This window comes from Lygodium microphyllum, chromosome 12, assembly GCF_053477565.2.
Source record: "Lygodium microphyllum isolate KBCC chromosome 12, Lygodium_microphyllum_v1.1.10, whole genome shotgun sequence".
Classification (NCBI taxonomy): Eukaryota; Viridiplantae; Streptophyta; class Polypodiopsida; order Schizaeales; family Lygodiaceae; genus Lygodium; species Lygodium microphyllum.
The window spans coordinates 33,667,607-33,739,695 of record NC_141146.1 but is presented as its reverse complement, the minus strand read 5'-3'; the positions used below and the strand labels follow the sequence as shown (position 1 = coordinate 33,739,695).

Sequence of the window (72,089 nt, the reverse complement as noted above, 5' to 3'; positions counted from 1 at the left end):
AACGTGCTAAGTGTAGATGTGGGGCTCATCTAGCCAGGTGGTCCATCATCAATGCCCGCACGTGTTGAGCTTGCCATCTCAACACCATCAAAGTGATCCTTATGGTTATGCAACTTATGAGGAAGGGTTTTTGAAGCTTTGGGGGCAGTGGTCAGACTCATTGAATCTTGGTGAGAGAGCTCCAAACTGCCTTCAAAAGGATCGATTTATTTCAAGTTTGTACCCCTTGCTCAGGGACAAGGTAAAGGTGAAATTTTCAAACATTTTTTAAGATGCTTTGAGAATCACTAGGAAAAAGAATCGAAAGATTCTCTACCAAGCCCAAGCTAGCCAAGCAGTTTTGGGAAACAATATCACAACTATGGAGGCTTCTCAAGTTCCCTCAAATGTATCTAATGCACGAAGCCTTGTTAGAGGTCAAGAAGACGTGATCCAATAAATAAACAATCTCACTAATCGATTAGAGGGTTTGAGAGTGAATCTTCTGCAAGGTGCAAGAAGACCTATTGAGGGGAATGGTGGGAATTGACCACAAATACGGTGACAAGCAAGGGAGATATTGTGTTACAACTGTGGAGAAAATGGGTATGGCATGTACAATTGTCCTCACCCTAGAAGATATGATCACCCTGCCAGAGATCCTTGACAACAAGTAAGCCCTCCTCGTGCTAGGACTCAAGAGCAAGAGTAGTCATGACCTGCAATTTTACAACCAACTTATGTTCAAGCTGAAACCCTTGTTGTTCAACCAAATGTTAATGTCATAAAAATAGAGGAGGTGGTCAGGGATAGAAGGCTCCAAGAAGAAATAGCGAGAGGTAAGATGAAGGTAGATGTAGTAGAGACCATGCCTATCAAGCGAGTACGTGTCCAAACTGAGGCAAGTGAGGAAGCAATCAATGAGGCAAGTACATCACGAGCACCTAGAGATGAAGAGAAGAAGAGAAATACTTGAACTAGGTCTAAAATTGATATCTTTGACTTCCCTTTGGGTTCTCAGACACAACCTTATGATCTGATAGCTGATGTGAGCTCTCAAGGGCTAAAAATTACTTGGCCACAACTACTTCATGCCTCTCCAAAGCTACGATGACAATGGTAAAAAATGGTAAGCACAAGGACAAGGCAAGGTAAAATGGTTAGTGTAATCAAGGCATATGGCCTCAAAGATATAGTGCCTTTAGTGGAGGCTCAAATCAAAGGTCAACGGATTCGAAAAACATACATCGATAGTGGAGCAGAGGTTTGTGTCATGACAGAAAAACTTATGCATCAATTAGGCTTAGAAGTAATGGAATCCTCAACCTTTAGGGCAAAGATGGCCAACAATGATGCGGTCACATGTGTGGGTGTAGTGATAGCTTTGAGAGTTTCTGTTTTTGGAATCACTGCAGCAATGGATGTTTATGTGATGCCAGTAAAGGGAGAAGGATATCCCCTCATCCTAGGGAGACCTTGGCTTATGGGCATTGGAGCTAGGCAAGATTGGGCAACAAGGGATCTGGAGTTGAGGCCACGTAAAGTGGGTGGCCACGATCAAAAGATAATTTACAACTTGAAGAGTGGTTGTCAAGAGAACCTTGAACTAGAAACGTCTGCCAAGTGGAGCTCAAGTGGATATTCCTCTCATCAGTAGAAGAGGAAGAGAGTTCAAGTGGAGAGAGTGATAGCACTCTCAAAGTTATGGGCGTCGCCTTTAAGGAACCTACCTCATCAGAAGACAACCCAAGAATCCAAGGAGAAGATGTGTGGGATGCTACCCTAGAGAAGATGATATCCAAGGATATAAAGGATGAAGAAAGGGAGGGTTATGTGAATGTTCTCAAGAAGCATGCATCATTGTTTATTTCTGATTATACTCACATTACATGTGTCATTGCAGTGAAGCATCACATCCAAATCAAAGAAGGAAGCAAACCTATAGTACAAAGATTGAGAAGACTAGGAGTTGTGCAACAGGATGCACTGTTGACGGAGGTGAAGAGACTCTTGAATGCAAGATTCATATACCTAGTGGAAGATTCAGAATGGGTCTCCCCAGTAGTAGTGAGGCCAAAGAAAAATGGTAAGTGGCGAGTATGCATAGATTACAAGCTACTAAATGCTGCAACAAAGAGAGACCACTTTCCTCTCCCATTTCAGGATGAAATCTTGAATGAAGTAGTGGGACATGAGCGGTATACAGTGTGTGATGGCTACTCTGGCTACTTCCAGATTTGCATTGCAGAGGGGGATCAAAAGAAGACCACTTTCATCACACCATGGGGTTGTTTTGCCTTTTGGGTCATGCCCTTTGGTCTCACAAATGCCCCAACAACCTTTCAACGATTCATGAATATGGTCTTCCAACCTTACTTTGGTAAGTCCATAAGGGTTTTCATAGATGACTTTTGTATTTACAGCTCAAGGAACATACATCTACGCAAGGTTGATGAAGGATTTACTTGCTTAGCTAGGTTGGGTGGACAACTAAATAATGATAAATGTCACAATGGGAAAAGCAAGGTTACATTACTAGGGCATATAGTGTCAATTGAAGGAATTAAGGTAGATCCAAAAAAGGTAGAAACATTGCTAGCTCTACCTTCCCCAACCTCCATCAAACAATTAGTCTCCTTCTTACAAAAGCTAAGATATTTGGGTAGATTTATACACTTACTCTCTTAGGCCATATATCCCTTGCAGCAATTGACACGCTAAGAAATACTTGTATGGAGTGAACAAAGTGAAAGACATTTTAAGAAGATAAAGAAAATGTTGGGGTCACTTTCTATAATCCTCCAGCCTTGTTGGGAAGAAACATTCTTTGTAAACCCTAGCGTGGGAGAAGAGGCCATTGGTGCTGCTCTCCTACAAAAAGATCCAAAAACATCCTTCATGAGACCTGTGTATTTTGCCAGCTGTCTCATGAAAGCCTCAGAGAAGGCTTACACCTCCATGGAACAACTAGTGTTGGCCCTCATGTTTGGAGTAACCAAATTTCGGCCATATTTTCTTCCAAAGAGGTTTGTGATCATCACTGTGGAGGATATGTTTCCCTACGCACTACAACATATGGAAATCTCTGACAAAATAGTTAAGTAGGTGGTTCGACTTCAAGAGTTTGATTATACAGTGCAAGTTGAAAAAAAAACTTGAGCATGCATGGCTGATATTTTGACAAATAGGTGCTATGAGAAAAATCTCAGGGTGAAAAGAAAGGACCCTCCACCACCCCCATCCATAAAGACTCTTGTAGATGCTTATAGCCTCTACTTTGATGGTGCATACAAGAGATCTAAGGATAAGGCACCCACAGGCATTGTTGTTTTCTCTCCTTTAGGAGAGAAAATCTATGGTGAAGGAATCATCTTGGAAGGTGTCCACTCTAACAATGAGGCAGAATATCAAGCTTTAATTCATGGTCTTTGTTGGTGTCTTAGTAATTCAATCAAGAGGTTGAATGCTTTTGGAGACTCCATGCTATTGGTAAGGTAGATGCAAGGTATATGGGCATGCAAAAATACAAACCTCTCTAGTAAAATGAGAGAGGCCAAATCTCTTATGAGAAGATTTAGGGAGGCACAAGTACATCATGTGCCAAGAGACCAGAACAAGGATGCCGACCATCTAGCATCATCAAGGCTGAATGAGTCAATGGTGGGAGCAGTGGCTATCAAACCCCCACTTCAGCAAGGCAAGGAAGACTTAGAAGATATTCTACACCTCTTAGAGCAAGGAGAAACTCCCAAATACCTGACTAAGGGAGAAAGACAGTGGCTAGCTCGGAAGGCTACAAGATATCACATGGTAAATGAAAGTTTGTATTGTCTCGGTCAAGATGGTGTGCTTAGGAAAGTGCCTTCAAAGTGAAAAATTGAAGAAATCTTAAAAGCTTGCCATGATGATGTGTGTGGAGGCCACTTTGCACATGACATCACAAGTAGAAAGGTTCTACAAGCCGGCTTTACTTGGCCCAGTCTACACCAAGATATCAAATGTTGGTGTCAAACATGTGAAGAATGTAAAAAATCAGGACCACGACGGCTCATAGCAGAACCCCAAGCCCCAATCAAGGTCTATGGACCCTTTGAGAAGTGGGGCATTGATGCCATAGGGCCTCTACCACGCACTCCATCATGAAAAGAGTATATTATCATGGGGGTAGATTACATGACTAGATGGGCCAAGGCTATGCCAACTAGAAGAATCACTGCTAAGGAAGTAAGTAAATTCATCTTTGACCACATTTGTTGTAGGTTTGGTATCCCTCTTGAAATACTATCAGATAGAGGACCAGGGTTTAGAGCTAATGTGGTGGGCGAACTCATACAAAAGCTAAATATTCGACGACGACACTCTGCCCCTTACTACCCTCAATGCAATGGATTAGTGGAGAAGGTAAATGGGATGATTTGTAAAATCATCAGCAAACAAGTACATTCAAGGCCCCGGGATTGGGACAACCACCTTAGTGGAGCTCTATGGGCTTACAGAACCTCCTTCAAAACCATGTTAGGGTTCACATCTTTTCATCTAGTTTATGGACAAGAGGCTCTTTTTCCTACTGAGGTGAAATTAGCTAGCCTTTGGGTATTAGGTGGCACAATAGGCTCTCAAAAGGAGAAGTTACATCAAAGATTACTGGACCTAGAGAGGCTACAATTGGATCGTGAAGAAGCCATAAACCACTACTCCTAGGATGCTGAGAAGTGTAGAGAAAAGTTCAACAAGAAGCTAACAGATAAAAACATCAAGGAGGGATCTTTAGTGCTTCGATATGACAATCGCTTTGATAAAAGAAAGGATGGCAAGTTTCTCTACCGGTGGGAGGGACTGTTTTGGGTCACAAAAAAATTCAACAATGGCTCGTACAAATTTCAAGATATTGAGGGAAAAGTGCACAAGACCAGGGTAAATGGATGGCACTTAAAACCCTATCACATTAGGGTGAGGTCAGCTCAAGATACCAAAGAGTGTCTAGAGACATAAATATCTCTAGCCAGGTTGGGAGGCTATATGATCCGAGAAAATCACAAAAAAATATTTGTCTAACACTTGGTTGATTTTTTGTACATTTGGAGGTTTGAAATAAAGAAGAGGGTGGGAACAACCTCTTGGGAAATCCAAGAAATCACTGGATGGAAATATTTCATGGACTGGTTTACCAAGGGGGGGTGAAGAGTAAAGATCAATGGAGGAAGGTGAAGGGAAAATGTGTAATGCGAAAAGAAAAGACATGAAATGGATTTGGAGCCATCCAAAGAGCATATGAGGCTCATAATGTCATGGCTTTGGAGCCCTATGATAATTCAAACAAATGGGACCCTTCTTGGAAGCATTAGTGGAAGAAAAATCAGGCACATGATTTTGTAAGATTTTTTAAAAATACTTCCACTCCGATCCAAAAAAACTTTTCAACATAAAAGCTATAGCGTGTGAGCTGAAGTTTTGGTAGGTATTTTTTTATAATTTTTTGGAGCTACGAGTCAAGAGATATGGCCAAAATGGTGGACGCTAACTTTTTCCAACAGTGGTGGATACCACCTCCCAATTTTATACACACCCACACTTTCTTCCCCACACTTAACACTTCCATAAAACATCATTCATTAGACTCCCAACCCTTTCCCCTCTCTTCTTCTCTCTCTCAAGCTAATAAACCATTAGAATTCCCCTCCTAAATCACCCTCAAATCATCCTTAATTGTAGTAGTAATGTATGAATTCTTACTACTCTCTCTCCATTATTGTTAGATATGATCTTATTTTATGAATAATCTCTATATTTTTTTATAGGAGAGCTCTTGAAATCAAGCTATGGGGGGGAGAATGGAGACAACTCACCTATGATGGAACTTGACTAAGTACAAAATTGGTCAACAAAACATCTAGATGGAGCTTCCACATTGGTGGAACTGACTTAATGCAGCTTTGGTGGTGTTAATTCCTATTCTATCTTAACCTCCTTCCTAAACACCATCAAGGCCTATATAAGGAGGCCTTCTCCTTTGTAATTTGCAAGAGAGAGAGCCAAGAGGGCTTCTTCAGCCCTATTGAGCCTTCCCCATTCTCTCTCATGAGCTTATGCAGTTCACTCCCTTACTATAGCTTATGCATGCTCTACAATGTAATAAGCCCATGCTATTGGTGTCCATATTGTGTATGTTGGTTATGTCTTGAGGGTTCTCCATCTCTTGTGCCCTCTTAAGTTTTATTGATTCATCTATTTTTGTAGTTCTCTCTCTTCCTCTCTTAGTTTTCCTCTCTTCTCCCTTAGAAGCTCCTCTCCCTCTTGCATAGCGTCCTAGTCCACTCTTCCATGACTAGGTGGTGCCCTTACCTCATTCACTTTGTGGCAGAAGGGAGTTTGGCATAGTATAGAGGCTGCCATACCAAATTTTTTGTCAACTATCTTTATGAGTCCAAGCTAATCTATCTTAGAACCTAATTCACTTGAGTTACAATCTCTTCTCTCTATCATGTATCGTGTGTTTGATTTGTGTCCACCATAGCTGACTAGCTCTAGATCCATGTTTCTCAACATGGTATCAGAGCTATGGTTGAGCTAGGTAGCTAGTAGGTGAAGTTTCTCTCCTTCTATGAAGTTTATGTTACAGACGATCCTCTACTGATCCATTGTCTTCAAGCAAAGAAGGCCTAGGCAACTGTCAACATCATTAGTGAACCAGAGATCGCCGTCTAGTGCTGGATCAAGAAGTTTGTTGTCAACATCATCGGTGAACCAGAGACCGTATTGGATCAAGAAGTTTGCTGTCAACATCATCGATGAACCAGAGACCGTGCTGGATCAAGAAGTCTACTTGCTATTAGTGACTTTTGATAGATCCAGACAAGCCAAGGTATTTCAATACTGCAATATCATAGTCATACAGGTATGGCACAATCTCAAGGTGCAGTTGCATCTCTTGTTGTAGATCTACCTGCTAAGGGAAATAACACATTGGTAATAGCAACATTGGGTCAAAATTCAGGGTCTCCTTAGGATGCCATGGCAGTAGTTGAACATGAAGTTGCGAGTCTAATGGAAGAAGATATGAGCACAACCATGTAATACCTTCAAAGCAAGGGCTTGTGTCTCATGCCCATATCATTGGCCACGATGATTTCAACCAATTCAAGCCAAACTTCAAATAGTTAGGTTGAGCAAGTACTTAGCAACAACAAACAGCTACAAATGGGAATGTTCTCATCATTCCTTGCACAAAGCAACAATATGGCTACAAGCTTGATGATGCCACCTGCTATAGGAGGATATGGAATTAATGCCACAAATGCAAACACTGATTGTGCAATGAACCAAAGGGCCAACATGTAGCCAGTTTGGCGCTGGAATAAGTAATGATTCTATATCATTACCTCAATCATCAGCTTATTCTGTTCAACCATCGAGCACTGCTAGATATGACTCGACTTTGCACTACACTAGTGGGCCATTTTTGTTTCTAAAGTGGAAGAGCAGCTCAGCTCACCCAGCTGTGAGTTACGATATTCACCATCTGCTGGTGGACTGATCCGCACGGAGGAAGGGGGCGTGATAGACCAAGTGTAGGGTGCCGCTGAGAAGACTGAGAAGGCTAGCGATGAAGCTAGCCAGTTTGCCCAGAACATGAAAGGGAAGGAACTAGAGTCTTATCATAATAAGATTCAGAGAAGAAAGAGGATAATGATGAAGGTGTTGGCCCCAACAACATTATCAATGGTAACAACAAGAAGGAAAGGAACAGGTGCAATCCGAGAGGTGGTCTCTGCAGCCATGAATGACCTAGAGGATGAGAAAGAAGTTGATGCAACAGATGAAGTCATGGCCCTTGCGCAGGAAGGTGAAGAGAAGACGAGGGACGGTGCTATAGTTGAGAAGGAGAAGACTAAGCTCGGCCCTAGGTTGTTCACTTCCTCGAAGGACATGTTTAATTATTTCTATGAGCTCCTTTGGGGCTGGCCTGTCAATTTCAATGAAAACAAGCATGAGCACATGATGCCGGAGGATCTGCTCAACTAGGGCTATCAAGAACTAGAGAAAAGAGTAGGTGCTAGAATTTCTGCATTTCACGTGCGGATAAATCCAAATTTTTTACAACCATTGTTTTTATGTTATTCGGAAACATGATTCTATGGATCACTTCAGTTACCGGAAGTGTGTGGACCATATATTGCCATTGCCGGAAAAATTGAGAACACCATCTAGTGATATCGACTTGCACCAAAAGGGTCAAGGTGGTAGGGGGAAAAAAAAAGAGGGATAAGGAGCACAACAAAATCCAAGGAGCAATAAATAAGTCCAAGAATACAAAGAAGATCAAAGGTTGCCAAAGGAGCAATAAAACAAAAAGGATGAAGAAAATATTTCCGCTGCTACGAATTAACAAAGTATTTTGCAAAAATTTCCCATAGAGGATCTCGAATTCCCTGAGTGGATCTGCTTCCCATAATGGATGTAAAAACCCTACCAAAGATGTAAAGTTTCAAGCCTTAACTTGACTGGGCTGCCAAAGAGCTAGTCTCTTGGTCCAGTTTGCATACAGGGGGAAAAAAAGCCAGCAAGGGTAGAGACTCATCATTTGAGGGGGGTGTTGAGAATAGCAAATGATGCTTGGCCATAGAGGCTAGATGTATGCCCATAGAGGCTGAATCTATGCCCATAAGAGGCTTTGTATGAGAGATAGACAAAGATTTATGCTTTAGAAAGAGAGGTCGTAAATCACATAAGCACAGAGAGGAACAGTAGTACTATTCAAAAGCTATATAAGCATGTACTTGACACTCATTTTAATATGCAATGAAACTATCAATTTGAGTTACTTAAGACTGTCTTTATGAGTCCAAGCTAATCTATCTTGGAACTATCAATTTGAGTTACTCAAGACTGTCTTTATGAGTCCAAGCTAATCTATCTTGGAACCTAATTCACTTGAGTTACAATCTCTTCTCTCTATCATGTATCGTGTGTTTGATTTGCATCCACCATAGCTGACTGGCTTTAGATCCGTGTTTCTCAACACTGAAGAGGGCTTCAAGTTCTTCATGCGAATCTTTTCATTTAGCAAATCCATAAACTTTGGCAAGTAAGCTTTAGGCACTGGAATAGGCCTCAAGTTCCATGGTACATGTGGCATAGTAAATATTACCATAGGAGAAACAACATTTGGATCCACACAACCTATTTCACTTGGCTGAAATGCAAATGCCTTTCCATGCCTAGCCAACATCTGCATAAAACAATCTCTTTCAGTAGGGAAACGAAACCTTCTATTCCAACTTTCAATTCCTGTAATGTTTCAGATGTAAACTGATGACCTATATCTTTAGGATCTCGCAAGCTTGGCTACCTTGACACTTTTTCATACAAACCCTCACTTTCTCGTGGAAGTGGCAAAGCAATTGGTTTCATCTTTTTGTCAACTGTCTTATGCTTTGTCTCCACAAGTACTTTAGCCCATTGTAATCCTTTTGTTGAGCAAACAATGCTATAACATCATACATGTCCAAAGAACATATTGACAACACTCTGTTTTTAGCCTCATTTTCTGCATGTATAGTTGCTGAAATTTCAGCCATAGTGTCATTAATATTTAGCCCATAAAAGATGCCTAAAATGCCTTCATTTTCAGCTAACAATCCCAATGCTCTCAATTCCTTAGTAGCCCATTTCATAGATATGCATTCATCCTTGTACAAAGTTTCCATAGGCTTAAACCAACATGAACTATTTGCTGTAAACTGAGAATAGCCAATAGTAAATACATATTTCATTCCATCAAGAGGTGAGTACATCCTCTGAATAGCACTACTGTAGCCTTGCATTACAACAATGCTTAATGAAAATCCAGGTCTTTGAATTCCCTTGCATTTGGAGCCAAAGGAGACTCTCGAAGCATATCATGATTTCTAGGATGATTAACACAAATAGTAAGAAATTGGAATGCTTTCCTCCCATCCTTGATTCTAACTCTTGCATAAGCAGAACCATCATCAAGCACCTTTGTTTCCATATGCACTCCTATAATATAGGGCTGTCCCAAAATCATTGCATATGAGGAATTATCTTCCACAAAGAAGTGTTGCTCTTCTTGTACATCACCAATTGTCACTTTCACATTAGGACATGCAGCATAAAGCTCTCCTGAAGAATTATTTGCAGCCCTCATACGCCAACCATGATCAGTATCTTCAAGCCATGCACCATTCTCATACAATCCACGCTCAATGATATTAATCTCAAACTCATGGTCAAGCAAAGCAACACAAGGAGTTTCATGTTCCCCTATTTTCACTACCATTTCAGTGGTAGCCCTAGCCCAATGATTCCTTGTGTAATGACTTCGAGTAATAAATCCTAGAGTCTCTTCCCCATATTGTTGCATATGCCTTACTCCACCATGCATAATGCTACAAGACAATGCATTTTCAGCAACTTTCTTCTCTTTTCCACATGTTGTCCACTGATTAGTAGCATCCTGCATAGATAAGCCAGTACTTACTTCATGCTCATATTCAGCTCGAATACCCAACAAACTAGTTTCCTCTTCAAATTGCAGCAATGCACTAGTGATATCACCAAGAAACTGACGCTTCCTCTTAATTATGTCAATGATCTCATCATGAAATTCTCGCTTGGCAATGCCAAGCACCTCTCCCAAGGTGAATTCCACTTGACTATTTAAGATCTGTTCTTCAAGTACCTTCTTAAGATCTGTGGTTGTCTCAATGTCAGATTGCAACTTATATCCTGGTTGCTTACCCTTCTTTTTGCCCTCTTGTTTGTTATCCTATTTTTGCTCTTGACTGATCTCTTCCATAACATGCTCCGGAGGTGACTGATTTGTAGCTTTAGGTTGATCCATACTTCTTCTTGTCACTCTTTTAGATATCTCTGCATTATCTTCATCTCTCTTTTATTTCTCTTCCACAAGTACATCCGTGTTTTGTACCTTTGCTAAATATATATACACTGAATATGCATCTACCGATGATTCCCATCTAGTTATGTCACGAATGTCTTGCCCTGCATGAGACATTTCACTATCAGTAACCTTTCTCTTTTCAGCTAGATGTAAAGTGCCTTTGCTAAATATACATACACTAAATATGCATCTATCGGTGATTCCCATCTAGTTATGTCACGAATGTCTTGCCCTGCATGAGACATTTCACTATCAGTAACCTTTCTCTTTTCAGCTAGATGTAAAGCATGTGTCCATATTTTAGCCTTTGGACCAACCATCACTTGGCCATGCATTCTATCCAACTGTAGACCAAAAGTAGAGGCATGTACTACCGCATAAGCATTTCGAACAGCCAAGTCTTCCAATAACTTCCGCATACCTCCTTTTCCAAAATTCAAAGCAAGAGGCAATCCCATTTCTTGTGCATGGATCTTGCTATCTTTCCAAAAGATGAGATGTCATGCCAAGGCCTCCTAATAGGCAGCACAATCCTTTCTCTCACGCTGCAAACTATCACACCACATACATCTTTTTCCTAGCTTAGGGGCTACTGCCTGTCCCCTTTCCTCTTGTCATTTTTCATCCAATTTTGCAACCTTCAATTGAATATCCTACATGCCTTTGACCAATTCATCTAACACATCTTCCCTAATAGTAGGAACAACAGGTACAACCATAGGTTTAGCCACAGAAGTGAATGGCTTACTAGATACATCAAACTTGCCCATAACAGTGGGCAAGCTAGAGACATGCAATCTTTCTCTTTTTCTATGCTTTTTCACAAGTGCAGTAATATCTTCCTTGACATGTTTCCACTTTGTTTTAAGACATGTCTATGTAATCTGATCCTATAGCAAATCATCAAGCTTCTCTTGAAGCTCAGGATCCACTGCTTGTAGAAACAATGTAATTTTCTGACTTGCAAGAGCTTGCTATTCTGCAAGATCCAACCGCTCAAATCGTCTTTCCAACTCTCTTAACAATTCTGTAGCCACAAGACCTTTATTGGGTTGTAAAACCCATTCTTGAAAAGTCTTGTGTGTAATCAAACTGGTGTCTTCAATGTAAAGTTCTTCCTTGAGTGTCTTCGTGAAAGCTACCCAGTGAGCATCCTGCATGTACAATTCAGTAATTCGCGCTTTCAATTCATGTACAATGATCCGAACAAAATACTGGCTCTATGTAAGTTGAGCCACTCCAAAGAATTCCATCTTTTGAGCATAGGTAATTACATATGCAGATACATTCCTGCCATTGAACAACTGCATCTCACACTCAACTGCTTGTTGGAGAGCATTCATCACAACAGTTTCTATTTGAGTAGAAGCCTGCATCACCTGTTGTTGTTGTTGTACCTGCATAAGCATATTCATATTCTACACCAATTGTTGCAAAACATCAGTAGAAATTGTGTTCGAAGGTTCTCCCATCTTGTCTTTCCTTCTTCTGACGACCTTTCACGTCGAGTTCACCAATGTCGGAGGGGTTTTTGTCGAAAGGTTGTATCCACCGGGGATCAGAGATAGAAGGAAGTAGAGATAGGAGATTGAAGAGAAGAACAAGAAGAATAGACAAGTCGTAAACATGATAAAGACAAAGCATAATGAATTGAATCAATATGTATTGACAAAACCTGAAATCCTTTGTCTGGCACTACTCAGAAGCAATCTTCACGCATTAGATCTCCTGGAGCTCCTTCGTAGACAAAAAACGTTCATAAAAACATAACAGCTCCCTCTCTATTGCTCGGAACCCAAATCTGATGGCTCCGTTGGCTCCGAAAGGGGGGTAAAACCCTTGGACATCCAAAACGCCTGGTCCAGGATCTCCCAATTCACTCCTTCTTCTTCTTCCACTTCAAAGTGCAGTTTTCAGCCTATCAACTACGATCGTGATGTGCGCGATTTTGCCCATCTGTCTTTTTTATGAAAAAATCCATAACTGGCTGAAAAAACAACTTGCTTTTTGCGTGCCATCCTAATCTAGAAGCTTTTCTAATGTTTTCGGGTTTTTACAATAAATCATATAAAAAATAGACTAAAATTGTTCAAAAATCTGGTATTTTTGGACCATTCATGCCATCATACTAGTACCAATGACTTAGATCACATTGACTCTCTTGATCAATAAGAAAGTCGGATGATGATGCACTCCAGAGTTTTTCACACAATGTCCGCATAGTGGCACGATACCACGCTGTCCTTGTTGCTAAAAGTTGTGATTATTCGTACGTTGCCAATGGCTAGATGAATGCGTTGTGACTAGTAGTTGACATTGCAAAGTGCCTGCTTCTTAAATATATGTCCTAATAGTGATTCTATACCCGTATCCTTCGTATTTGGCAACACATAAAAGATCATGGGCAGGCTTTCAGACTTGATAGAGATAGCAACCTTGCACTTTCCCAGAAGTGCATATGATCGGCCCCCATATGGGCTGAGTTTGGCATTAGTGGGTTGTAACTGTGGTTTGCCAATTTGAATCCAATGATCATGAGCCAAGTTATTAAAATCAGCACCCTCATCGATCAATGCATCGAATGTATGTGTTTGCTTGGCTGTGATAGTCACGCCCAAGTAGGCCGGAGCTATGGCTTCCTCATCTTCATCTAGTGTCCACTCGAACCTTGACAGGGGATTCTAGCAATGGAGGCTCAAGTAGTGGGTGTGTATGAGGGTAGTCCTTCTTTATGCGGTTGTCGCCATAAAAGTTCCTAGCCCTCTAAACTTCATCTTCTGTTTATGACCTTTGATTGAGTACAACAGTACTAAGTCTCCCTATTCGAAATCTCATTGCTTGACGTGCTTGTCAAACCAACTCTTGCATCGTCTCACATATCAGTGTATGGGTGGCTAGAAGTCGAGTCTCTAATAAATGTTCTAGCTTGATTAGGTGCTCCGTCCATGCCTCCCTTCCATCCCATCTCTCTTAAAGAGCTATTCTCAAACTCGGAATAAGGAACTCTACAGGCAGAATTGCTTTAGTTCTATAGGTCAACCTGAAGGGAGTCTATCCTATTGCCATTTTATAGGTTGTCCGATAGGCCCACAAGGCTACCATTAGTTTTTTATCCCAATCACCACGCGAAGCAGAGACTACTTTGGTTAGGACGTTTACTAAAATCTTGTTTGTGGGCTCAACTTGGCCATTCGCTTGAGGGTAGTACAGTCAGGATTTTCGATGGATGATCAAAAAGGTGGACAAGAGGTGAGCGATCACTTCATTGATGATGTGCATGCCTTGATCACTAACCAGTTCAATGGGGTAGCTGAATTGTGAGATGACTTGCTCCCATAGGAACTTAGCTATGATTCTAGCATCATCTTTCCTCGTGGCTCATGCTTCTGCCCATTTTGTGAGATAATCAGTGGCAACAATGATGTACTTGGCCTGCGAGTACTGTGTTGCAGGACTAATAGGCCCAATGAAGTCAATCCCCCACTTCTTGAATGGTTGTCTTGCAATAATTGGGCTTCACTCCATTTTGTCCTTACGAATAGGTACCTTGGTTCATTGACACTCATCGCAGTGCTTTAAAATCGTGCTGCATCTCGAAAAAGTGTAGGCCACCATAGTTGAGACTGTAGCACCTTGCGGGTTGTCGTATCTCCCCGCTGAAGTGTCCTCCTGCAATCCCCTTGTGTGCCTCTGCAAGTATGTCATGCATTTCATGCTCACACACGCATCTTCACAGCAACCCATCTTGCCCTAGTCTGTAGAGTTGGCCTGCTATCAACTGATAGGGTTGGACTTTAAGAACGAGTCACCTCAGTTAGGGTTTTTCAATGGGCCTTTCAGGCAATCTGTGTTCAAGCACTTGGACTATGTCATCTACCCAATATGGCGTCAAGCCAGCTCTAAATAAATCTCATTCGCTAGACAGGTTAAATGTATGTGCATTTGGAAATTTGTCCGTAATGCCTTGTCCAACGGCTTCTCTAGTGGGTATGCGAGACATACAGTCAGCCATGTAATGTTGCTTCCCCTTCCATACAACCACGGAGAAGTTGAATTCTAAGAGCAAAAGTAACCATTGAGCAATACGTCTTGTAGCACAAGGTTTGTTAATGAGATAAAGCAAGGCTTGATGGTCAACAAAGAAGGTAAAAGGCGTAGTCAAAAGATAATGCCGAAAATTTTTTACAGCAAACACCATCGCTAAACCCTCTCTCTCTCTATCATTGAGAAGTTCATTTCTGTATCCGTGAGTTCTCTGCTAGCAAAGCTCACTGGATAGTCTAGATTGTGTTCACCAATCTAGCACAACATAGCTCCCACAATAAAATTTAAAGCGTCAATGTGAACATGGAAGGTTATGGTCCAGTCAGGGGCTCATAGGATTGGTGTTGTGGTTAGAGCTTTCTTCAATTCCTCCTATGCACGTTGGCATTCCTCGGTCCATTTGAATATCATCAGCAACTTGTAAAGAGGTCTAGCAATCAATGCATAGTTTAGTACAAATCTCTGTTAATACCCTGTATGGACTAGGAAGCACTGAACTCCCTTGTAATAAGATGGTGGTGGACTTTTGAAAAGTCCGTGGCAATGCCATTCTTCAATACCATGTGCCCTAGGATGAATCCATATTTTACCCAGAACTATCACTTCAAGGGGTTCAATGCGAGATAATACAACTGACATCGCTCAAAGACCTTGTCTAAGTGTTCCTTCCAATTAGGGTGAACACGCAGATCATCAACAAATACTTCTAACTCTTTTTTAAGCATGTCTTTGAATATGGCATGCATGAGTCTTTGGAATGTGGCTGGTGTGTTTGTCAACCCAAAGGGCATGACTATGTAGGTGAAGACCCCCCTGAGAGTGGAGTTTTGAGCCCGGAATGTGCCTAAAATTTGCCAAAAAAACCAAAATTTAGGGAAAAAAACTTCGACATCGAAGGTAGCGGTTGCAACTAGGACAATTTTAAGCACCAAGTGAAAGACGACTTTCAAAAGGCGCCCAAGCGACACTTGTGGATTTTGATAATTTTTCCGACTGATGCCGGGAGCTGCCAGTCAGTGCAGGACCTCAAGACGAATGCGTAGAATTTTTCAGAGGTCAAATCAGAGTCCAGACGCGAAAGTTGCCAGAAATTGGCCAAATTTGAAAAGGTGGACATTGAGAGATCAAAGGGGGGTGCCCTTTGGGGCCTTAACCCCTCCATTTTTTCGTGGTAGGCGGCAGCATGTTCTCATCTTCAACGCATGATCATAGCAGGCAAATCAACAATTTTTCCTGATCCTATCACTGCCCTTCGCACGAGATATGGCTGACCGAATGGAGAGATCAGAATCTAGAATTTCTCTCTCCTCCCTCTCTCTCCTCTCTATGGGCTGTTCATGCGCACTATCTTGAAGGAGGAATCGGGAAGGAGATTGAAGAAAACAATGATGGAGATTGATGGAGATGCTGAAGATTGATGTGCAGCATTGGATTGAGAGCAATGGAGGCTCTGTCCGCTGGTCACGTAGTCATTTAATGTGCCTTGGGTTTCGTAAAAACACAGTATGACTAATTTTTAATGAAGAAAATGAATTTTTTGATATTTTATGATGGAAATGATGTTCTTATGTGTTGAAAATTTCTTTGAGTGCTGGTTGCATTATGTTTAATTGCTGTCTATGAAAAAATTTTGATTTCATAATAATTTACATGCGCTATTTAATTCCCGCAAAACTCGAAACACGGTTTTTAAGTGGTAAAATGATAGTTTTGTCGTTTCGGGTGGGTGAAATGTGTTCCTATAGGGGAAAAATGAAAAGTAAATTGAATGTTAGTACGTTAAAGTGATTGGAACAAGAAAAATAAAAAAATAGCATATTTTATTGACCAATAAATCAAGAAAATGAGAAAAATAAGGGGGAAAATAGAAATACGCCTCACAAAAATAAGGAAAAATATAATGAGTGTTTGTGGATGCAGGGTAGTGGCAAAGCATGAGGTTTAGCCCCAGTTTGCCCTATCTCTTTGTCAAAGTTTGTGATTTACCGCTTTTCATAAATCAAAACATGACAAAATGAACCTCTACACCTATGCAACGAAAGCAATACCTAAACGTAGGGGGTGGGATGTTTGAATGGTGCGATTTGCGTGCTGATTGTTGTTGATTTTCTTATGCATATCATGATATAGAGTTTGGTGTATTTTAGTTAAGAGGATAGTAGCACGAGTGTTGTCTCGGTGCTATCCTTACATTGCCACAACGAGTTAGTGAATGAGCATTGGAAAGCCTTGTTGTGCACAACACATTTCTGATTGAAAGTTATATTTGAGCACTTTAGGATCATCCACTTTTGCATGTACATATCAACCATGGTATCAGAATACAAAGGATTGGATGCATAGCACTTGTTTTCGATGACGATGACCCACGCTTGAGTGTGGAAAGGCAACCTAAGCCGTAGGATAGATGTTTGTTTCTTGGGGAATTATTTGGAAAGGACACATGGTATTTCCTTGAATACTTTCAAAATGAAAGAGTGGAGTTTGTTTGTTTGTTCCACATGTTGAGTAGCACATCAAGGGGCCAATCCCTGCGATGTAAAAGAGCTGCAGTGGGGCCGCGGTGTTTACACTGAGAGGTTGCCTCCCATGTATGTGATTATCGTGGCATTTATTGCCAATGTGTATGGGTTCTCCCCCAGTGGAGTTTATAGAAAGGGAAACGTTGGACTACAAAACTATAAACGCATAGACTAGGCTTTAGGATAGTTCGTCCTTTAGCAGCAAATAGACGCTCCTGGCCCGCGAGGCCGTGTTGGTGTGTTCGTCTGTTTATGAGCATGAGGTCTGGCTAGTGCTATAGCTAGTGCTAGCCCATTTGATGTCCCTTCATCCCCAGTCAGTGGCAAATGCAGTCTTGTGCCTATCGCTAGGATGCACTTACACCTGATTGTACCCTATGAAGCCGTCTAGAAAACTGTAGGCCTCTTTACCAGCTACTCGCTCGAGCATATGCTCACTATATGGCAATGGGTAATTGGCTCTCTTGGTAGCAGCGTTGACTTTCTTGTAGCCAACACACACTCTAATCTTTCCATTTTTCTTTAGTATGATCACTATGGGTGAGACCCAGTCCGTATGCTCCATCTTGTAAATGAATATTACTCTCAATAGTTTATCTATTTCTTCTTTGACCACATGAGCGTGCTTGGGATTCATTGGATACGGTTGTACGGCATTGCATCGATGGTCATAGGTATATTATGAGTCACTACACTCGAATCTACCCCTTTTAGCTCATCAAGGGACCAAGTAAAGACGCCTATATACTCCCATAAGAGAGCAATGAGACTACTTCCTCCTCCTCAGTCAAGTCATCGGCTATAAGATAAGTCGAGGTGTCTCCCCCTTCGGCCCTTCTATTGGTTCACTCACTTGCCCTTGTCGTTTGGCTCCTAGCAAGATCACTACCCTATCACCTTTCTTAAAATTTGTGAATCGTTTTGACAGGTCTTGTGGCTTTCCTTGCTTCTCAGCTTGCGGTTCCTTTGATTGTCCCCTTCATTCCTCCTTCAACCTTTGACGCCTTAGGTGGACTGGTAGGTCCCCCTTGGTACGTCTGGTCTTAGAGGCAGTTGAGGTATCTCAGGATCATTCTTTGAGCTTACTTCTAACTCGGAATCAAACTCTCTGTCTTTGCTAGAAGAGGGAGACTCCCCTGGTAGTCATAGCTCATATGGTGACTTTGTCCTATCGTGTCAATTTTTCCTTTTGCTTTTCTCGTCGCTGGTAGAATAGTAGTCTTTGTAATCATCATCTGAACTATTTTCCTCTGACTGCTCATCATCTTCTAGGTTCTCATCTCTAGCCTCACTCTATGCAAGTGCTCAAGCTTGAATCCGTTGGTCTCGAAAAAACGGAACCAAAATGTAGAGGGAGTTCATGCTCAACCACAAAGATCCACTAATTGCTTATTGCTTCAAGTGTTTCAAGTGAGCACAAATGGCTCTCTCTCACCTAGCCACCAACACACCTTCGAGCACAAATGGCTCTCTCTCACCTAGCCACCGACACACCTTTGATCCTACAGGGGTGTAGTGAGCTTACCTTGATGCCCAAATGAGTAGCCTCCTTCCTCAAGCAACCCGATAGCTCCACGATTCGAGATGCGAGCTCAAGCAATCTCAAGCCTCCACCTTCAAGCTCCATCCTCCATAGCTGCACGCGAGACAAGAGAAGAGAAGAGAAGAAGAGAGGAGATGATAGAGAGCTTCTTCTCCTTGATCCCTCACCCTCACACACTCACTCCCTTATACTCTCACACTCCCTCTCTCAAGCACACACAAGCAAGCAAGAAGGAGAGAAGGAGGGAAGAAGAAGAGTCCACTTTAGCCACATACCAAATAATGAGCTTCTCATTCACTTTTTGAGTTTATATACAAAACCCTAAATCCCTTTTGGGCAGTCATCCCCTTTTTGCATGGCTGGGTGTGGCCAATGCCCTCTTTTCCATTGTCCTCCTATCTTCCTAGCTTCTTTTCTACCACTCATCTACCCCTATAATTTGCACATGAGGGAGCCTAATCGGGCTCTTTTATAAGGATTTTAGCTGCGCATTTACATTCAAAGGTGTGCCTTCTCTTTTTTAGCACTTTTTGGGCTCTGGTGCGGTGGTTGTGCCTTGGACTTCTTGAGGCCATGCCTATGCTTTTGGGCACCTCCAAGTCTGATTTCCTTCTGGGCTACCTCTTTCAGTTCCGACTTGCACTTTTCCAAAATTTTCACTTTTTCTTGTGTTGAGGTTAACATTGGCTCTCTCTCTTCTCTCAATAGCTCTCTCTCTCAATCTCTTAGTGTCCAAATGAGCTCTCTCTTCCCCCTTTCTCACCTTTTGTTTCTCTCTTTTTCTTCTCTATCTCCCAGATATTCAAAATCTTTTGTTTTTTCTTTCTTTCTCTATTCCCCTATTTCTTGGTTTTTACAGGGACTTGTCTTTTCCTTCTTTTTTATTATTCCCTAGACCTTAATACATTCTACTAATAAAAAATAACATACCATTGAGCTAACTAATGCTCTTAAATCTTCCAACATCTAAATTATTAAGGAAAGGAGATCCAACACCCTCCAACTCTCTCGCTTCCTACCTAAACCAAGCACCGCTTTAGAGACGAACTCCTACTCCATTGCTCGATTTGAAGCGTGCAAGCACTCAATCTTGAATTCATTAGTCCTAGCAATGGAACCAAAATGTCGGTGCTTTCGTGAGCACACTGCTAAGACCCACTGACCACTTATTGCTTCAAGCATTTCAAGCCGAGAGCTATGCTACCTCTCACATAGCAGTGTGCACTCTCTCTCACACAAGTATAATGAGCTTACCTTTGAAACCGATCAAGTTGACTCCTCCCGTGAATTTACTAGTAGCTCCACAATCCAAGATGCACTTTCAAGCAAGCTCCATCTCCAAGCTTCATAGCTATGACAGGCTCTTGCATAAATGCATGCGACTCACCTCTGACGAGGAAGCCGACAAACTACGCTTAACTGTAACATTCAATGATGTGCTCTGCCAACCAAATCTCTTAGAGATAGAGCAACTAAAGCAACAATCAGAGGGTCGAAATCAATTTGAAAAACGTTGGTTTGAAAACTGCATTGCAATGGCCGAGCTAGGAGCCCAAATTATGACAGTCTAAGAGGAGCGATTGGCCAAATGGCAGTCTCAAAGAGACCCAACCTATGTGGCACCAACTTCCTTTCGAGTGCTGACTGCCATTCGGGGTATGGACTTAGCTAGAACTAGCCAAGAGAACTCTCTGGCTGATAAGGTTCTCACTGAGGAGGAGTCACATGTTGCCAGTAGACTCGGACAAGGTTTCATGCTACTTGATGTTACAAAATATCTATCGTTATATTGAGTAAGTTGCCATGAGTACTGGATGCGTGTGCCATACTCCATTACAATTCGGAGTTCTACAATTGGCTTTTATCCTCGTGAAGTGACATGGACTTGCAAATATGTATATAAATAAACAATGAATGTTGTGACCCTGTATAGACAATATCAACACACACAAGCAATGATAGTCAAGCGCAGGGATAAGAGTTGGGTTTGATAGGCTAAGTTCCTCTCAAGTCCTTCTCTCACCACACATTTAGAAGTTGTGTGACCATTCCCGCCTCTAGCAGGAGGGCATGCAACCCTCATTACCGCCATAGGAAGCCCTGACCAACATCTCTGATGGTGTAGACGGGGTACCGTCCCTTCATATACACCTTTTCCCCTTTCCGATCTATCCTTCCGAGGATGAGCCTTGCCCCACTCCATGACAACCACTCCATGCAACTTAGCATAAGACAAGATCTACTATGGCTGGAGGCAAAATGAACATCAATAGGGGGTTGTCCCTCTACAACAAACAATGCATGCTCACCTCACCCCTCCTCGTGATATGCGCTTGATAACCCACTGTATAATCCCTTCCATGCAACTAGTTTTATCCTGTCTCAAGGCCTAATCCTTGGTTTGCATTTTGCAAGTCCCCCCATGGTAGCCGACATGGAGCACCCACTACAGCTGGCTTGCAAGGACGCTATCCGTTGTTGGAGGGAGCATGCATCACAAGCTCCTCCGTCACAACGCTACATACCTACCCTTAAAAGGTATGCAAAGAAACAAGGCCCCAAGTGACACTGCCTAGGATGTAGACCAAAAACTCCCCAGGCCAGGGGAACAGAAGCTCAAGGGAGCACACGGGGTGTGGCAACACCAGCCACGCAAGCTCCCACCAGACGCTTGAGCACCAGGTGCTCAAAAGAGGAGAGGGCAACTCAAGACAAGCAGGAATTTGATGCATTGTTTAAAAGCATTCTGGAAACAGTTGCGGCCAGGAACTACACCATTCGGGTCCCAGCCGACATCTTCCCCGCCCAGCCTCACAAGAGCCCCTCATTGGCACAGCCGGAGTCGCCCGACCACTCGGACTCACCCCGCCTCGTGTAAATAGAGTAGCCCCTATGATATATAAGCAGCTTAACAAAGGCCATCCTGCCATAACTTTTTGTCTTTAAATGGTTAAAGGGGCATGTTCCCCACCTGTATACACTTTCCTTACCTATTGCTAATATATGCCACGTCTTTAACAAGCATCGGAATATGCATCACAATCAGCATCATAGGATTTTAATAAAGTAATATCTTGACATGATTGCATCTGTTCGTTGTACTTGATGCATGCGACTTGCATATACTCTCATGAAGTGACAAATGGATGCAGGACAATGTAGGTCTTTGTGCGAACGTGTTCAATGCCCAAGTCACCGCAAGACCACCAACCTCACAAAGAACCATGACAAAGCCACGCTGCCAAAAGCAAAAATCGCCCTTGTGAGTGCCCATGTCGCATGGCCCAAAGCATGATCTTAACCACTTCCTCTTTCTGGGTTACAGTATCTACGCCGGGCACTCACGACAGTTGTTACCCCAATTGTACCAACATCGCACGTTCCAAAGAGGGTTGCAATATCTCAAGTGTATCTCCCCATATCAATGACTACTTCTCTAACAACGAGGCTAGGGCACAATCAGCACTGTAATATCCATTTCCTGAGCCTTCGAAGCTTGACATTTTCTAACCCATTGAAAGGCTGATAGCCTCAACATATTGCAATGGTTGTACTCAGGCAAGTCCAAAAATAAAAAGAGGAGAAAAGAGAAGAGAAAGAAAGAAAGAAAAAAACAAATGAAAAAGAAACGAAAAAGAAAACGGAAAAGGAAAAAAGAAAAGAAAAGAATGAAAATATACGAAGCACCCACAATCACAGCACAGCACCTAGGGGTCCTCAAATTAGGTACGTCCAATGACCTTGGTCGATTGGCTCCGTCCCTAGTCCCCTAGCCCTTTAACATCACCCATAATTGTTTAGGATACATCAAGGGCAGAACATACCTAGGGAGCTTGTCTCGCCTATGGTTAGACCTGTCACCCTGACCCATTCGCACGATTCCCTCTTGCACTTTGCCTTAATACCATTGCAATCAATCGTGGTAAGCATCACACAAATGGCCATGAAAAGTACACTGTCCTCATCCCGCGGGCCTAATAGCTACCAGCTACCGAAAGTGCGGTGCCCCTGTGTTCAATTATGCTACGTCGTGCAATCACAACGCAAAGAATGTCTCATACACCTCCATGTGTACTTCTTCTCAACATGGACAACTTTGCTTCATCTACACATTGCTACGAGAAACCAGTCCTCGCGGTCTTCTAACTACGTAATATCTAAGTATGCACGAGCACTCACATAATATCTGCACCAAAATATATACACAGTTTGGGTCCTCAAGTGCAAGACAATACTCTCAACTTGCTTAGAGTTCGACCTGTCTTCCAAACTAATTGAACTATGTCTTGTGCACGATAGAGAAGACTAGCACTACCCCTAGGGAGAGACCACCTATGAGAGGTTTTCAATTGCAGGTATTGAAGACTCCAACCAAAGTGTCATTCGCTCTTCATCGACAACCAACTCTGAATTCTTATCCTTTACCATCCTGCAAGCCCGCCAAGAATCGTCATGTGCAGAATCCCCAACAAACCAACACTTGTGCTGGCCATCAGTGCAATCCCCAACAAAGAACAGCCCTACCACCAACCACCTAGGCCACCAACGTGCCCCCAACGACCTTCCTCCACACCACCACCAACACTCCTCCACGGCAACCACCAATGTCCCTTCCACCCACGTCTTCAGTGCATGCCAAAGCCTGCTACCTACGACGGTGAGTGCCATGGGACTGGCACTCGTCTAGGAGGGGGGTAATGTTAATCGTCAGACGAACAAGGTGAAAAATCTGGAAAAGCTAAAGCAGAAGACAAAGGCCAAGGCAAAGTGAAACGGAAGATGAAGGCAGGTCAAGAAAATTCTAGAAACACAAGAAGCGCAGAAAAGTCCTAAATAAGGGAAAAAGGCACACAAGGAAAAGCGCAAGTCAATACTTTTGTAAAAGAGCTCAAGCGCATCATGATTTAATTTAAGGAGTGCCGGGCTCTCACCCGTGCAATTTGTAAATGTAGACGAGCGGTGGAAAGGAAGCTAGGAAGATAGAAGGACAATGGGAAAAATGGCCTAGGCTAGGGCCAGCCATGTAAAAAAGGGGATAAGGGGATGACCACCCAAAAGGGATTTAGGGTTTTTTTATATAAAGTTGAAAAGTGAATGAGAAGCTCATTCTTGTGTGTGGCCAAAAGTGGCTCTCTTCTTCTTCTTCTTTTTCTTATTCTTCTTGCTTGCTTGAGCTTGTGCTTGAGAGAGGGAGTGTGAGAGTGTGAGGGAGTGAGTGTGTGAGGGTGAGGGACCAGGGAGGAGAAGCTCTCCATCTTCTCCTCTCTTCTTCTCTTCTCTTCTCTTCTCTTGTCTTGCTTGTGGCTATGGAGCTTGGAGCGTGGAGCTTGAGGATGGAGCTTGCTTGAAGCTTGCACTTGGATTGTGGAGCTACCAAAGTGCACGGGAGAGGAGGTAACTCGATTGGCATGAAGGTAAGCTCACTATACCCGTAGATATGGATGGTGCGTCGGCTATGTGAGAGGTAGCCATTAGTGCTCGGCTTGGAACACTTGAAACAATAAGCGGTCTGTGGGTCTTGGAGGTTGAGCGAAAGCTCCCCCAAAGGTTCTCATCACTTCCACAAGGATCAACTTGAATCTAATCCTTAAAAGAGCTAAGGTTACCTAATAGTCTTCTAGCATCCATTCAAGTCTTTTTATATTAGCTAAGAGATTTCCTCAAAGTTATTGTTGACTCAATTGGAAATCTCATAGAACCTTGATTTCATATCATTTTAGGAGACATGAGTGAGACTATGCCTTATGGGCAAGGAGGTTGACATGTTGCATTACCCCTCATTTCTCACTCTCTTTGAACCAAGTGTGACACAGGCGTGCTTTGGTTTGAGTGTTTTTGTATAAAGCATGATGATTGAAGAGACTAACATGAGAAGACTATTAGGTGACCTTAACTCTTTTAAGGTCCTTGTGGGAATGGCTAGAATCTTCCCTTGCGAGGTGGACTCAAGCGAGTCTAGGTAATCAACTCCATGGTATTCTAAGGAATCCTAGATGGCATTGCTTAGAAATATCTCTTGAAGGACCATTAGAAATTTGTGTCATTGAAGGCTCTCTAGTTGAGCATGTCACATTAGGCCTAGACCTTTCCAACCCATGAAAATGGATTGAAGATCTTGCTTGATGAGAAAGAAGATATGGTAAATACTACCATTAACATTGTATATAATGAAATTTTAGAAAAGTTAGTATAACCTCTCATTCCCTACCTCAATAGTTTGTCAATATTTTTGTGCAAGTGTACAATCTTTCATTGCCTACTTTAAGAGGAATAGTTATGTTCTTTAAAGACATGCTCATATATATGTTCGTTGTTAGATATGCTCAATGCTCTATCCTCGTAAGGTGCCATCAATGATCCATGTTGCTCTAAGTTGTAATGCCTCATATGTTGTGGGATTTGGGAGTTATTGGAGACCACTATTTTGAGATCTAGGATCCATGGAAGGGGCCCCTCACTCGAGGTCTTAGGGGCACCGGCCCATCAGTCTCCTTGGATGGGGGTTTGGAGGTAGCACCACCGCCTATCAGTAAAGGAAATATTCCCTAGCTAAAGCCATCATCAATCTGTCTTTCACCTAGTCAAAGTTTTTCAGTTAGCCTTAAGCTCTTCACCTATCATCTCAAGATCACCATCTAAGCTTCACAATGGAAGCACATGGGTGGACAGAGCCATCTTTGTACCAATTTGTTTGGAATTAAAGAAGATTTTGTTGTTCTCATATTTGCTATGTATTCTCTACTCCTTGTATTTGTCTCACCTTGTAATTTTTATATACTTCATTCAAATTGGTTTTATTTTTGAAAGTAACTTATTATTAGTTCGGTTATCATCAAGAAAAAGATTAAATGGCAATTTTTTTTTCTTAGAGTATTCTCTTGAAATTTTCTTTAGATGGCTACCTCTATTTTTGAGTATTTCAGTGATTTTGAATACCAAAAGAAATTGCAAGAGATATTGCATCCATTCGCTACAAATGACATCATTTGTAGAAGCATGGCATGAGTTATAGAGAGGTCGCGTGGTGATCACTTTGCTGATATGGGCACTCCTTTGTTTATAGAGATTAGCTATTTTAGCTATTTTCAATGCCATCGCCTATTGCCATTTGATTATGAGCATAGTATATCTCACTTGCACATAAGCCAAGTACCATGTGATTGGAATAAGTGGGAGTTTCAAGACTTGCTTTGTGAGTTTACATCAGTTTCACCCCCTAGTCAGCAAGTTTTTTAACTAACACCAAGGATTTTACCTCACTATGACTTATTCATTGTTAAATTAAGATTGAATATACATGTGAGTTAACTAATGCATATTCTTGTGACTTTTAGGTGAAATAACAATGTCTAGGAGTGGGTATGAGATAGTTTCACACTTGCATGAGCTTGTTGCTACAACTTCCAGATTTGACCAAGTCTGGGAGGAAGAGGAAGCTATCATTTATATAAATATATTTATTCTTATGATATCTATGTTGAAGTTTGGGGTCTTTAAGCAAATAAACTAGAGACTATGTTCTTTTATAACTTTATAAGCTTTTTTTAAAAAAATATTTTCCATTTTTGAGGTGTTGATCCCTGCGCTTTGAGATATACTTTGAATTTATTTTTAAGTGGTTATTAACCCTGTTTGCCACATGAGACACGCCTTTGACATGAAGCACCTAGTAACTATGTATGTCTAAGTGTTTGTGTACATGTGTGAGAATGCTTGAGTGTCAACCTCTATGTGCATAAGTATCAATCCTATGTATCCATATGCATGACCATGGATAGAATTTGATAATATTAGGGGGTACGCATGTGCATGACCATCAGTGAAGTCATATGCACGAGCAATGATGTGCTTGTCTATGTAGCCAACATGCTCGTGTTGATATCCATAGGGGTGGTGGTGTGCTCGATATAGTATGGGATCGGATGTACACGAGTCAAGATGACGACATGGACATGTGTGCTATATGTACGAGGGGGGAGAGACTATGTACAAAGTCTTAAAGGGCTTGTTCATGAGTTCGAGGGATCAAAGGGTCCATGCACAAGTACAAGGGCTTGAAGGGTCTCAAAGGAAATATGTGTTCCAAAAAATAATCTCGATGAAGCTCAAAATGTATGCATCCTTCCTTGTAAGTTCTAACACTTGCACTTAATCTCCTTTTGGCCAATTCTTAAAAAATGCAATTTACGAAGGAAAAGTTGGAAAAATACTTGGAGGTTAAGAACCAAACAAACCATCAAGTGAGTACATCAAAAGTAAAGTCCCCTGATGGCAAGAAACACAATGAACTACACATATACTCTATAGAATGGATGAGAGACTAGTGGAAGAAAATAATATCTAAATGCTTAGCTAGCTCAATACTACCTTTAGAACTTTAGATACTTCGTTGTAATGGTCAACATGATTGTTGAAAATCATGATGTTGAGGTCTTGCCCCGTTGGTCTATAACTTGAGAAGAGCATCAACACATTGACTTAAAAGCATTCTAATCATATAAGAAGAATTTATGAAGAGGTTAGTAAAGAAGGAGATAAGAGAAATTTAACTTGTTCCATTGCACACACCTATTAGGAAAACACAAACAAGTTCGTGATTAAAAATCTCAAGAGAAGAGCAAACCCAAAAACCATGTTCTTGAGAGAGTGGTACAAACACATCATAGAAATTTTTGCAAAGGAAAATGTCTTGTGATTGATATTGAGTAGTGATGCAAAGTCAAAAAAATCATACAAACCCTAAATCTTGTATACCCACCCCTCTATTCAATAATCCTCCCATTAAAACTAGATTCACTACCTAAACTTCAGCATTACCTTGAGCATCATCCCCCATTGGATAAGGTTTTTCTCAAGAAAGAACTCCATCTTCCAAGTGGTTTTGGTACATCTAATCTACCTTGAGTCTATTCTTGATATCATTGCATACCTAAGTATAATAGTATACTTAATATTCAACTTTGATCCCTTAGTACACCTTCAATATAACCAAAAGTTCTAAAATTGGTGAATGTTTAAGGCCTAAGACCCATTGTTTGTTGTACATAAATCAACACACTTATTAAATTGGATACAAGTAAATTTCAACATCACAAAAAAATCACGAACACCATAAGAAGCCATAGTGGAGGAATTTTGAGATCTCAAAATAGCTTTCTAAGGGAGTGTTTTGGCTGCATTATTCCACTCCCAAACCCTATCAACCCATATACCACTAAAAAGCTCTTGAAGAGTAGGTTCTAATTCAAGAGTAGGCTCTAAAAATGCAATCTTCAAAAATTTTGGAGCTCATTTGCAAAAACTTTACAATGCCTCCATTTTTTGAGGTAATATTTTGGTTAAACTCCCTTAAAGGTGTTGGAAATCAGAGTTTGCAGCATGAAAAAGAATGTGCACAAGGGGAGAAGAGAGCTCAAGAAGTACAAGAAGAAAATCTTGCTTATTCAGTTGCTCATGGAGTATAATTAGTACACACTCTCTCTTCTTTGAGAGTGACATCTTGGCTATTTAAATAGCCTCTAGATGGCTAAGGTTAGGGTTTCCCCCCTACCCTCCAGCCCATTCACACCTAGCTACCCTTGTCCACCCTTGCATACATGGGTTCACATGCCTATCTCTCAACACCCCCCTCAATGCTAGGGTGGCATTCAACTACAAGACACGTTAATGTTCCCCCTCTCAAACAAATGGGATGCCTTTATAAATCAGGCTATAAGAGTGCTTATAGGTAAAAGATTTATAGATTTAGAAGAGTTGATCATCATATGTTTTGAGATAAAGTTGGCCTCTAATTCTTTTGGTACTTTGGGAGTGGTAGGGCATTTACTGGTAATATGCCCTGTCTTCTTACATTTGTTGCACTTCATTTTGTCTGGGTATTTTTTCCAATAGTTGCTTACAAGGTGTCCTTTTTTATTGCAAAAGGAGCATTTAGTGGAGATAGTATGAACAAAGAGTTGCTCACGGGCTATTGAAGTAGATGCTTGACTAGCACTGTCTTCTTTTTTATTTATTTTCTCCTCATCTAAACGAGATTGGATGGTGCATTCCAAGGTTCGATTAGGGATATTTGTAAGATTAGTTACAAGGGTAGAAAATACATTTTTTAGAGATTTCAAGAGAATTGCAATAGCAACTTCATCATGAATTGGAGCTTGAATTGAGGATAGTTGTGCCATGAGTCCCTTCATGTGTGAGATGAACTTACCTAGGTCCTCTCCTTGCTTATACAGATGAAGCATGATTATGGCTTGAGCTCTTTCATAATCTTCTATATCAAGTGGTTTTGATGGGTCAATAACCTTGGTCCCTTTGATGAAGGGCAAGTAGCCCCATTCCATCATTTTATACTTCACTAATACATGCCATGGATGAAAGTATTTTCCATCAAACTTACGAATTTGAGGTCTAACATTGGCATGGACCATGGCCATAAGAAGGTCTTAACGGTTGCTCTAAGCAATGGCACTGTCTAGTCCTTTAGACAATGGCCAATAGGAGCAAAAGCAAAAGAGATGATTAATAAGTAGCATGCTCAAATTTAATGTGTTATAAGATGAGATGAGGGATGAGGACAATGGTCAATGTGTTTATACCAGATTTAATAGATATCCAGCAAGCAAGTGATTAGAAGGTTAATCAATAGTGTTTAGAAACACTAATGTTAAGCTTAGTGAGATGCTTGAGTGAAGACCGATTGAAAGTCGGCTTCTCGGTGAGCTCATTGATGTCCCTCGAGTGTTGGAGCCACTCCTAGATCTCGAACAAGCTTCAAATAATATGCTTTAGTGATTAGAATCAATGTTAATGATTCCTAGAGTGAAAAAAATGCAAATAGGAGAGCTTGAGGCTTCTTGGCGATGCCTGCTAGGAAATCCACAGCTACGGTTTGACAGAGATCTCTTTTTATGTGCAAATATTTGAGGAGCCCTCTTTTGGGAGGATAGCCCACTAAGGGACTATCAAAACCCTAAGGTAGCCACCATTAATTCGTCCCTTACAGAACACACAACCATACGAATCTGCATGTTGCCCTAGACTGTGCCTATCTACGTTCTTCGATAATGGTGTCTTGTAGCGTGACCAATGCTGGGGTTTGTGGTGCTAGGAAGAAGTCCCTGGTACTGAGGAAAGTTTATCTTGAAGAAATTAGAGGCCAATATGCCCTCTTTTGCTCACACAAGCCCCTCCAATTGGAGGCAAGTTTTGGTTGACTATGGGGGTTGAAAGACCAAGATGGGAAAATGAAGCTTTTATTGTGCACTTAGGTTGAGTTGAGGTTTAGGGAAGCTAAAGGGATCAGAGATTGCTCTAATACCATGTTGGAAATGAGAGTTTGTAGTATGACAAGAAATGTGCACAAGAGGGAGAAGAGAGCTCAAGAAATACAAGAAGAAAATCTTGCTTATTCAATTACTTATGGAGTACAACTGGTACACTCTCTCTCTTCTTTGGTGATAGTGACCTCTTGGATATTTAAATAGCCTTTTGGTGGCTAGGGTTAGGATTTTCCCCTGCCCTCTAGTCCATTCACACCCAGCTACCCTTATCCAAACTTTCATACATTGGGTTCACATACCTATCTCTCAACAAGAGGGCTATTTTGAGGCCTCAAGTTTCCCTTAGTTAGTACTAATGGAAATCAAGTATGCCATAACACTACAACACTTGGAAGCATTGTAACTTTTATCATATAAAAAAGGGTAGGCACAAGGTAAGGAAATTTAAACTTAGTTTATTTGATCTTATTTTACCTCCATATGTTATTTTTCCATCCATCAGGTTCCATGTAGCCCCTTGAAGATATGGATCTTCAAAGACCACCACACTACATCGATGGACCATGCCATAGGATTGACACTTAGTTATCAATGGGGATAAATGCTAACACTTAGAGAAGAAAAGCTATGTTAGCCACATCAAAATCTAGATATATGAAGTTTAAGAAGGCTAATCAAGGGCATTGGAATTCATTTTTGCAAAGCTATGTGACATTTGAGGATTCAATGTATGATTTTTGGCAATATCCATTTGTGAGGTGAACTTGTAAAAACTAAGTGAGAGCTAGGATTACTCCCATGCAAGTTGTAACATCAACTAGAGTTAAACTAGAAGACTTGTAATAGATGTGGAGGTCATAGGAAACTCTATTTGGTTTTACCTATACCATGTTTACAATCCCCGAAGTGGAATGTATAAAGGAGGATTAGTCATGAGATGACTAGAGTAAAGGTTTTCCTAATCCTTAAAAAGACCCTAGTGTAAATAACATGTAATACTGAATAAAGAGCTCATTCTTGTGTACACACATTCGGTGCCTACCACTTCTCCATCTTATTGTCTACATGCTTCTTACTTCCATAACTTTGAAGTGAGGTAGAGAGTATGAGAGTGTGACATAGAGGGACTAGTGTGGTGTGAATCTCTATCTTCACTTCTTGATTCCATCTCTTTCCCCCCACTTGCTTCCATATCTTGAAAGGATAAATGGTTGATTAAGAGGGAATGTGTGAAGGAGAGTGTGAGTGAGTGAGGAATTGGTCATGGAGAAGCTCTTCTCCATCTTTGTCTCTTGGCATTGGAGTTGTGGCAATTGTGGATTGAAGGAAGGTGAGGTGGTGGCTTAGAGTACAACACTTGGATTGCAACATCACCAATAAACTACTCTTGCTTTTTGGACTACAACATAGATAGATGTAAGCAAGTGAGTCTACTATATATTCATGAATTGATTTTCTTTCGTGCTTTCATTGGGAGTGAAAGAGCAGAGTATTGATGGTTCAAAGCTAGAGTACAAGCTAACTATATGAGAGATAGTTTGAGCCATTGGAGATTTGAACCCTTGAAAGAATAGTTGCTCCATCTACCACTATTTTATATTGATATAACAAGCTAATGACCCATTCAAATTCTTTTTAAAAGTAGTAGATGGGATGCAAAATGGATGTCATGGATATGTCCTCAATATACTCATGTAACACATTAAATTTGCAAGGAATATTAATTAGTAAAAATGGTAAAAATTGTATTCTCATGACAAGAGTTCCATGGTTGAGAGGAAATTTGCTAAAAACTATTCTACTGACATGTAAAATGCTCAACCACTAAGAAGAACTTTTGAACCTAGAGCAAGATTGAGGCACTCATTCTAATAGGACCATGTTACAAACCGTCCAAAGTTGTCTAGTGTTGCTAATGGATAATCCTAGTTTATTTGACTACACAAGATACAAATGTGTGTCAACTCTATTATCCACTACCACACCAGATGGACACTTCAAAATAATAGTGAGCTACTATTCTACTAATGGTCACCCAAGAAACAACAATATGGAAAAATTGCAAGGCTTCTATTCAATAAATAATATGAAAAGCTACTAGTATAATTATTAGAAAGAGCCATCATGACTTGAAACATCGCATCTCTAAGTGATGAAGGATTTATGTTTACATATTAAGTCCCCTTTGCATAAGTGGTGGCTATCATGTGCTTTAGCTATAATGACACGAGAAATTTCTCTCCCCACTTATCAAACTGTCTCAATGAGGTATTCCTTAGTTGCATCTAGTCTCCATACAATTTAATATAGTTACAACCCATATTATTACACTCTTTTTAAAAAAATTGAGTCGAATATAGTATGAGGTGGAAGATATTCTATTTGAGCTTTGGAGGTTAGAGATACCAACTTCCACTCAGAGTCCTTGGGACTCAACCTTAAGTAAGGCTATTAACCAAGTCCTTGGAGTTAACCTTTGGTAAGGTTATTAACCAATTACAAAACTTTTCAAACTAATTTGAAGGATTAAAAAATAGCCATGGTCTACCCTTAAATATTGAAGTGTTTATGCCATCACAAATTCTAAAGATGCTAGAACACCTTATCACTTACGAAACTTCAAAAATAAAGAGGGACTTCCTCCCTTTCTAACCAAGTAGGGCTATCATCTAAGAGACCACATCATGTAGGCGAGATTTTATTAACTAGTCCTAAAGTTTCTTCCAAAGAGTGCAAGTGTACTCGCAACCCCATATTAGATGGAAAAAGCTTTCATCATCAAAGCACTTGAATTGTGGATAGTGAATAGATATCTAGTCACTTATTACTTTAAACTTTGAGTTGCAACACCTCTCCAACACCTTAGACAGAGAGTTAGTAAAAACAAAACATATTATCATCAATAAATCGTATAAAAGGTTTGATCATAGAAATATTAACAAGTTTAAAATTTTGGCATATAGAAATGATTATGAAAGAAAGCTTGGTAACCATTTTGGACATAATCAAGCATTAGCTCTTGTAAACAAGATATTGGTCACACACACTTATGTACTTATGAAGTTTAATTTTGTATAGGCTCTCTAAGCAAACCTTTTATGGAACACTTGTCTAACGAAGGTTTTTGAAACAAATTACATTTATGTGTGGATTGAAGGCATGTGAGAAACCAACATTATTGCATTGATGAGGAGATATGACTTATAAAATGAGCTATAGAATCATATTTTAGACTCCATGTATATGATACAGTTACAAATATGTATTTGATTAACATGTACAAAGATAAAATTTTGCAACATATGCTAGATGAATGCATTATAACAATTCTTGCTTAATCACAATTTATGCCATTCACTGTTAAATTATTTGGATTTACAAAAAAGTCACATCTTACATTGCGTAAAAAGGGTCTTTTTATAAAATTCCATAAAATGCTCACTTGCACATCCAACATAGCTGTGAGTTGGGTCTTTACTTCACCACTGCTTGATTCAAAGTTTACACCTGCACCGTAGAGTGGAGCCTCTTGAGAATTCATCTCCACCTCAATTGAATGTGTTGATTCTTGATTTAGGGCAAAAGCCATGACCTAATTAATAAAGTGGAAAGAATGTTCAAACTTTGAAGATGTCAAATCATTAGTTAACATTATTAATGATGTCTTATGTTGCAATCAATCACTTTTGATTCAACAGGACATGGGAAAGAGTGCAAAACATGTCTTGACATTCCTATAGCCTATCTAGTACCTTTCCATGAGCTATGGGAACTCCAAGATATGAAAGTGTCACAAGGGTTGGGTTAAAAACCATTCGAAAATATCTTGATGGGTTTTCAAAATTCAAATCGGCTCTCGATTTCACAAATATCATGTCAGTGGGCACCCCAATTCTATCACTCCCATGAAGAAGTGCCAAGTCAAGGAATTCTATATTCTGCAAAAGGAAATAAATAACAATTGAAGTTCAAGTTCTTTGATAGTTGTAAGGTGTATTGGAAACAAAACTTTGGGCTACAATGCAACTACAAAATCTTGCATAATTTTAAAACCTCTAGAAGTGTGTACTTGACATTTTCAAGTTGGCTTACGATTCACTTACTTCAACCGCTAGTTGTGAGCCTCGAGGTTCACAAGCGATCCAAGTGACAAGGATGGCGAATGCCAATGCAATGAGGGTGATTATCAAGTAAAACCTAGTCAAAACAAGAAAATTAGCTCCCAACTCATTACATACACCTTCGTCTACAACATGCACACGACGTTATTATATATGCACATGATACATAATAGCATATGAAAAGCCTAGGGCATAAATGGCCAATAGTACAGGTCAAAGCCGCTATATGTACCACTAATGTGGTGCTATAATATTCGGGAGTATATGAATCACTTCTTTAGAGGAACACTGTTTTCTTTACTTGCACCAAAACATGACGAGCTTGCGGATGTCTTTGGTTTCATCAGCATCATCTTCTTCGAAAGGCTCCAACTTGTGGACAGTGGGCGCCCACTTCGTATAAGGAGCTTTCTTAAGTGTTGTGTGTTGCCCTGCGCGAGGATCGAAACAATGATTAGTAAACTCAAGACCTTATTAGAAGCACTATGAACAGGATCACGAATATTAGTTGTGATCTGCAGACTATACCAATAACCATGATACCTTGCTGCTAATAAAAGAAGATGCATCGTGCATGCAGATGCGAAGGGTAAGGCCATAGGCACGATTTATGGCAAACGCATAATCATATAATTAGCTGCAAACAGATCGATGCAGATGCTTATTGCGATGATAGACAAGGCCGCGGTTGATCGTAAACATCATATGATGACTGAATAAAGTTGAGATGCACATTTTTGTAGCACTTGTGAAGGGCGCTGATCATGAACGTACTGGATGCGAATCGAGATGCAGATGTTTATCATGGTCATAAGCAAGCTGATGCATGCACAAAAACAAATTGAGATGCACACATACTTGTTGTAATCATATACAAGATTAAGGCTAATCATGAAAGTGATTGATGCGCGTTGAGATCGTGCAAAAGGTTTACTACAGTCATAAACAAGCTGATGAATACTGATCATGCACAACAAGAAGGTTGATGCTGCCAATTGAGTGAGCATTAACAAGATGAGTGCTGATCATGTAAAACAAGATGAATGCTGCTCCTGCAAGACATGAATGCATGAAAGAAGTCGTAATTAAGATCACAAGCAAGATACGGATTGTTAATTACTATCATAAACAAGATCAATCCGTGCTATGATAATAAGCAGTGAATGGCGAATGAATCATGCACCGGCAGCAAGATTAATGGCGGCGGTTTTAATATTGAGAGGGGCGGGCGGGCGCTGCAGGGGCTCGCCCAGGGCGGGGTGGTTATAGAAGAAGTTGAGAGGAGAGGAGGGCGCGCTGGAGTAGGGCGTGGACCGCCTATCCCACCAATAGTAGCCTGCCCTGTCATCGTGCGCGGACGCTGAGCTGTCGCGCGGGGATTGGACATAGTAGAGAGGTGGCGCCTGCTGATTGGGCTGTTGCTGGAGGGGGTGGTGCTGGTGGCCGGGGGCCGTGTGTGTAGGGATGATTGGAGGGTGGGGATGATATTGTCCCGGGGGATGATGGGGGTGGAAGATCAACGGCGAGGATGCACTGGTGGGGCAGTGGGATGAGTTGGGCGACGAGTAGGGGGGCGTGGTGGTGCACGAAGACTGGGAACGGGAGGCCGCCATAGCTGCTGCTTAATAATACAGATATGTGTACTGTTCTCACGCGGATGTCTGCGTAGATATCTGCCCGGGGGGGGGGGGGGGGGGGGGGGGGGGGGGGTGCGTGTGTGTGTGTGTGTGTGTTTTGACCTAATCACGGCAAGAGCACTGAGAGAGAGAGAGAGAGAACTACCGCACGTTCCCCCTACCAGGAAAGGATTTCTTGACAGGAGAGGATCTCTCTCTCTCTCTCTCTCTCTCTCTCTCTCTCTCTCTCTCTCTCCATTTACCGTTTACCGTTGCCTACCTCCCCCTCTCATGAACACCTCAGGAGCCAGTCCGTTGAGATTCTTCAATCCAATTTGCAATCATATATTCTATACACCTCATTACAATCACAACACCATGCCTATCGACGTAAGTTAAGTGCGTATGACGCTAGCACGTTACGTGAATTCTGCCATCTTGAGAGCTTACCCCCCCCCTAAAGGGTCCGTTTATAGCTGGCGCCCGGGTAGGAACTGTTTCCTTAGTGTCCCGGAAAGAGTTATTTACAAGTATAAGGGGTACTTCTCATTCAAAAATAATCTATCCGGCACACAACGGTAGGGCCAAAATAGGCTGCTTCCAAAGTCCTTTTATATATAGTATTGTCCTGCCCTTTTGAGCACCAAAATGGCCAAGAAGCACCTTTAAAATACCACACTTGTCACTTGAGTTGCATCTAAATACATGCATCATAATCATTCCCAATGCTAGTGATTTGGGGGTTTCAATCCCTAGGATAGCTATGCCTTTATTAGCCAAGAGCATGTGGCTAGAGAATGAGTATGGCTACCACTTCCTCTTCTTTCTTGGGTATCATTTCCTCTCATTTATGTTTGGTGAGATAGACTTGAATTCTCCTCTAACATAGTTGCCTCTTCCTTGGCTAAGAATTCTCCTTGCTTTAGAACCTACAAAACAAAGTTTGATTTGAATTTAGCTAAAATAGTGTTCAACTTGATATTAAACATTGACTCATTCTTACCAATCCAAACACTTTAGAGGTAGATCCCTCTTATGCAAGTTCATGATAATGGAGGAAGGCCATTCGCCTCTCCCATTAAACTCGGCAGGAAGCAGAAAGAATTGATTTCTTAGCTATGAATGCATTGTAGGCAGTGGGACAGGAATTGAAGTAGTTTAAGGGTCAAAATGTTTCGGCCTTCATCCACTTGTATGAAGAAAATATGTTGTTTCATGGGGTACCGCAGTATGCATGGAGTTGGCGTTTAGCCATGCATGCATTGCATGATCGGATTGATGAGTTACATAGAAGAGATGCTGATTGGGCAACTTTTAAGAAAGCTTTGAGAGAAGAGTTTTTCTTAGAAGATGCGGGGATGACTAAAAAGACATTTACAAATTGGATTGAAAAGCCCAATAAAGGATTGGCTACTATAGCTTTGCTTCATGAATTTGAAAGTTGGATATGCGCAGTTGGATGCCTCTTTTGAAATGGGGCTGAAATCAGATTGGGCTAATGTAACTGAGGCAGTGCATATGTTGGTAAAGATGGAGCGAATGAAATTAAGATGGGGTACATGCACCACACCTGCCAGTGCTTAGAAGGGGGCTGAAATTGCAGCCAAGGCGCCTGTGGCTATGGCAGAACAACCGGCTATACCTATTGGTCTGGCTCTTAAAGGTGATGCTTTGGATGAATTAATCAAACACACGCCTGATTTGAGGCTGAATTGATAGAAATCTATGCAAAGGTCGAAAAGTTGGACGTTAAGGTAGAAGAGAAGGGTCGGGCAGCAACAGCCCAAAGACCGTACAAAGAAGGATACAAAGGGAGATGCATTTGGTGTGATAGTTTATAGCATGAAAAGCGAGACTATGCAACCTACGATGAAGCAAAGCAAAAAGGTTAGTCTTTTGGAAAGATGGCAAAATACATGAAACAGAAACTAGTATTCTAATAGAGCCAAATTTTGGAAATGGTGGCATGTAGAAGAGGTTGGAAGATATGGATGGAAGGGCAACATTTGTTGCCATAGATGTAGCCACATATGGGTTGAGAATTGAAAGGACCGAAGAAGCTCATAAAGGAGGTATGGCTTAAGCAAAATCTCGTGTTTGGATGCAAGCATTAGATTGCATGGACAAGGGAAAAACAACAAAGTTTGAATTGACTGATGGAAGTCAGAGTAATATACGAGGGAGAGCAGGATGGAGTGCACTAGTGGATTCATTTTCAGCCTATGCTTATTTGGTTGAGGTTTATAATCAAGAAGCTCTTATGGAAGAAAAGAAAAGAAGAGACAACGACACTGTTGGTCCTTCCTCTTTAAGCCCATCTAAACGCATAACACGAAGTAAAATGGAGCAGTATAAAGAGATTGAAAAAGCCATACCTGAGCATGTTATGGAGGATTCATCTCAAGAGAAGAAACAAGAAGGGAAGAAAAGGGGCAAGTAGCTCGGTTACAGGTTACAATCAGATCTTGAGACTACCACAAACCTTAAAAAAGTCTTGGAAGAACGCATAGTTGGCAGTAGAGTGAAAATCTCTCTTGGCGAAGTTCTTGAAATCGCGAAGCATGAATTTCATGATGCAATCATTGATATGCTAAAACGAAAAAGACAGTTTGATGGTGAAGTTTTGCAAGCATTGATGCATATTGACAAAGACATAGATAAACAAATTCAGAGGGAATATGTAATGTTGATTTGGAGCAAACTGATGTTGAAAATGGGTTAAATGGTAGTGTAGATAGCAAGCTTGTGGTTGAAATTGGTCTTATGGGCAGCAGTAAGCATAGAGAGAAGGCCATGTATAATGGGGATGTCCATCAACAAGTACATGAAGAAGAAGATACATGCGGTGTCCTAGCTTGAAACTTTCTACGGGCACGTTTCACTTGCTCCCTCTGTGCATGTGCCTTGCCTCCACCATTTGTTCAAGTGGCCCTTCTTCTTCCCCTTGCTCTTTTGTTTACTCTTGTGGTGGCATCTAGGGGTTTGATTCCTACATTTGCTCCTCCTCTTGATTATCTGTCTCGAAATCGGGTCCTTCTTCTTGGACTGGCTCTAATGGCTCCTATTGTGGTGGTTGTATTGGCTTTTTTCTAGCTCCCTGAACCCCCTAGCAAAGTGAGTTCTTATGCAATTAAGCCAGTTGAGTGTAGGTGAGTCCATTGCTCTTCTAGTCCCAAACTAGTACTAGTCCCGAGTGCCTTGTCATGTAGTCCATGTTGTAGAGCCCTCCTCACCAATTCTAACTTTCTCTTGAGCTACTCGGCTGTCTCTTCTCCTCCTAGTTGTGTGACATTCAACACTCTTCATAAGAATGTGCATTGTTGCTCCAGCATTCCTATCTTGACAGCCATGGATTTGCTTTCTACTAGAAAGGCGCGGGCCAGCTCTTCTAGGCCAAGTTTCTTATTCGATCTTCGTTTTTGGCTGCCCATTCTTCTGCTTTTTCCTTCATCTGCTCTAACCCTTGGTTTTGGTACTGGGCTAGAGTGGCAATTACTTGCTCTTACGCCTACCACAGTGTATTCATTTGCTTGAGCTCTTGGGTTTTTCTCATCACTTGCTCTTTAAGTATGTCTTGCTCATGGAGAGCTAATTGCAACTGGTTGTGCAGCTCCATTAGTTTCCTCTTGTTCTCCTCATCCCTATTGGATCCTTGCATCTTGCAGCTCCTTCATAACCTATTCTTCTTGCCTCTTTGGCTCTTTTATTTGCAGTTTTAGGCGTTTATTTTTATGGGAGTTGAAAGCGCACATATTATGCAAGGAGATGCAGTTTTCCCTCTCTTTCATCATATAACTCCTCGAGACTCTCCTCTTCCTCTCTTGCCTTTAGGGCCTCTTTTAATGAAATCATTTCTCTATTGATGATCGTCATCAGCCTTGCTTGCTCCATCCTGTAGTCTGCGAATGCAGTCTTTTCTTTTTTTGCAAGTGTGGCCTTTTTGTCTTCAGTTGCCTTGTGGAGTTGGCTTTGAAATTCCTTCACCAATTCATCTTGATCTTCATTATGGCGCATGGCCAAAGGTACCGAAGTGGTTGATACTTCTAAGCAGGGTACCTTTGGCCCTTGGCATGACTCGGCATTAGCAATAGTAGCTGGTCTCTTAGTTCCTACAAGAGGGGCTCCTTCACTGGGTGCAGGTGCAATATCTTGTACTTTGCTAACTAGGTACTGCACCCAGGCCATGAGGTTGCTTTCATTGAACGCCCCCTCTGCAACACCCTATGTTGGAGTGATTGTCGATGTGGCCAAGGCTGGTGGGATGGGGTGTATTGGGGTTTTACCCTTGCCTTCCACCACCAGTCTTGGTTTAGCTTCCTCCACTGCTATGCTTGTACTTGGCACGTCCTCCCCTACTATGCTCATCATCGCCAATTCCTGAGACTGGGAGGGTTGCTCCATGGATCTCCAAATGGCAAAGGCAATCTCCTCTTCTTCTTGTTTCCTCAACCTTTCTTCCTCCTCTTCTTGCCTCCTTTGGCACTCTTCTTCTAGCCTTTTTTATTCCTCTTCTACCCTTTGTAGCTCTCTGTTTTTCTCAACGATGTAGCAGGCCTTCCGTATGGAGATTTTGAGGGTAATCTTCCTTCTTCCCCCTTGGTTTGAGAGCTCTGAGTCTTGCTACTCACTAACTATCCTTTCCTCTTGCAAGAGGCTTCTTGGTCGAGGCGGTTGGTCATGTTAATGACTTTTGAAGTGTTGTCCTATTGCTCTTTAAGGGTTTATTCTCTCTCTTGTTCTCCTCATGCCATTGAGATGGTTGGGCTCCCTGGGGTGGGGGAACGGTGCTCCTCATAGATTGGTGATGGGTCTTGGGTTTCCTCTACCGCCTCTCTCTCTGCCTCCTCTAGTGCTTCCTGGATGATGGCTATTAATTCTCCTCCAAAACCTATGGTTGAGGCCTTGGAGGCAAGTTTTTTCCTTTCAAATTTTGTAGCTGTCACCGAGGACTCTCCTTTAACAAGGGTACCCTGATTCTACTCATAAGAGCATTGTATCTTTGGCTTGAAAAGAGTGTATGAATCATTTTAGCATGCAATCAAATGGTGGGATTCAGAATATCTACTAAGCTGATGCCAGCATTGGTGTAGACCCTTCTTTTGTCCATCCCTAGCATTCCATACACATCCCTCTTGGGTCTTCTTTCTGGCTTCTCTGCTAGACCTAGTGCATTTTCTCCAATTTCTAGGCTAAGGGGAACCACCACACTTCTAGAAGTCTCGCCTTGTCCGATGGTCATTGTGCCAATGTTCCTTTGACATCAAAGGTCCTCAGGAATTTGGTGCATTTATTGTGGTCAATGTCTTGTCCCACCTTCTCTAGGTACTTGGTAAGGTTGTATCATTCCACCATCTAGGCCACCACCTCTTCGGTTATCACCACTCCTTCGAGATTGTGGATGCTGCGATACTGTAATTGGTTGAATACCCTAATTTCCATGGCTAGTCCATATCTTCTATGCTCCTCCTCCTAAAAGGGAAGCCTGTTGGCTTTATCCTATTGTCTTTCCATTTAGGTTTCTATTGCCTCACAACATCCACAATTAGTTCTCTTTAAAGGGTGTCTCTTGCACAGAAGTTAAGAATTTGCATACCAGTCAATCCATACCTTCATTCTTTTCTTTTAGAATTCAATTGTCATTTTGAGTTTTCATCCATTATCCCCCTTCCCTCTAGAATGATGAAAATCCTGGTGAAAATCCTTCCTAGGGTTGTAGAAATCAAAGTGTATGGGCATTCAACGTGTGCGTGGTGTGCCTTACTATCTCAAGAACCAATCGTAAAACTGGGGGTTATATTCAAGGGTCACATAACGGTCCAAATCCTATGGACGAATCCCTACTTGTGTGATGTACGTCAATACGTCAGCCAAGAGGTCACTTGAGTTGAGCCGACCTGCAAGGTAGAGCTCCTCCTCTATTAGAATCTCATCCAAGCATGGGTGAAGCATGACATTGTCTTCTAATGGCTGATTCTTGGTTAGGGCCAACACCCTAAAGGAGATGGGGGCCGCATAGGTCGGGTTGTACTCCAAGGTCTTGATGGTGCATCTTTGCTCCTCATTGGTCATGATTTGATGTTCCTCTTGGGCCCGTGAAAGGTGCAATTTATACCACTTATGCATGAAATTGGACTCAGATTCAACAAGTCATTGGAGTTCAGAGAGTTCCTAGAGTGGCATGGAAATTTTGACTTTTTGATAAGATGTGATTAAACGTTGGCTTTCGGCCTTCTCTTATTAGATTTCATCCCCGATCATCTCATTTGCAATAGCGGAAGTTTTAATGAAGATGACTTTGTATTCTTCCCAAGAATACGATAAAGAACGTACCTCGGTTGCTATATGCTTGTCAAGTAGACCTAGGTCTAAACATTTATAACTTCTGGCAAACAGTGTGAAAGTTGAATCTAGCCATCGGATGCATGCGACCAGATCATCCCCCATGGCCATGGCCATGTTGGATGCCACTTCAAGAATGGATCATCGTGGCGGTGGTAGCTTAAGGTGTTCTAGTGGCTTAGGTTTGATTGGGCAGGACAAGTTGACTCCAAGCCCTTCTACTAGAAGATCGTAGTGGGTGTGGCAAGCTCAGATTGTGAGGGTTGCAACTCAATTGATATGTAGGTGCTGGGGTTCTTGGTGATTATCTTAGAGCCTTTAGGTAGGACTACATTTGGTTGCTCATGGACTCTGGGTTGCTCTTTAGGTCTCGAGTGCTCAAGGATTAAGCACCTTTTGTCTTAGTATCCTCCCTTGTTTTGATTGAGGTTGTGGAAGCTTAGTTTGTGGGGCCTAAGATTGACGATCCAAGTTAGCATTTTCCAGTTTGGGAAACCACAGTGAGATGTTACCCTCATAGTATCCTTGAACTCACAATAAGGCCTTCGGGACCCAGCGCTACTACCTAGTCACATGTGCACTATGGGAGTTTTAACTCCATCGTTTAGGCCTAGAGCAAGAGGTATGAAAATTACACACACCCTGTGTTTTGACGTTCGTGAAACTGTGGTTTACGCTTGGGAATCCAATTGTGTGTTTGGGCCATGGTTCTTTGATGTGATAGGGTAGGCACTATGGAAGCACATCGGAACATACCACTCCCCTCCTTAGGGTGGTCACTAGGTTTAGCTATCGGTAGCACTATAGGATTTGGGATAACTGCAGTGCTCTTGCTACAAGCCATTATTACAATTCTAAATGTCCGATGGCAAGGTGGATGTGCTGTAAGTCCTAGTCCATATTGCAATGAACTTGTTTTTTGAATGCTCGTCTCCAAGTAGGGTTTCCTTGCCAACACTTTACTTGTTGGATAGCACATAGAAAGTGAGTGGTAGACTCTTAGTCTCGATAGAAATCAATTTGCATTTTCCTAAGAGTGGGTAGGATTGCCCCTAAATGGGCTCAATTTTGCATTGGTTGGTTGCAATTGGGGTTGACCCAATGCAGTCCAGTGTTCATGCATTAAGATATTGCCATCGGCTCCCTCATCAATTAGTGCATCAAGGGTATATATCATTTGGGAGGTCACGATGTATCCGCAAGTACGTAGGGCTACTGCTTCCTCATCCGCGTCTTCGAGCTCTATGATGGTCACAACTCTTACACTCGATGGCAGGTCCTTTATTGGAGGTTCATGAAGTGGATGTGATGGGGGGGTAGTACCTTTTGATGCGGCTTTTGTTGAAGAAACCTATACCCTGTCCCTCTAGGGTTTCTAGTTCCACATTCCCCATTCTATTGAGACAGTATAGACCTTGAACGGTCCCAATCCCCTAAACTTTATTTTTTGCTTATGTCCTTTGACAGAGTATAGCAAGACTAAGTCTCCTTGCCCAAATTTTCCTTGCTTGACATATTAGTCAAACCAACTCTTGTGGCATGCCTTTTTGTAGATTAGAGCATGTGTTGCAATGAGACGGGTTTTAGAGAGGCGTTCTAGCTCCACTAGATGATTTGTCCATGCTTCTTGACCCTCCCATCGTTCTTGGGCTGCTATTCTTGAGCTAGGAACAAAGAATTCCACTGGCACAATAAGTTAAATTGCATAGGTCAGTTAGAATGGGATCTGTCTTCTTGTGGTTGTTTTGTATGCCATTCAGTATGCCCATAAAGCTGCCATAAGTTTGTTGTTCTCCCAGTCACTATGTGAGGCAAAGATGACTTTCATTAGAATACCCACCAAGATCTTATTTGTGGATTCGCGGCTTGATCATTTTCGTGTGGATAATATGGAGAGGACTTTCTATGGATTATTAGGAAGGTGGATAACAAGTGAGCGATCACTTCATTGATGAAGTGTGTGCCTTGGTCACTAACCAACTCTATGGGGCAGCCAAACCACAAGATTACTTGCTCCCAAAGAAACTTGGTTGTGGTCCTTCCGTCATCTTTGCAAGTTGCTTGAGCTTCTACCCACTTGGTGAGATAGTTTGTGGCCACAATGATGTATTTGGCCTAGGATTGTTGAGTTGCAGGACACTGACAGGGCCAATGAAATCGATTCCCCACTTCTCGAATGGTTGGCACGCAATCACTGGGGTCAACTCCATTTTGTCCTTACGAGTAGGGATTTTAGTTCGTTGGTACTCATCGCAATGCTTTATGAACTTAGCTACATCGCGGAATAACGTTGGCCACCACAATTGGAACTGGAACACCTTGCATGTGGTAGTATCCTCGTTGAAATGCCCTCCGGCTATTCCACCATGTGCTTCCTTGAGTACATTATACATTTCGTGCGTGTAGACACATCTCCTTAGCAGTCCATCCTATCTTACCTGATACACTTGACCTACAATTAAGTGATACGGTTGGATCTTCAAGATGAGCCTTTTTAATCTAGCTTTCTCTATTGGTTGTTCTGGTAGTCCATTCTCGAGTATGTGGACTATGTCATCTGCCCAATATGGCGTGAAGTTTGCTCTAAACAGTTCTTATTCGCCGGAAATTTAAAAAGGTGTGCATCCGGTAGGTCGTCATTGATCCCTTGTCTAGCATTCTCTCATGTGGGTATGTGAGACATATGATCTGCCATATAATATTGTTTGCCCTTGCGTACGACCACGGAGAAGTCGAATTCCAAGAGCAAAAGTAGCCATTGAGCAATGTGTTCCATTGCATAAGGTTTATTCACAAGATAAAGCAACACCTAATGGTCCACAAAGAAGGTGAAGGCTGTTGCTACAAGATAGTGTTTGAATTTCTTAACGGCAAACACCATGGCTAATCCTTCTCTCTCCATTGTGGAGTAGTTCATTTCTATTTTCATGAGTTGTCTACTAGCAAAACTCACTAGATAGTCTAGGTTATGTTCACGAGGTTGGCACAACACTCCTCTCATAGCAAATTTTTATGCACCAATGTGCACGTGAAACGTGATGGACCAATTTGGGGCTCTTAGGATAGGAGTTGAAGTTAGAGCCTCTTTAAGCCTTTCATAGGCCTGTTGACATTCTCGAGTCCACTCGAATACTATCAGTAGCTTTTCTTGTACAAAGGTCTAGTAATCAATGCATAGTTCAATATGAATTGTCAGTAGTATCATGTGTGGCCTAGGAAACATTGAACTCCCTTAAAGTTGGTCAAAGGGGGAAGATCTACAATCACCTTGACTTTAGAAAAGTCCATGGTGGCTATCCCATTCTTTGACATGACGTTCCCTAAAATGCAACCATGCTTAACCCAAAACTGGCACTTCAAGGGGTTCAATGTATTGCCTGCGCCGTTCAAAGACTATTCGTAGCTTTTCCAAGTGCTCTCCCCAGTTGGTGTGGATGCACAGGTCATTGACAAAGACTTCCAACTATTTCCTAAGTATGTCCTTGAAAATGGCACACATGAGGCATTGGAAAGTAGTCGAGGCATTTGTTAGTCCAAATGGCACGACTATGTAGGCAAACACCCCCCATTCAGTGGCAAATGCCTTCTTGTGCCTATCATTTGGCACTTGCACTTGGTTGTAGCCTGAGAAGCCATCCAAAAAGTTATAGGCTTCCTTTCCTGCCACCTCTCTATCATGTGTTCTATGTAAGGTAGCGGGTAATCGTCTCGCTTTGGTAGCTGCAATGACCTTCATATAGTTCACACATACTTGAATCTTCCCATTCTTCTTCATGACTATGACTATGACTATGAGTGATACCTAGTCTGTATGCTCTATCTCATAAATGAATCCTTCCTTCAATAGCTTATCAATCTCCTCCTTTATAGCGTATGTATGCTTAGGATTCATTGCATATGGCCGTTGCTTGACTGGTGTTGCATTGGGAGTCATGGGAATGTTATGAGTCACTATACTCAGATCTATTCCCTTCAGTTCATCTAAGGACCACATGCAAACACATCAATGAACTCCCTTAGGAGATTTATGAGATCATGCTCTTCCTTCTCAGTTAGGTTGTCTACTATATATATGGGTCGAGGCTTGTCCTTCCCTCTCGCCAAGTTGACCTCCTCCTTAATCTTGGTTGGTCCTTCGATGGGTTCACTTGCTTGCCCCTTCCGTTTGGCTCCTACCAACACCACTATTCTGTCACCTTTTTTATGCCACACAAGTACTATGGGTAGCTTAGAAGTGATGGCACTCTTAGAGTTGCTAGTGGAGTCCACAACTTGCCTGTACTCATTCTCTTCCTCCGAGAATGGAAGGTCAATGGTTACCAATACGTGCATTCAATCTTACTCATCCTCAGGGCAAAGAATGTACTTTTTGTTAGAGCCCCATAATCACTTCTTGCTTTTGAGTCCCCCTTCAGCAAGTTAGAGATGGCATCTAAATCCACGGGTGAGGTCTTCCAAGTGTCCATTTCTACTTGGAATGCTTCAAATCTATTGCCCAAGAATATTAGATCATTACCCCAGTCCTCTATTACTCTGGCATTTCTCATCCATGGCCTTCCTAGTAGGATATCATAATCCACTCCCTTCATGAATATGAAGTTTACTAAGAATTGGATTCCCGCTATCTTTAGTGGCCAATCCTTTAGGACTCCAAAGGGTCTAACCTTCATTCCGTTTGCTAGAGTGATATTGAACCTTACAGTTTCCATTGGTGGATTTCCCCAGGTTTGCAAGACTACATGACTATGTACACTAATCCCTGCTCCTATGTCCGCTATCCCCTTTCATGTAGTATCTCCTAAGGCAACGACAAGTAAGACTACCATCTCAGTGCCCTCCCAAAAGGTGTTTATTTGTGGGAACTTAGACATGGGATTCAGTGTTAGTCTAGGTATGTGTGCCATGACATCGTGGTCTGGAAAGTCTTGCCGCTTATGGTCATTACTATGTTCTACCCATCGCTTCAACTTTTGCCAAAGTGCAGGGTTTTGTCTAAGCGATTCCCCCAATGACACTATTACTACAAGAGTCATTATGAGTATTGCTAGCAAACTACTATCCCTCTTTCCCTCCTCAGCTTCGTGGATTCCTTGCCAATGTTCTTGAACAATTTGTGTATTCCTAGTCCTCTCACTCCACCCATGTGGTGGCGTTATCTCTCCTACCCTCAAATATGTAGGTGAGGCTGGTGGGCTCATGGTTAAGAGTTCCTTAATATCTTCCTCAAGTATAGACTTGGCATCTTAAAGGTGTGTATGTGCTTCTTTTATCCACTCCTTGACCTAATCTACAACTTTCAGCTATTGGTTGGGGTCAAGGTACTCTTCAACCTTAGCACTTACTTTCTCTCTCATCTTAGGAGTGGATTTTCTGCTTTGGGCATCCGTAACTTGCTTACCTTTGGTTAATGTGGTCTCACTCTCAGTTTTGAGCATTATTTTTACCTCGATTCTTTTTTTTTGGCGTCGTTGATTCTTCTTCCCTATGGAGGATGCATCCAAGTTGCTAGGCCTAGGTAGTGAGATACCAGCCTGCTTCATTTGAGCTCGTGTCATGACTTTCAAGGATATATGTGTGGCATCAGTGTCATGCAACTCGACACAAAAGAGCCCAAGCAGCACAAATGGTATAATTGTTGAGCTGGTGGAGGGCTTCTGCCTGGGGCAATCAGCGAATAGATGTGTGACTTCGCATTTGGGGCACCTCAAATTAGCCTTCTCTCTTTTTGCTTGCTCCTTTTCAGGGCAGCAAGATGAGATGTGCTCTGGATGGCCACATGTCCAATCAACATGCTATGGATCCCTGGTTTTGAGTTCCTCCTAGGCCTCTAGTTGAACTCCTACTTCGTTGCTCAATTTGAAGCACGCAAGCACTCAAATCTTGAATACGTCAGTCCTAGCAATGGAGCCAAAATGTGTGAGGTTTTGCACGACCACTAAGACCCACGGACCGCTTATTGCTTCAAGCGTTTCAGGCCAAGTGTAATGGCTACCTCTCACATAGCCGTACGTGCTCTCACACCTACAAGTGTAGTGAACTTACCTCCATGATCAATCGAGTTCCTTCTACCTCAAGCACTACGATGGCTCCATGATCCAAGGTGCAAGCTCGATCCCCAAGCTCCAAGCTCCATGCTCCATTGTTGTACATGAGATAAGAGAAGAGAAGAGGAGAAGAAGAAGAAGAGAGGAGAAGATGGAGAGCTTCTCCACTACGGTCCCTCACCCTCACACACTCCCTCTCTCAATCACAAGCTCAAGCGAACAAGAGTAAGAATAACAAGAAGAAGAAAAGAGGAGGAGAGCTAGTTTTTTGCCACACACAAGAATGATCTTCTCCATTCCCTTTTTGGCTTTTTATACATGCCCTCTTCCTCCTTGGATGCCCATCTCTTTTTTCATGACCGATTGTCTTAGCCAAGGTCTTCTTTCCTTATTTCTTTCCTCTTTTCATGGTTCTTTCACCTGTGCCCATTTACATTTACAAATTGCATAGGAGGGAGCTTGGCGCTCTTTTAGGAAATAAATTACAATGTGCCTATTTGTTGGGTTGGCACAACACTACCCCTACAAAAAATTTTGATGCATCAATGTGCACGTGGAATGTAATGGACCACTTTGGGGCTCGCAAGATAGGAGCTGAAGTTAGATCCTGCTTAAGTCTTTCATAGGCATGTTCACATTCTTCAGTCCACTCAAAGACTATTAGTAGCTTGTACAAGGGTCTAGCAATAACGCATAGTTTAGTACAAACTGTCGGTAGTATCATGTGTGATCTAAGAAACATTGAACTCCCCAAAAGTTGGTCGGAGAGGGACAAGGTCTAATATCACCTTGAATTTGGAAAAGTCTGTGGCTAACCCATTCTTAACACAGCGTGCCCTAAGATGCACCCATGTTGTACCCAAAACTGGCACTTTAAGGGGTTCAACGAGAGATCCTTTTGCCGACATGATTCAAAGACTATTCACAACTTTTCCAAGTGCTCATCCCAATTGGTGTGGATGCATAGGTCATCGACAAAGACTTCCAACCATTGCTTGAGCATGTCCTTGAAAATGGTACGCATGAGGAGGCACTGGAAGGTAGCGGGGGCATGTCAATCCAAATGGCATGACTATGTAGGCAAACACCCCCCATTTGGTGAATGGCAAATGCCATTTTGTGCATGTCATCCAGATGGACTTGCACTTTGTTATAGCCCGAGAACCCATCCAAAAAGTTGTAGGCATCCTTTCCTGCCACTCTCTCTAGCATATGCTCCATGTATGGTAGTGGGTAGTTGTCTCTCTTGGTGGCCACGTTAGCCTTCTTATAATTTACGCATACTCATATCTTCCCATTCTTTTTCATGACTATGACTATGGGTGACACCCAGTTCGTATGCTCTTATCTTGTAAATGAATCCAGCCTTCAATAGCTTATCAATCTCCTCCTTCATGGCATATGTATGCTTAGGATTTATTGCATATGGTCATTGCCGACTGGTACTGCATTGGGGATCATGGGGATGTTGTGAGTCACAATACTCGGATCTATTCCCTTCAACTCATCTAAGGACCATGCATACACATCATCAAACTCCCTTAGGAGATTTATGAGATCATGCTCCTCCTCCTTGGTTAGGTCATCTGCTATGTACACGGGTCAAGGCTTGTCCTTCTCCCCCACCAAATTGACCTCCTTAACCTTGGATGGTCCTTTGATGGGTTCACTTGCTTGCCCTTTCTGTTTGGCCCCTACTAATACCACTATTCTATCACCTTTTCTGTACTTCGCGAAATGCTTGGACAGGTCTTGGGGTTTCTTCTAGTCTCCAGCTTCTAAAGACTTTGACTATTTCCCTTTCTCCTCTCTTAACCTCCTACGCCTCAGGTGGACTGGAAGGTTCCCCATGGTGCGTTGGGTCCCAGGTGTGGTCGAGGTATCTCAGGGTCACTATCAGAGCTTGCCTCTTGTACTCGCCCTCCTCACTGGAAGAAGCTGTCTCTCCTGGTGCTCACAACTCTGAAGCTGACATAACTCCAAATAGTGGTGGGGTGCAAGGACGAGATAGTCTTGCTTACTCGTGATCTACCACCTCGAGACATTCTAGCCAAGCTTGATCGCAATCTACCTTGGCAACTCCTTTGCTCACTCAAAACATGTTTATCTCTCAGGGTTTAGTGTCCGCTCTAATCTACTTAATTATTCTTCCTTTCATATCATATTCTATGGTCTATACTTCCTCCTTGCTCTCCTCACTGGTGGAACAACAGTCCTTATACTCGTCATTAGAATTTTCAAATTGGGACTGTAGGTCGCTTGCAGGGTTTTCACTTCCAAATGTTGTCTCGCTTATCATGAGAGCCCAGTTACATGACAAATTTAGGTCGTGCACCTTAGTCCATTGCCACTCTCTACTTTCCATAAGATTCTTGAGGGGCTTCAGGTTGGCAGCACAGCTGGGTTACCATCCGAGGCCTAAACTCGAGGCTGAGTGGTTTCTGTCCGAGTCGGACATCCGAGAGGGTCACTCAAGTGGCTCGGACGTCCAAGCCACTGTTTTACAATTCGGCCGTCCGAGGCCGATGGGTCGCCATCGAGCGGCGCTCGAAAACCCGCCGAATGGCAAAAACATTCTATTCAATGATTTAATACTATTATTCAATTCATCCAGGTGTCTAGATCAATACAACAATCAACAATCAAGATTCAAAACATACCTAGAAGAGTTGAAAGCATTGAGGGGAAGGATTGTTGGTGCAGTAACCTGTGGACCTGTCACTCCCTATCTCTCACTCACTAGCTCTCTCTCTCTCAGTCTCACTGAATGCAAATGAGCTCTCTCTTCCCCTTGTTTCACTTTTTGTGTTCTCTCTTTCTCCCTTTGCCTTCTGTTTTTCTTCCTGGACATGCAAAATCTAATTCCTTTCTTCCCCTATTTCCTTGTTTCCTGGTTATCTGAAGAGTTATCCTGCTCTCTTGCTCCATCCGCTATAGCTCACATCTCTCTAGTTTTCGCTTGCTTGTGCTTCCACTCAAGCTCCACCTTTTACATAACAAAGCTAAATTATTCAATGAATATGTTTTAGTATGGCTCTACATTGAGAAACAATTATTAAAGTGCATTGAACTATATCCAAATGTTAAATGATCTTCAAGATATTATGGACCTTTCATAATTGTTCATAAGATTAATGGAAATGCTTTTCAATTAGGTATATTGTCCCATTGGCAAATACACAATTACTTGCATATTAGTCTATTGAAACCCTTTAAAGGCAATCCACCTATTAATTTAGTGTATTTCTTGAGGAGGACACAAAGGTTTTAATTGTGAAACTTATTATTGATCATGATAAAACTACTTACTTACACATGTCATGAGTATCATAGATTCCTGGTAAAATATAAAAACAATTATATTGAGGAATCCTGGTGGAATCAAAAAGCATCCCTTTCTTCAACTTATGATAATCTAATATTTTCATACCATTCACAAGCACATTAAATTCTAAGATAAATCCATTGCACAATGCAATATTGGTAATCCATGATTATTTTCATAGTTGGTGTGCCAATTTGCCACATGAGATAGCACACATAATCTTTGTTGTTTTCATTTCTTTATTCTAATCTATACTTTATTCATTCTTAGTTGAGATAGTGCAAATTCGCCACATGAGGTAGCACTAGCATGTGGCTAATCACTTTTTGTTAATTGATGACAATTACTTTTCTACCCCTGAGCAATGTTATGATTATTGATTTAGTTGTATTGAATAAGTGATTTTACTATTATATATTACTTGTATTTTTATTTCTACTTATTTGTCACATAATTGTGACTATTACATGTGTCAACATGTAGCATTGGTTGCATTATGTTAAGTGGACAACAGGGGAATTAATGTTGTTTTGTGTTTTTACTAGGTAGATTATTATATTAGAGAATTTGAGAAAATTATATTTTCTATTTTACCAAGGAAGCACTACATCGAGTTTAGATAATATTTTTTATATTTTTGAGATGTATCATTTGTGTGGTCAATTGCAAACATTTTATATTTGTATTCCTCTATTTGATCGTCCTAAGGTTATGCATATTTATTTAAGACTAAATATAATGTTTAAATTGTATATATTATTTAGATAAGAGGAGAACAGCTCGAGAACAGGAATTGTTTATAAAAGGAGCAAAAAATGTGGATGTTAGGATCAATGAAAACAACAAATACATACATAAAGAAGAGGTCTCTCAATGTATGGAGGGAGATTATACCCAATTGGCATTGTATTCTTTGTTTACATTCCTTCTTCTCTTTTCTTTTGTGATCAATTCAATTTTCATATTGGCTATCAATCATGATTCAATTTTCTCAACAAAAAAAACTCTGCAACCATTCAGTAAAATCAAACACCTAATCTTGAAGGTGAGGAAAATATTCTAGTCTCTCAATGAATGTATGGTCCCTCTAATCAAGTGAAAGGAGAGAAATTTCTAAATCTACTAATAGTTAAAGAGTTGTCTTAACAAAGGGTGGAGATTTTTTAATGTCTACACTCCTTTGATATTAATAATTAATTCTCCTTTTATAAGAAAGTTGGATGTACTCTCTTAGAATGTTAGGGAAAATATACTAATCCCAAGAAATCCACTTTATGTTAGGTAATCTAGAATCTAAATATTAATATGGTTACCATACAAGAGATTTAAGTGTGGTATTGATCTTTCCCTTAATCTTAGGGATTTTGTGATTTTTTCTAATGCTCTTGATACGCACTTTGGATGTACTTTCTCACTTTGCAAAGAATCACTCAAACCTTCTTTGATTTGTAGTAGTGGTCAATGCCATTTTATTGCAATCAAACTCGCTTTCATGGGATTGATGTTTTGGTGGTGTTAATTAATGCTCATAAGACTTGGCATGAGAGGGTATGAATATAGAAGAGTTTGCTCTTCGATTTTGGTAATTATGTCCTCTTTTGGGGGTTTGGAACATGGTTGGAAGCTCTTTGGATAGATTGCACATGAACTAAATCCCATTATGAAATCCAAGCATGGAAAAAAAACTTTTTAAGCCAAGACTTTGTTGATGGCACCTCACTGGATTAGAGTGGTTCTCATAGAAATTTTCTTGGCAAAGCAAACATTTAGATACCTCATGAAGGGTGCAAGATTGGATTTTTTGTATGTTTCAAGTGGGGCTTGGTGGATCTACCCTTCTTCATCTTTTGGTATGTGTCTTATTTCCCTATTTCTCACTATGGAATTCAATAAGAATTTTACATAAGAACATTAGAAATATTGGTCCTTCTTCCTTTAAGCATAATCTATCATTATTGAATAGTGACGATTTCATAGCATATTATGCCATACATAATTTTTTTTATTTAAGTTTAGAGAGGATTAGTAGGATAGGCAAGCCGGCGGTCCCTCTACAATGAAGCATAACGTTAGAGAAAAGAAATCATGGAAATACTATTTTTGCATAACACTTGGCTGATTTATAGTTAAAATTATTTGAGCACAATGAGTCGTGCACATTGCATTTGCATTTAAGCATGGTATCAAAAGAAAAACTCTTGGATGCATAGCACTTGTATGCCTAGTTGTGACCAATGCTAAGTGTGTAAGGTTCCTTTGTTGTAGGGTGGCACGGTGATCCTTGGGAAGACGCTATATGAGGCCAAAATATTCTTGGATTGATGTTTGGACGATGCATCTTGGGGCCAATTCCTAGGGTGTAAGAGAGTTGTAGGAGCCACAACAATCAGATGGGGTATGCTCTATCTTTGTATATAATGAGATGTTAGTCACCTATATGTATGGGATAATCCCTATGCCTGGAGTCAGGATGGGTAGTACGTTGGACTATAATTTGAAACTCATGTCTACAAATGCATTCGTTAGATCATTTGAAGAAGCTTATAGTGGACATTTGGAGAACTATTGCATGTGGTGGAGACCTAGTTGAACTTCTTTTTATAGAGATATGAGGAGTCCAAACTTGAAGGAATTCAATTTCAAGCTATAACTTCTCCAAGTCACGAATCATTTGCCAATATCATGCATGAAGAAATATAAATTTATTGGAGGAGGTGGTCTTCCTATTGAGTCTTTTCAAGTGTTTTTGGAATGTTTCAAGGATGATCTGTCTAATTTTCATAATGAAATGTGAACATATGTGAATGTCTTGCGAAGAGGAAGTAGCAATACAAACCAACAACTTATGCCATGCTATGAATATTCAAGTAAATAGAGGTACTAAAAAAAATCAATACTAAAATTTACAAGGTGTATACAAAGAATTTCCAATCTAGGGAACAATGGTAATGTAGGACTAATGTGTAAGAGAATCTAAACATGAGGAGACATGGAGAGGATGCTCGTGTTACTACAAAATTGGTTAGATAGATGATAGTGAGGACCAATGCAAGCTATCCTATGTTGTAGGTGTTAATGAAGACACTTAGTTGCCATCTATTGCACCATATCCAATCACATGCCAAATACCTTGTTTGTGTTGCTCAAGTGATAAATGTAGCTAGCTCAACCATTGTACCATTTTACATTAGTGGGTGTGTGTGTGGGTGCATAAGCGAAACCATCCATAGGAATGCCTACTGTCGCCATGACCAAGGCATTAGAGTCATGGTGTACCAAGATTGGAGCAATATCAAAATGTGAGGGAGAAAAAGAGAAAATAATGCCTCAAGCTCTATTGCCAAAATGGGGTATGAGCATGCCCTTTGTATTGTATCCAAAGGAGCAAAATAATGTTTGACACCTTATCATAGCAAGGAAACATGTGGGCAATTGGAATAGTTGCTAGTAGTTATCCTAGAACAATGATAAATGCATGAAGAAACTAAATGAAGTAGGACTTCATTATGCTAGTAATAAAGTAGAGACGAGTAGAGTCTAAGGGTTGATAAAAACCCATGAGGAGGTGCCTATAGGGTTCTGCATTATGTTATGTGCCACTAGAATAAAAGGTGCATTGCATATGATAAGCTTCATGGGTGGTAATGTAGGCCGACATTAAAAGGTTGAAAGATATAGGAGTAGAAGTTGTTAGGTGGCTAAACTCATGGGGACCTAGGTATTATATCTCAATGCATTAGAAAATGAGGCTCTTATTGTATGTGATGCTCTAGAAGGGGTAACACCTAGAAAAGGCATCATAAATGTAGGCCAACATTTATTTATAATAAGGCATTTGGCTAGAATTGCTATAATACTCATGAGTCTCTATTGGTACCCATGGTTGGTACTAAAATGGTATCTAGCTAGCATTAGATGTGATATTTGGCAATTAGCACTATAACATAGGCTAGGCTATGAGCATTTATCTATAAAATTGCATGAGGATAGAACAACTGTTAATATTTATTAGAGATTCAATTTGGGCTTGTTCCATTATTGGTATCCATGGTTGGTATGTGCAATTTATCCATCACTAGGTGCATTTGCAGATAGTATTGTAGTGCCATTCATGGCTCAACTAGGGGACTTTTGCTAGAGATAGGCCACCCCACAAGGCTTGCAAGTAAGCCATTAATGGTCCATTTATTGGAGCAACATTCACAAAGTGAGAACTAGAAAGAGAGAAGGTATCTTGAAACTAAGCCCTTTGTCAAGGTTAGTACACCAAATTACTCTAGAGAGTCAACAAGCCATGTACCTACCCAAAGTTGTCATGCAAATTATCTTGAATTGCCAACACTTACCATCATGGAGTAGGTATCCCACGTAAAACCTACTATAGAGCTTGTCAGTAGAGTCGGCCATTGATTAAGACTAGAGAGAAACCTCATAAGTGTGAATTTGATGGGCAATATACTCCAATGGACTAACAAGTAGGCCCATCATGTAGTAAAAAGGAAAGTCCATGCTTTAAACCATCCAACAAAGTAAGTTGCAAGTGCATAGTAGCAAGGTAAAATGAGTGATGAAAGAATAGTTTTAGGTAGAGGCCATAAGGAACTCCTTTTTTGTGTAAATACCCTTATATCTTGAAAAACAAGATGTGACATTGCCAATAAATAGTGTACTAATTGTAATGCGTAGTGGCATAAATGCTCGGTGGTGTGTAGTAGCAATGCAACAATAATCATGCAAGAATGAAGCAAGTTTATAAATATATATTATTATAAATACCAAAGTTCTAGTAGGAGAATAATGTTGCAAAAAAGCAAAGACCAACAAACAATCCTGCATTAGCCAATTCAATGGGGCCTATGTCTAGGAGGTTGAATCAGAGGGAACCACCTCCCAAACATAGAGATAGTTGTTGGGGTAAAGGCCAATGGGCTATAGGCACATAGGTCACCCTTATATATGTACACATGGTACAATCACATGTAAGTGGAGATAATAAATAATAAGGGTATCATTCATTCTACCCCATAAACTCTCTTGTGTGCATCATTATTTGAATCCTCTTGCACTCCAAAGCTTCTATCTCATATACCACCATTGCTTGCCTCTCAACTAGTATCAGAGTGGTCTTCAATATTTGTGGGAGCTTGTGCTTGGAGCGAGGAGCATGATGATTGACGCTTTGCTATAAAGGTTGAGGATTTGAGCTTCTTATGTGACATTGATGCTTGTTATGCGCACCTTGATAGAGATAATATTCTCATGATTGAGCTCTACATCTAAGACAAAAAGGTGGTTCACCTTGAGGGGCCATTGAGGCTTTATTTGGGGCTTCCATAGCCCCATTTGGTTGCATTTGGGCAACCATTAGTGACTAGACGTGATGCAAAATAGTTGAGCTTTGGATTCTCAGAAAAAGAGGTTTTGGATACTCAAAGAGATTGACAACATTAAAGCTTTCCAAGAGAAGAGAAATCATAATTCTATTCTATTTTCCTCCTCTTAAATGTATGTGTAGCAAAGAGGAAAGTGAAAATACCTTTCAAGAATTCACTTTGGGAGCCATTCTATCCATTTTGAGTGAATATAGAGCATCTTGCAGAAGTCATGGATAGCTATGGGCAGCTTAACAACACTTCAATATGTTGGCTAGAATGTTTGCATCAAATATGGGATACTGGTGTTTTATAGCTTTAAAAAATGAACACAACGAGAGCTATAGATGCATGTAATCATAGAGTTAATTTTGTGCAATTTTCATTTCTCTATTTCACAAAAAATAGGTTTGTCATGTTGAAGGATTTTTCATATTGGTTTATGCTCACTTTGCTAAGATTATGTGTGGGATGAAATTGATTTGTGAAGGTAGTTTGCATGTACTTGTTCTCCATTGGTTGTTTTATGCTGAGAAGAAAACCAAAATACTTGGGAACTATTGCAGAAAATTTGTATGTCCTTGGGAGCACTAAAATCATTTCTATATCAATTTTGTGCTAGTTTGATATTTGGATAGTTGTTGCTTAGCTGTGTAGGGCACTTCACATTGATCTATTTTGAGCTTGTGGTTGGGTCTATCTTGTTGTTTTTGGCATGTAGATATAGTATTATTATAATGGATTCTTTCAAGTTTAGAAAATATATTTCTTAATATTTAAAAGCTTGATTTTTATCATATTGAAAATATTTAACTACAAAAGTACAACATTTCTAGTATGGATCTTCAATCTCATCCGCAATGAGATCAACCTTTACTAAACTATCTACTTCACGGTCCATCTCAATATATAAACCTACAAACAAATTAATCCTACCACTTAAATCGTCACTTTGTTGGAATTTGCAATATTTTTCATGGGATTTGATGAAGGATTCACTGCTTTTCCTCTTTTGTCAAATTTGTATAAACAAATGCAAAAATGACAAGGTGCTTAAAAAGCTACTTTTAGTTCTTCCTTGATGGTAAAAGTGGTAATGACTATCATGTAAGAGACTCACAAGGGTCTTAGTCTCAGGGGCAATCTCATAGTAAGTCCCATGAACATAAGTCTTCTCTAACATGTCATTACTATGAAAAGTAGGGTCACATTTTGCCACAATGCTATAAGATGTGCAATGATAGGTGCAAAGAGAAAGGCAAGGGCAAAGTGCAGGATAAGTCTAATGATTGCAACATTGACCCTAGTAATCTAGTGTAAAGATTAAAGAGATAAATGTAGTGTAGCCTAAGTTAGATAATGAGTACATCTTAGCAACTTTCTCTCTTGATGCTTCTCAATTGACTTTTATTTCGTATACATACTCTTAGTGTTGGTGGCTGTTTGATTCAAGGGCTTCTTTTAATGTTATCTTGCATAAGAATTAGTTTCGTTCCTATCATAGCATGACAATATCTATGAGACTGGAAAATGATTTGGCATTGGATATTATTGGCATTGGAAATGTGAGACTGCAGTTTTCTTTATCCAGCTCTTTTACTCTGCATAATGTACGTTATGTACAATCTTTGACCAAAAGCCTTCTATCTGCTAGTAGACAGCTGGATGATGCAAGTTACCATATATCTTTTGGTGATTTTGTATGGAAGATTTGTCACGATTGTGGGAGAGAAGGAAGGAGTCTCACTTGTAGCTTTCTCGCTTGCACAACGGGGGAATACACACACAGGTGGAGGCTAAAAACAGTTTTCCTCTTCTTAATTGTGTAAGCCAAAAAGAACTCAAGTACAAAGAAATAGAAGAACCCTATATATGGGTCTCAAACCAAACTCAACTAACTAAGGTGGCATACTAACTGAGCCACAAACTAGAGTAGATAAGGATAGCTGTCATCTAGCTATTATTCATGGGCGGTGTACCAACCGCATCTGCAGCTAACAAGTCAGTGACATAAATGCACAACGGTCACCCTGGCATATCACGAGTGGAGCTTGATATCTCAATACTCCCCCTCGAGCTCAATCCCAATTCCTGCACACCAAGCAAGTCTCTGAACTTGTGCAGCTTCTCTGCGCCCAATGCCTTCGTAAATATGTCAGCTACCTGATCCTCTGTGCTGACATAAACTAGATCAATAAGACCTAGTAAAACCCTCTCCCGCACATAGTGATAATGCACCTCAATGTGCTTTGTTCTAGCGTGATAGACTGGGTTATTTGCCAAGTGTATACTACTCATGTTGTCACAATAAATGACAACTGGACCATCTGTAGGAGGCTGATGCATATCATAAAGTAGCTTATGCAACCAAGCTACCTCACATGCAGCCATTGCTGCACCCCTGTACTCAGCCTCTATGCTCGACAAGGCAATTGTAGGCTGTTTCTTACTACTCCAAGTGACAGCAACACTCCCAAAAGAGAACACATATCCACTGGTAGATCGTCTATCAGAAATACTACCAGCCTAATCAGCATCAGTGTATCCATGCAACTGTATCTGAACCCCAATCTCATAAAGTAGTCCATACTGCAATGTGGACTTCACATACCTGAGTATGCATCTAGCCACATCCAAATGCGGTTTCCTTGGAGCCTGCATAAACTGACTTACCAATCCAACAACATAGCTCAAATCTAGCTTGGTAATAATCATATAAATCAAACTTCCTACTATGCGTCTGTACATAGTAAGGTCTTCCAGAAGCTCACCTGCATCTGCACTCAGCTTCACATTCTGCTCCAAAGGAAGTGAAATAGGCTTACAACCTATCATCCCATATTTGGATAGCATGTCCAATCCATACTGCCACTGCAAGAGCCATATCCCACTTGGTGATCTAATCACCTCAATGCCCAAGAAATAACGCAGCTCTCCCAAATCCTTCATCTCAAACTTCTGCTTCAATAGCATTTTCACATGAAGGATATCTTCATCACTGTCACCTGTCATAATCAAATCATCAACATAAATGACAAGTAGCATAATACCTTTCTCTATTTTTCTCACATAAAGTGAGAAATCTGCCTTGAAAATCTGAAAGCCAATAGTGACAAGATACTGTCCTATCTTGTCAAACCATGCTCTAGGTGCTTGCTTCAAGCCATACACGGCTTTCTTCAACCTGCAAACAAACTCAGGATGAACAGCATGCACATAACTTGGCGGCTGCTCCATATAGACCTCTTCTTGCAAATCACCATGCAAGAAGGCATTCTTTACATCCATCTAATGTAAAGACCATCCCTTTGATGTAGCCATAGCAATGACTGCTCTTACGGTTGCCATCCTTGCAACCGGACTGAATGTTTCTTCATAATCAATGCCATATGTTTGTGCATACCCCTTGACTACTAATCTTGCCTTGTATCTATTCACAAAACCATCTGCATTGTGTTTCACCCTATAAACCCACTTACAACCAATTGCATTCTTATCTTTAGGCAAAGGTACCAATTCCCATGTAGCATTTGCTTCGAAGGCATCCATTTCTTCATCCATGGCTTTCTCCCATTTTTCTTTTCCCATGGCTTGCTCAAAAGAAGTGGGTTCTGGTTCCTGTATCACTTTGACCATATATGCATACTGAATGGCTGTAAATCCATCATATTTCAGCCTATCCACAGGATACCTAGCTCTTGTAGACCTACGCAAAGTAGGTTCACTCCCAGGTACTCTCAAAACATCCCTGGTCTTCCTTACTCCAGGTGTAACAATAGAAAGAATACCCAACTCATCATCAATGCTCTGTTCTGAGCCACTGGATTCACCATCCACATAAGAGTGACCTACATTCACATCAAACATGGACTGATCTACCTTCTCTTTTCCTTTTCGTGATACCTGCATACCACTATCTGCATTGCTTTGAGAAGATTCTCCTGATCTCAATCTGTCTATCCATGGCGAAGAATGTGAAGCACTGCTAGAGGACGCTCCAGGTCTACTAATATCTTGTGACTACTGCTGTGAATTCTGTGCAGCATTACCATTTTGTGCATCTACATTATCAATCACATTTACTGGTTTATACCAGCTACTCATCTCATCAAAAACAAAATCTCTGCTCACTGTAAACTTACGAGTAGAAGGGTTATAGCATCTATACCCTTTTTGCTGCAGAGAATAACCAATAAAGATGCACTTCTCAACTTTTGGATCCAACTTGGATCTCAACTCATCTGGCACATGAACATAGGCAATGCAACCAAAAAATTTCAAATGAGAAATATCTGGTTTCCTACCAGTATACCTCTCCTCTGGAGTCATGACATGTATTGCTGCAGTGGGAGTCCTGTTCATTATGTAGACTACTGTAGCAACTGCCTCAGCCCAGTAAAAATCTGGCAGGTCTTTTTCATTAAGCATGGCATGAGATACCTCTCCAATATGCCTGTTTTTTCTTTCTGCAATTCCATTTTGCTGTGGGATATAACTCCATGAATATTGCTGCTTTATACCATGCTCCTACAAGAACCTTGCAAGCTCATTTGAGAGGTACTCTCCCCCTCCATCTGACCTTAGGCATTTTATTTACAGGCCTGTTTCTTTTTCAACCATAGCTTTAAGAGTTTTGAAATTCCCAAAAAGTTCACTTTTCTTTTTCATAAAGTACACCCAAACTTTTCTGCTATAGTCATCAATAAAAGTGGCAAAATAATGACAGCCTCCAATAGATGCAACTTTAGTAGTCCACACATCAGAGTGGATTAATTCCAATGGCTTCTTACTCTCTTGAACATGTCTAGGAAATGGTTTTCTTGCCTGTTTTCCAAATTGATAGGCTTCACATACCTTATGCATTTCTGCAACCTTGAATTTAGGCAATCCTGCAACAATATTTTGGGCCTGCATTGATTTAAGTCGTTGTGCATTAACATGACCAATGCGTTTATGCCAGATATCAATATCTGCAACTACACCGGTCCCATGTGCAGACATTGTTGCACTCAATTCAGGCATATCTGCATCCAACGTAAACATTCTGCCCTCCTTCTTTCCTTTTGCTATCAAGCGACCTTTATTTTTCATATCCTCAACAAAGCATCCATGAGGATTAAATCTGACCTGCAAGCCCTGCTCAACCATTTGACCAACAGAAACCAAGTTCTTGGTGATATTCGGGACATGAAATACATCCGACAGGTATTTCTTTTTCCTATCCTGCATAGACAAAGGAATTTTTCCAATCTGCACAATAGGATGTGCAGTATCATCACCAGTCTCCACAAATCCTGGTTTTTCCATTTTCCTTGCATCCTGCATCCATTCTGCATGACCTGTCTTGTGGTTTGGCACACCTGAGTCAACATACCACACTTCATTGCTTTCTTCTGCATTTGTCACAGAATTGTTCATGTGCTGCACCATAAACAAAAGCTCATTTCTGTCATCACCCTGTCTACTAAAAGATGCATAATTCCCTTGTTGCAATTTTCCATTCATGATGTCATTCTGCTTTTTATAGCAGTCTTTAGCCATATGACCCATTTTACCACAGTAGTAGCATTCAACATTGCTGTTTGCATTTTGGCCTCTTTGCCATCCACCACGACCTCTTTGTCTCCCCCTGCCTCTAGAGTTACCACGTCCTCCTCCATAGGACTGGTTTTCTTGAGTTTGTTGCATATTCTGATTTCTACCACGGCCTCCAGATCGGCCTCCTCTACCTCTACCTCTACCTCTTCCAGCATTTGAGTAGAAGACAGCTTCTTTTGAAGTTCTTCCTGAAGAAGATGCACCACCATTTCTCTGCTCCTCAGAAATTAGAAGAGCAATCAACTCCTCAAAATCAGGAAATCTTTCACGGACGGAAATCGATGTTCGGAACTGTACATAATCCTTTCCTAGACCATTCACGGTCACAGAAACTAAATCATCATCTTCCACTGGCGACCCAATGGAAGCAAGTGCATCTGCAATTTTCTTCACCTTCATGTGGTAGTCATTGATGCTCATACTTTCTCTTTGCACATTGTGCAACTCTTGCTTCAGCTGCATTTTCCTGGCTTGCGTATTTGTGCTATACATTTTTGACAAAGTATCCCATGCCTCCTTTGGCGTACTTGCATCCTGAATATGCACAATCATAGAGTCTGAAATACTGATAGACAGCCAGTACATAACTTTTCTGGCTCTCTCATGCCATCCTTTAAATGCTTGCATTTGCTGTTGATTAAGAACATCAGGAAGAACTGGTTCTTCTTCATTTCCTACAACAAATTCCCAATATCCTTTTCCCATAAGGAAATTCGTCATTCTAAACTTCCATGCTTGGAAGTTGTTCTTGTCAAGCTTTTCAGTGACAATCTGTGAAAGAGAATCAGATGCCATTATAGAACACTGCAAAGAATTCTGTCACTGCAAAAAACACAGCTTCAGCCTCACAAGGGCAAATCTGCAAAATTGACGAAAGTGATATTTGACCACATAGTCACTTCCTAGTGACGATTTTGCATCAACAGGAAACAAGGATGATTCTGTAACTCCCAATGTCTCTACGCACAAGCATATGATGCAATTTCTACAGTAACTTTTCACCGACATGTAGAACAGTGGCCGCACAGCATAAAACAGGGCCTTTTCCTGAGTGCGTGCGGAAAACTTCCGCCTCCAAAACAGGCCCCGAAATGGGCCTCAAATCAAAAAAACAAGGCAACCCCAATGGGCTAGAGCCCTCTCCCGCAACATATACTGCCCTCTTGCTACACCGCAAAGGGCGTCTCAATTTGAGACAATGTACTCTTGCACTTTCCAGCTGTGCTACCTGCAGAGACTTGCTCTCAAAACAGAAAAATGAAAGCAACACCGGTCCTCTTACCAGAACACCGCAAACTTGGTTTGCTTTCTTGAGCTCCTTACCACGAACAAGGCTCTAATACCATGTCAAGATTGTGGGAGAGAAGGAAGGAGTCTCACTTGTAGCTTTCTCGCTTGCACAATGGGGGAATACACACACAGGTAGAGGCTGAAAACAATTTTCCTCTTCTTAGTTGTGTAAGCCAAAAAAAACTCAAGTACCAAGAAATAGAAGAACCCTATATATGGGTCTCAAACCAAACTCAACTAACTAAGGTGGCATACTAACTGAGCCACGAACTAGAGTAGATAAGGATAGCTGTCATCTAGCTATTATTCATAGGCGGTGTACCAACCGCATCTGCAGCTAACAAGTCGGTGACATAAATGCACAACGGTCACCTTGGCATATCACGAGTGGAGCTCGATATCTCAACAAGATTACCCATGGGAATCTTGTCTTTGCTCAGGGCACCAAGGCTAACAGCCTCTACCTCTTGCCTGTATCTAGGTCTATTGGCCATATCTTGGCTGTGGCTAACATGCCACATGTATCTTTATGGCATCATCACCTTGATCACATGTCCTTAAAAACGTGTCCGGCTGAGAAGCCCTTAGCAACATAACTTAGTGGTCCATTGAGAGACTTTTCCTAAGAAACATTGCTCGATACTATTTAGAATAACATGCGATTTGTTGACTAGACTCTCTCGAGTCCACTTCACAAAACGAAAGGTTCCAGCCATAACCCATAAGGATCGACTTGAATCTAGGTTCCTAATTCGACATTAAGGTCACCTAGCAGCTTAACTAGCATCAGTTCTTGAGCCACTACATTCACAAGTCAACTCAAACCAAACCAAATCAATGTCACACTTAGTTCATAGTGAGTGAGAAACAAGGGGGAATAATACGCATTGATCCCTCTACTTGTAGGGTATAGTCTCAACTTCATTCCCCTAAAATGACATTGATCGAGGTCTAAGACAACACACTGCATAGTCACGCATTTGGCCACTTTTTAAATCTAGCACTTTGAAGGAAAACTCTTGGCTTACTTAGAGCACCCATCCATAGGACAGACCCATCGAGAATCTCGCCCTCTCACTTTCCTCAAATGTGTGTTTTAGTTATCTAATTATACATTTATGTTTGACATGCAAAGATAACTTATTTAATTAACCATTAAACACTAGTTCCTTCACGTAGTTTATTGCCACATACACAAAGATAATGTAAAGCAATCCTTTGTATGCATTTGCAAACTAATTTGTTTTTATTTTGCACCTTCTCCAAGGTGCAATACCAACCTGGCATTTCGTCCCTTAATCCAAGACTCGTGTTCAATCTTAGACACACGATCTACCAATTCACCTTATCTAGCATCAGGGCCTTCCAAGAAGTCCATTCTAGGGTTTGTAAAGGTTAGGCCGATCTCAACAGACCCAACAGATTCACATTGTCTGGCAGCCATAGCCAAAAAAGCTTAAACCTTGATTTTTTCAGTTTTCTTATTGTTGATGTCATTAACTGTGATTCTAATCATTGATTGGGCAAGATTCAAGTCCATTGCAGATCTAGAGGCTCAAAACTCATAGCTTCTTGCCTCAAAGGTGACTCTCAAGCCTGCCATTCAATTAGACTCCAACATAAGCATTTCACCAAGCTTGGATATTAGTGTTTCTAAATACTACCGATCAATCTATTTATCATTGCTTGCTGGTTACTCTCATCAATTTGAAGGTTCTTAGACCTTAAGCATATTCACTAAGTGCTTACCTATCATCATCTCTCTCTTGACCATTGTAAGGCTATGTGTCAGATATAAACACATAGACCATTTCATCTCTTCATCCAATTGTATATTAGTTTTAAATTGTTTTCAACCTACTATCTAAGCATCATTTCATTTGCTTCCACTCTTATTGATTGCCTTGTAAAGGATTAAACACTGCCATTGCCTTGTGTAATCAATAAGACCTTCCTATCATGGTCTACATTGATGTAAAACCTTAAATCCGCAAGTTTGATGGGAAAGATTTCCATCCATGGCAAGTTTTAGTGAAACATAAAATGATGGAGAGGGGTTACTATCCCTTCATCAAAGGGACCAAGGCCATTGACCCATCCAATCCTATATATGTAGAAGATGATGAAAGATCCCAAGCCATAATAATGTTGCACCTAAATGAATCTTTAATCCACCACATTGATCAACTTGCAACTGCAAAGAAGAAGTGGGATGAGCTTGAGAAATTGTATGGTGCAAGAGGAAAGAACTCCAAAATCTTCCTCAAAATAGAGTTCTTCAGCTTGGAATACAAGCAAGGAGAAGACTTGGGAAAGTTCATTTCCCACATGAAGGGACTGATGGCCCAACTAGCTTCAGTCCAAGCTCCAGTGTGCCGAAGAACATGCCATTACAATACTTCAAAAAGTTGTACGAAAAGTCTTCCCAACTCTTGTAACTACTCTCACAAATGTACCAAACCCTAGACTTGAAGGTGTCATTCAGTCTTGTCTGGATGAGGAGAAAAGAAGTCAAAAGGAAGGTAGCATTGACTTAGCATCTACCTTAACAACCCACGATCAACTCTTAGTCCATATCATTTCTACTAAATGCTCCTTTTGCAAAAAAAAAGGACATATTATAAGCAACTGCTAGAAAAAATATCCCAACAAGATGAAGTGCAACAAATCTAAGCAAACATGGCATATCACTAGTAAATGTCCTAATTCCCCTAAAGCACCAAAAGAATTGGAGGCCAACTATGTCTCCAAAGCACCTGATGACTACCTTTTGTAGCATTCCTTTAATCATATTTCCATAAAAATCCTTGTAGCCTACTTTATAAAGGCATCCCACCGATTGATTGAGGGGGGGAACATTTCCATGCTATGTAATCCAATTCCACCTTCGAATTGAGGAGGGGTGTTAGAAGTATGGCATGAGAACCCTATGTAAGCAAGGGTGCATGAGGGAAGGTGATGTGTAAATGGACTAGAGGATAGGGGAAACCCTAACCCTAGCTCATCTAGTGGCTATATAAATAGCCCTAAGGGTCACTCTTAATGTAGAAGAAGAGAGAGTGTATTAGTTGTACTTCATGAGCAAATGAATAAGCAATATCTTCTTCTTATAGTTTGTGAGCTCTTTTCTCCCTCTTGTGCACACTCTTCCATGCTGCAACTCTGATATTCCAACAATTGGGAGGTATTATGATGGCATGCATGAGCTAGAGAAGGTTTGATGAGGAGGGAGAGGGTAGAATGGAAGAGGCAAAGGATAGGTGGAGAGAGGATGATCGTTTGGGGGCATGGCACATTGGGGGTTTGCAAGGAGTTGTGGAAACGGGAGGGAGGACAACGTCAATTTAATAGCACCATGCGACCATACAATTAATCTAGAGCTACAAGGAGGAGTGGTGTGATATTAATGAAGGCAATAGGAAGCATGGCCTTTAGCTAAGGCTTAAAAGCCATAGATAAGGCTAGTCTTTTTTGTGCAGTAGTTTGAGAGAGAGAGAGAGAGAGAGAGAGAGAGAGAGAGAGAGAGAGAGAGAGAGAGAGAGAGAGAGAGAGAGAGAGAGAGAGAGAGAGAGAGAGAGAGAGAGAGAGAGAGAGAGAGAGAGAGAGAGAAGAGAAGGAGGATAAGGGAAGAAAAGAAGAAGAGAGAGGAGGAGTAGGAGAAGGGGACAAGAGGGAGGAAAAGAAGGGAGAATTTAGAGGGAGAAGAAGATAGTGAAAAGAGAGATGATAGCTAGAAGTAGGGAAGAGGAATAAAGCAAAGAGAAGATAGGGAAGGAGAAGAGAAGAACCGTGAGAAAGAAGAAGAGAGGAAAGAGAAGAAAAGAAGGGAGAAGGATAGTATAGGCTGAGAGAAAGATAGGGAGGTAGAGATAGAAAGAGAGAAGGAGAGAAAAAGTTAGGAAGAAGGTTAGGGAAGGAGGTAGAGGGGGAGATTGAAAGGGATAGAGCAAGAAAGAGAGATTGAAAGAGATTACTAAGTGGACACTGAACGCTTGATTCCAAAACCCATCAAGCCAAAGTGGGTCGTTGAGGCTCGAATCATATGGGAGGAAGCAAGGCCCTAAACCTTGAAGTGAAAGATAAGTACAAGCATTGATCAGGGTTTGAGAAAGAGCACACAGAGCTTGGGATGCATGATGGCTCCCAAGAGAGATACCTAAAATACAAAACTCTTAAATGCGATTGCAATGTCCATGCCACCCACTTTGGAAGCCTTCTTGCGTGACTTTTATAAAGTTGGACTTCCTTAGAGGATAAGTGATCACGTAGTTAAAGACAAGCTAGGAATTAGTAAAAGAAAAGATTAGACTAGTAGCACGAACTACTTGAATAGTATGATTTACTTGAAGAGTAATCCTTATGTCATTGCATTCTAAGGAATGATAATCGGAATGGTATTTTTCTTTTGTAAAGTGTCTAAAGGACATTGTTTTTAAAATCGTAGAATTTGTCTTTAAGAATTGGCTTGTTGTTTGAAAAAGAGATAGTCTTCTTAGCCAAGATAAGTTGGTTGATTTTTATGGAGTATTCAAAGGAATTGTTTGGATCGATGTTATGGAACTGAATATTTTCCTAATTGATGATGATAGGCTAATTGCTTGATTGTGTGTTTACACAATAGTTCTTATATTATCATGGGCAAATTTATAGTTACGCACTAAACCTCCCCCAAGGTTAATGACAGGAGCCCTTTACCAAGGAGCTGTTTGACCACGTTGGAGATTAGGACTGACCCTAAATATGAGAGGTCTCTTTATAGGGAGGACGTTAGACTAGGAGGCGACAAGGGTGCCAGGGGGCTTTGGTGCTTAAAACTGGACTCCTGTGTGGCCAATTTCAGGGTTTTGTGTGATAGGATGTTGTGACCTGAGGTGAGGAAGAAGTCTTTTGAAGAGACCATGAGTTGAAATGCCCTCCTTTGGCCTCACCAGGTCCTCCATTGACTGTTGGTCCATATCTACCTATGGAGGTTGAGAGGTTTAAGATGAAGATGTTAGATATGCTCAATGCCCCACCCTCATAAGATGCCACCAATGATCCATGTTGCTCTAAGTTGTAAGGCTTCCATGATGAGGAGAAGCCATGTGTGAGCACAGACATTGGGTGGGTTTTGACTTGTATGTTAGATGAGGTCTATGTGACCAGATAGCAAAAAGGTGACCTTTGTGGATCTAGCCATTGGATTAGATAGAGTAGTTATGCCAGTAGTAGCTTGAAGCACAATGCATTGAGTGACAGCGTGTGGGAGTTATCAAGGATCACTATTTTGTGGTCTGGGGGTCGTGAGGGGCAGCGTTCCTAGCTCGACAATAAAGGAAATATTCCTTGGAATATTCCCTAGCCAACTCGGAAAGGTTCATAATATAGTCAGACAGGCCGACTAGACTACCTTCCCAAGCTATAGAAGGAAGAGCCCTCCAAAGCCATCATCAATCTATCTTTCACCGAATCAGAGTTCTTTTAGCTACTCTTAAAGCTCTTCGCCTATCATCTATTTAGATCACCATCTAAGCTTCACAGTTGAAGCACATGGGTAGACAAAGTCATATTTGTATCACTTCGTTTAAAATTAAAGCAGTTTTTGTTCTTCTCATATTTGCTGCATGTTCTCTACTCCTTGCTTAGTCCACAAAGTCATGTAATTTCTATATAAGAATGAAGCTTTCTTGTTCACTCAACCGAGATAGGCTTAAGGGAAGCTTAATGGATTAGAGATGGCTCTGATACCATGTTGAAATATCAAAGTTGTAGCATGGAAGAGTGTGCACAAAAGAGGGAGAAGAGAGCTCACAAAGTATAAGAAGAAGATCTTGCTTATTCAATTGCTCATGAAGTACGACTGGTACACTCTCTCTTCTACATTGAGAGTGACCATTAGGGCTGTTTATATAGCCATTGGATGAGCTAGGGTTAGGGTTTCCCTTGTCCTCTAGTCCATTTGCACATCACCTTCCCTCATGCACCCTTGCTTACATAGGGTTCTCATGTTGTACTTCTAACACCAACCCCCCTTAGCTAATCGCCTCTAGCCACATAAGTAAGGGTAAGTTTCCCCCTCTTCTACCATCTTGGGGGAAAAAATGACCATGAGATAGGCACAGAGAGAGAGAGAGAGAGAGTGAGAGAGTGAGAGAGAGAGAGTGAGTGAGTGAGTGAGTGAGTGTGTGTGTGTGTTTGGGCTGCCTAGAGGCTATAGCCATATATGGTCAGCCTTACAAGGGTAAGTTCAATCATATAATCCATTGCCTACTTTTTAGCCTTCTTTCCCTTATTGGGATTGGATGCTTGTGAATTCTAATGAATTCCAAAAAAGTTTGGTGTATTAGATCTACCATAAAATGTTAAAGAATAAGAGATAGATCATTGAGAAATCCAATAAAGTTTGGCATGTCAGAGATAACAAAGGGAAGCGTCAAGACAAATTTCTTCAATTGTGGACGTCTAAGATCCTTTATTAGAGGACATTTTTCATATGAAAGATCCTTTTTGGGAGTCTTTCCACTAGGGATATGCTACGTGCTTGCAAGATCTCCCATGCCCATTATACCTTTTGCACTACATGTGGTGAGACCCCGATTCATCTCCTACCCTGTTGCAAGATAGATTTGGAGTTTTATTTCCCATGTATGGACCTCAGTGGCTCGATAGAAAAATGGATGCATGCTCATTCTTGGACCATGGGCAAGATGCCTTCTTTGTCCACTTTCCATCAAATCATCCTTGCCTCTTCCATTTTCTTATATGGATAGCTCTTTGGCACACTTCATATTTGATTCACCAGCCTCGAGTATCTGTGGTCATGTGGTGTCGCGACCAAAAACGGGCCCAACACTGGCTCTATGCACAAGCCGGGCCTCTCTATACTCAAAGAACACAACCCCTCGGCCTCGAAGCTAAGAGTGTCTAAGGGACACACTACCTTAACTTCTATCGTAAATTTTGCGTTTGTTTTGGATTGTAATCCAAACCAACAGTTAAGCCTTCCCCACACTCCTTAGAGGGAGTCCCTACACATAGATCACTACGAAACACCTTGTAAGCACAAACAGAAGGAGGCACCCCTCGGCTGAATGTCGTGGCCCCACTGTAGCTCTCCTACACCTCGGGGATTGACCCCTCCATTCGCCGCTAACACAAATAATACAAACGTCACAAACTCCACTCTTATTTTAATCCGTTCTAGGAGATAAGATATTTCCTCGCTTAACAATTCCCTAAGAAACCCAATCATCTAAACCTACAGCTTAGGTATCTCACAACTCAACGTAGGTCATATGTATAAGAAAACAATTGCAATGCATCCAGAAATTACACCATGTGATATGCGCAATGCAACTATATATGAATCAAAGTGCTCAATCATTTTATGTTTTAAAAATTAGCATTGTGAAGTGCAAATACATTTATTTCCATGATTTCAGCCTACACGTAATGCTGCGTTGCTAAGGGTCTGTACCGAGCATCCTCTGCTACTAGACCTTCTTAAACTTAACTTATAAATGTCCTATATGATATGCACAAGCAAATAGATCAAAATTTTAAATGTTATCAGTAACTAATCAACATCAAAACCCCTCTTCTCCCCTACCGTTTAAGTTATGCATCATTGATAGGTGTAAATAGCGATTTTTTCATGTGTTTTTCTTGTAAAAGCAGTAAAAACGGACGTTAACATGAAGAAAGACTGAACCGAGGCTTATCCCTCGTGCTCCAGCCATGCCATACATCCACGAGCATAAAGCATATTTTTTTTATAAATTTTATAACGTAAAAAACTAAATGTTTTTATTTTTCACTATTTTTCTTTATTTATTTAAATAAAATTTTTTATATTTCTCATTTATAGGTTGGGAGTGATCATAGTCACTAAGAATTGATTTTATATTCATTTCTACTCCACATGAACCCCAAAATCATAACAAAACCCCCAAAATTTATCATTTCTATAAAAATCACATAATTACGAGTTTTATGTGTTTTGATATAAATTGTTATAGGACTAAATTTTCTGGTTTTCTTCAAGAGTTTTGATAGATTTCAATATTATCAATCAAAGGCAACCATTTACAAACAATTCCATCAACTATCTATCA

General features: G+C 41.0%; 1 protein-coding gene across 1 annotated transcript; it reads right to left on the bottom strand.

The window, feature by feature from the left end:
* Positions 1–33,625: 33,625 nt before the first annotated feature.
* On the bottom strand, positions 33,626–36,025 carry LOC148027625 (uncharacterized). The gene is made up of 5 exons (XM_087689858.1): positions 35,596–36,025; positions 34,714–34,843; positions 34,395–34,488; positions 34,044–34,229; positions 33,626–33,883 (listed from the first exon to the last, which is right to left on the bottom strand). The coding sequence occupies exons 1-5, from the start codon at positions 36,023–36,025 to the stop codon at positions 33,626–33,628; spliced, it is 1,098 nt and encodes a 365-aa protein (XP_087545984.1).
* Positions 36,026–72,089: the final 36,064 nt, after the last annotated feature.

What these genes read in the sequence shown, in the direction of transcription:
- LOC148027625 (XM_087689858.1), bottom strand. Translation starts at nt 36,025, where the DNA reads ATGGCGGCCTCCCGTTCCCAGTCTTCGTGCACCACCACGCCCCCCTAC. An exon ending in CGCCATTAATCTTGCTGCCG is followed by an intron (nt 34,844 to 35,595) that starts GTGCATGATTCA and finishes ATCCTCGCGCAG; the next exon opens with GGCAACACACAACACTTAAG. An exon ending in GCTCACAACTAGCGGTTGAA is followed by an intron (nt 34,230 to 34,394) that starts GTAAGTGAATCG and finishes TTCCTTTTGCAG; the next exon opens with AATATAGAATTCCTTGACTT.